This window comes from Gallinula chloropus, assembly GCF_964237585.1.
Source record: "Gallinula chloropus genome assembly, chromosome: 2".
In the NCBI taxonomy this organism is placed as follows: Eukaryota; Metazoa; Chordata; class Aves; order Gruiformes; family Rallidae; genus Gallinula; species Gallinula chloropus.
Window position 1 is genome coordinate 42,806,722 of NC_140086.1, and position 60,948 is coordinate 42,867,669.

A 60,948-nucleotide genomic window follows, 5' to 3' on the forward strand; every position below is an offset into this window, starting at 1 on the left:
AAATCCTCTATAGCCTTGTCACTTTTTTCACCAGTAAATAAAAATCAGAACAAGTGTTATAAAATCCTAGCCATTGTAAACAGAAGAGAGAGGAAAAAAAAGACAAGCATTGCCTGTTTTAAACAGGAGCAACATACAGCCCTTTGTGCCATCTCCAATTATAAGATGATAAAAGATCACCTTTATGAAGCAGAATGACCGGATTTTGTGGAACGTGGCTGTTTTGGCTCCGAGGTATTTGTAGCCTTATAGTATCAGAGCCAGGATACAGCTGCCTTGTGACTAAGACGTCGCTCACTGAATAAGTGCTATCCAATCCCTCGACGTCACCAGACATCTGTTTCCTGTTTTCATTCTTTCTTTCGGTGTTATCATTTTATCCAAGTTACCCTTTCACCTGAAAACCGGTTAGAAACCTACAGAAACCAGCGTGTGCCTATCAAAGAAGTTGATTTAGAAAAAATAAATATTGCTTAGAGCAATTTCTTCATTTTAATCCAAAGAGCAGGAGTGGAAACAAAATTGCCTTCCCGCCTCTTCTCCTCCCCAAAATACACAATGATACATAAACACTTTTGTCTTCTGGTCTTCACTAATATGACTAACTTCCTTCTTTGCTTCCAGTTAAGTAGCTTTCCTGTTGAGTACCACCACCTCCACAAAATACAATTGTGAATTGATTCATAAAAACAGAAACATTATGGTACAAATAAGGGAAGGCAATAAATACTCTTTCCCCTCCCCCAACTCCTTCCCAAATGGAGGCAATAGTATTGTAATAACAAAAAGAAAAAAAAAAAGAAAAAAGTATTGCTTGTCATTTAAGGTTCCAAACCAACAATCATCAGGATGCAGAACAGGATACATCTAAAGTGAGAAAGTTATTTACTTCACATTCAAGTTGCCACTAGCTATACTTTTTTTGGCAGCCGGTATTATTCTTAATGTGCCAAAAAAGTGTTGTGCACCTTATAAAATATGAATGTTAATGCCACCAAGACCAAATTCCTGCTATTCACAATGCAATTTTATATTGGTGTTGTTTTGCTGTGTTTCACCTCACCTATACTTAAACCACCAGTCAGGAGAATGACCATTACTGATAGCATCTAACACACATTAACAACACACAATAGAAGGTGAAGCATAAATTGTCAAAACCTAGTGACTTTCCACTGTTAATCTCTGGATTTCAGATTATTTAATCAAAATGAGAATACAAGACATGTTTTATTTTGTTTTCAACTACAGATACTTCTATTAATTGACCAGGCTGTTGAGTGAAGCAAAAATCTGGGCTGGCTGACAAACACCAACAAGCAAGATTCATCCGCTTCTTATTATTCTCTGAAAGAAAAAGAAGATATTTTTAATTTTAATAATTTATTTGCCCCCTTGGAGGCACACCAGCAAAATACAGGTGTTAAACAGGAGAAACAGGAGATTCGGGCACTCAAAGGGCTTTCCCTAGGAGATGGGATGGTTTGGCAGCTAACAGGAAGTTATAAGTAGCATTTCCAAAGGCACATGAAAAATGGAAAGCAAGATGACTTCTTGTGTTCTGGTCTTCCGGACTGTTTCCTGCATCTTAATATCCAAATTATCCCTATTTTAAAGCCAAATTCAGCTTCCATTAAAGTTAATGCAATTATGAAGCACCTAATTACCTTCTGAGGAGTCAGAGCAGGTTCTGATAGATTTAGTCTCCTCTCTCATCTTTCAATTTTGTCCATCATCCCAAACACCTAACCCTAAGCTTTTGTTAGAAACCTATAGTACTCTTGCACAGTAATAATACCCTATTCTGGAAAGACCGATGAAACAAACACTTGTTGGAAAATTATTTCAAAGACTGCATCAAACTGGAATAATTAAAATACCGTTTCCCCAGTAAGTTATTCATAATTTTTCAAAACATCTACGTTCATTTCTCCACTCTCACATGCACAATCTGTGATCAAGCTGAAAACTGAATCCTAATTGTGTACTTTATCCATAACGTCCCCATCCTCCACAATCTACTGCCAGTATCTAATATTCATTGATTCTGGGTTCTGCCATGCATTTTTATTAATGACATTGTATTTGTGTCTGGACAAGTTTTAAATTCTGTTTGAATAATAAAAGCCATTGATTTAAAATAGCTATCTCTTTTTTTTCCCCCTTCCCTAAACTTAGATAAATAGAAAGTTCTTTTGAACTGCACTGTCTTTCTCAATTTCCATCTGAAGGAATAAGACAAAAATCAAGACCTCTCAAGCTCTAGTGCTATTGATGGCAGTGCCAAAATCCAAACCACTGCTATGGAATTGAAGAGGCTAATGAACTCTTCTGCACTGTGTTCTTTCTGGTTGTTTTTAATTTTCTCCATCCAAAAACAGATGGTCTGCTTCTTAGAGGTATTCTAGATACCATTCTCTAAAACAGAAATGATAATGTTATGCAGGATTGCAAAATTAATACCAGTTTTGCACAGCCATGTTTCTCAATTTAAATTGGGGGGAGGGGGGAATAAACTAATTATCAGGTCATGTTACTCTTTGGAATCATCCTCTGAAATAAATGCAACATCAAAACATTCTGTCTGAAAAAAAACTGGCAAATCACCGCAAGAGAAAGTTCCCGAACACACGCTTTGATTGTATCAGACCCCATAATGTTTCTAAACATTAAGACTTTTCATACACTGTGTTGACAATAAAAGAAAAAGAGGTTGAGAGCTACACTAGAAGATTACATAAACAAAAATTTATGTTTTGTCTAGTGTAACAGGAGTCTTAAAAAAAAAAAAACAAACACCACTTGGTATCCATTATTTCATACCCAGATGTTTCCTGTACACCTGCAGTTGTCTCCAGCCCTGAATTCACGAGCTGTAGTATTCTAACAGGTTCTCATCAGTCGGTTTGAGAATTTTCTTGTCTGCCAGGTTTACGATCCACCCCGGAGCAAGACCAAAAAAGATCTGCCTGGGGTCCTTGCGTGCGCTTAGCATTTTGAAGAGTTCATCCTTGGTTATGTCTGGTAAGACGTAGCCGTATTTCTTGGCAAGTTCAAGCCTGGCTTCTGCCACCTTAGATGGATCTGCCAGGTACCCACGATTCTGGGCGTCTGTGTAGTACTGGACGAGATCTTCGGGCGGAAGCATTCGCTTGGGAATGGGCTGGCCACGCAGGAAAAATAGCACTGGCTTACATAAAATGTCTGTGGGCAAAGATGAGAGAAAATTAGATGCTATGCTTCACAACACACATTTATAAACATTAAACAACACCTTCTTATTTAGTGCTCTGTGCTAAATAAATTATCCAGCTCTTATTAAAAAGTACCGAGTCAGAATATTCCCGTTCAGAATGAGATAGTGGGTTATAAGTTTCACTTAACCAACCAACTCTCTTTTACCTGGTATTGACAGTGACAATCTGGATGAATTATTACTTCTAATACATTTAGAATTCCTACTTTGGAGAGATGCAATAACTAAGTTAGATCCCACTGTTTAGTTAAGGGGCTGACCTCCAGGTTAGAAACAACACATCTACACGGCTACTCACAGTGCATTAACGTATTTCAAATTTAGTGTTTCTCTAAGTATTTTAAATAAAGAATCAACAGCACCTGCCCCTGTTCAGTCATTTGGGAAACTATCCTCTCCTCCTCGATTTTTACTGAGTTTGGCCATTTACATGCCAGATCATTTGAACATTAATGTTTTGATTATTTTCTGGATTGGGAAAAACAACTTGTATCACTGCAGGGTACCTTACTTTGCACACTAAGAACGTCTATTCCTCTTGTTCTCAGCCTCATTCACACATGAAAGCTCCCTTATTGTCAATAAAAACTGCATGAATGAATATTAGGCAGGATGCAGCCTCAAGCAAAGCCTCATTCTTCAGTGAAAGTGTTCTGAAAACAATAGCCATTTTGACTGGAACGATTCTGAGCTTCTGTAATTTATTTGTTTCCTCACTTTAACTGGAAAAGTATTTTAAATTAAAAATGTAAATATCCACAGTGTTTTTTAAATCTGGGGATTTTTTCCCTTGAATTTTCTTCAGGTTATTAAACATGTGAGAATGTTGAAAGATAAAAATTAAAAGAAACAGTCTTTTATTAGTTCCTCTACAAAGCTGCTTGGATTTCTTTAACTGGCCTAATGTTAAATGACTACTAACACTAGTAGGAATAAATAGGTTAATGGTTAAAAAGTGAAAAACTGAGGATGTGTTACAGTTGAACATTTGTATAGCAATGTGGTGTTGAAGCTTCCAGAATAGAAGAGGTGAATGATTTTTCATTTCTTCGAAATTTTGATTTGGATTGTTTATTCTTTGCACATTAAGAAAAAAAAAAAAAGTCAGAAATGAAAGGAAATTCTTACCCAAACTCCTTGGATCGTAGAATGACGTTGTTACAACACCTCCATTTTTTTCTATGGCTGCAACTGCTAATTCAGAAGCCCTCTGCACTTCAATATTTACTTTTGCTGCAAAGATATCAGCACCCTGAAAATTTCAACACGTATTAGAGTAACACTAAAACGAGTATTTTAGGACACACATTTATTCTTTCCTCAGAGTTGTAAGAAACACTACATCCCACAACGTACTATGCAGCAAAACAGGTAACCAAATTACTCTCTGTCACATAGTCCGAATGAAAAAAACTTGCCTGTCCAAATTATTCCTTTATTTCTTTCTGTACATTCTAGCACTCTATTGTAAAATAGTTGTTTGACATCATCTTATGTGCTCCTTAACTATTTTTTGTAGTCTCTCAGACCTTATAACATCACCCCGGGTTGGTTTGGGGTTTTTTTGCTAATACACAGTGCCCTCTAGTGGATTAATTACCGCAAAACCCCCGCAGCAAACTAATTTAGCAAGGCAAAGATGCTTCAGAAACCGGGGATGTACAATCTGACAGCCTGGCTTGGAGGAATTCAACACCTAAGGCTTTATACTGCCTGAGCAGTAAGTGTCTTGCATGCATACCTCCTCCACCAGCTGGACACCGTAATCCCTTTTGCGGGGTTGCACTGTGACACCCCTGGCGTTAATGAGCTGCGTTAAATCAATCGGCTGCGTGGGGTCAACTCTACCCAGATCGATCAGGTACTGCAGCCTCTGGAGACTCAGCGGCTGATACTGGCGTCTGAGACTGGAGAGAGGAAAACAAACAAAACAATGAGAAAGTTACAAAATTGAAGCTTTAATAGGAACTGGCCAACTGAAATAAAGCACACTGCATTTCCTTTTCTACCTACTCCTAAAGCTGCTAACTAAACATATAAACCAGACCCACCCATAAGCCAACATTTTAAGTTTAATTTAATGCAAACACAAGCCCTAGTTACAACTCAAGACTCCACTATGCACTCAGGTTTGCTCACACACTCCCATCTCCAACATCCTGCTGCTGAGTTCAATTTACCCCAGGATACCTCCCTACCTGCTGATTGTTTTAAGGAAGAGAAATAAAACCAGGTGAAGAAATTGAAGTGTCAGCATTTCTTGACAACCCAACAAGATACTAAATAACCAGCATATTCAAAGTGAATATGCAGCTTGTGAGGATCTGACCAAATACCCATTCCCTGCCCCTCCCCACACCACGGCAGGGTGGGGGGGTGAGGGGAAGAAGGGAGTGAAATCATGACTAAAGTGAAGTCTGCTGAGAAGGGAGGGGTAGGTGCTTTAAGATCTGGTCTCACAAGTCTGGTTTCACTCTCTGTGTGTGTAGTGTAATAAATTACAGAGTTTTCCTTCCTTTATTCCGCGTTGAGTCTGTTTTGCCCATGACACTAATTGCAGAATGATCTCTCCCTGTCCTTACCTCGACTCCTGAGCCTCTCAATATATATTTTATCCCCTCTCCAGCTGAAAAGGGGAGTGATAGAGTGACTTTGATGAGGGTCTGGCCTCCAGCCAGGACCAAACCACTACACAGAATTTGCATAGTCAAGACAGTTCCTAACAGAGCAGAAGTTCAAGTAGTAGAGGAATACCCCTGCAGACAGAAAGAAGACAGGCAGAGGCATTTTTTGGCATGCTCACGTCCTGCTGTGATAAGTCTCTCTCAGACGTAATTACAGAAATGCCAGAAAGGCATTTACAATTGCCTGGCATTGAAATTTTGCCAACAACATGGAAAAGAAATGACTGAGTACTTTTTTTGTTTCTACATGCTGTCAGGTGTGGTTAACACCAGCAAGACCACATTAATTTCTCATCGCTGCAGAAACATGGATTTTCGATGTCGATTACTCATGAACTTTTGACCACCATTAATGTAAGAAGCTCAGTGCCTGAATTCTCCAGCATTTCCTTTTGGGACTGTGGATCCACAGTGTCTTCAGCTGTGAAATGTGTTTCTCATTTACTCTTATTGTAAGTTAAGTAAACAGGAGGTAGTGACAGTACTTGGAAATACAGCTTGAATAACACTTCAAAGTTAGCAAGACTGGCAGAGAAAACCTTTGAGAACCAGGACAGGTCTGTAGGTTATAATAATGCACACATACAGAAGGGAAATTAAAAAATAGAGCACAGCTATTTGATGAAGTTGTAACAGCAAATGAAACACAAAAGCAAACTGTAGGTTTAACAATTTGTAAATAAATTCACTTTAAGTCCTTCCACTCTGGAGCTGTCTGCTAGGTGTGGCATGGTTTTGTTACTACTGTGTGTAACGACTCCTATATCCACACAATGCTTTCATGACCATAGCGAAAAGCAACAAAATGGTTAGTGACCAAGGTAAAAGACATGCCATTTTAGGAAACAAAATGGGTTCAAGCAGCAACAACATTTTGTAATCGTCAATACAGTGAAGGAAATTAATAAACAACAGCACACAGATATCCAGCTAAGAGCACTGACTGGAAGAAACAGTATTTTAAACTTTAAAAAGCTGAAAAAATAAGCACCATGTGAAAAGGGGACAGAAGTGTCAAACAAGGCTGAATGCCTGAGGAAAACAACTGTGAAAGATGACTTAATGGCTTCACCCAATAGATCTGATATTAAAAAGCTTTTTAAGATTCTAGGTGGCACAGATGGAGTGCAGACAAAGACTGCAGTGTTGTAGGGATGAAAAAGACTGATGAAGAGAAGCAGAATTGTTTGGCTAGCAGATCAGAGCTTCAGGTGAATAAAGCAAACTGAAAAAAAAAACCCGAAGCAAGGTTTCGGATTGCATTTCCATGCCAACAGCCTCACTCCAGTCAATGGACTGTTCCCTGGCAGTTCAATAGGTTATCTGCTGTGCAGACAGGCAAGGGGAGAATCAAGCACAAATGGAGGAGAAATACACTCAGCTGCAGGAGGAAGGTACCCTGACACATAGGAGGGATTATGCAAAGAAAAGGGAAAATAAGCAGAGGTGTAAAACAGAAAATAAGAATAAAAAAAAAATCTCACAAGCATATTAAGATTCTGGAGAAAAATCAAAAAAGACAGATCAATTTCTGAGTAAATGTGAAAAAACTTACCTATGTCCATCATTGAATCCATATTTTGGTATGACCAAGTAGAATGGAGTCTGACCACCCTCAAAGCCTAATCGGGGGCGATTTCCTCTTTGTCTTTCTCCTTTGTGACCTCGACCACACTTCCTACCTCCATGTCTTCCTCGGCCACGTCTTTTCTCCTGGGAAATAATCAGTAATACATTTAGTCAACCACTTTGGAATTAAGTATCTACAAAATGTAAAATTTCAGAGATACAGACAACTGAGCAAAACGCTGGTTCTTAAGGGAAAAGTAAGAGATAGCTCTTTCCTATGAGGCACAATAGTCAGAAATGCAGCTGGTGTGATGCTTTAGGGCACAACTTTAAGCAGGTACCACAAGAAGTCTGGAAGTTTATATGAACACATATCTCAATAAAAGGAATACTAGTATTTAATCCTACCCTTATACCCTGTACTCCACAAGTAAGAGAGTTTTCCTGAATTTACTACTGATATTTCCTCCTATTTAATGATAAAGTTGCTCAGAAGCTTCTGAACACTGACAGTGAAAAAAGAAATTTAAAAAAATAATCAATTAAAAAAATCAATTCTACTTAAGGGACAGGGAACAGACTACACATGCTATGGATGCATACATTTTTTCATGCACTCAGACTTTCTAAAGAGTTTGCAACTGTTGCAATTGCTACTGACTACCAACTAAACCTGAAGACTGTATGTTCAATCTTTGTTAGTTTAAGAATTAAGCCTATGGTACTAAGCTATTCAGTTTCCTGAACACTTCAAAGCCCCATTCCGTTTCCACAAGTAGCAGTTCAGCAATCTTCTTGCACTCACTTCCTAACTGTGCCAGCAGAAGCACTTGCACAGCTAAATGGTGAGCAACAAAGAGATAAGCAAAGGTAAATCCCTTTTTAATAAATAAATAAATAAATTAATTAATATCCTGGTCAGTTACACCAATTAATGGGTATATCTACAGCATTACAAAAAAGGCAGGAAGCAAAGGTGAAAATGAGCAGCTGGGATTGACTTATTAAATGAAGTGCTGCCATCTCACTCTGGCCTAACAAAGTTTTCTGTGTAAGGTGACTTCATCTAATTCATATACTGAAGAATTTGCAGCATTAAGGCTCACTGATTTTTATTTTTCACTCTTTATCAGCGATAAAAGACCCACAAGCCTCAGACTCTCACTGCCATGCTGCGCAGTCCTTGTTTATCAGCCCAACATCACAAAGACATAAAAACTGATAGTTTGTGCTCTTCATTGTGCCTGTATGTTTTCCAGACTTATGGAGCACTTAATGTGCACAGAAAAATCAGCAGAAAATTCAGTATGGGCATACACCAGAAAGAAATGTATTAACATGAATTAATCTGAAACATCAGACTTCAGGTGCACTGCTTACCTGGATTAACACCAAACAGTATAGACCTCAAGTGTGGTTTTATGCTGGACTAGACTACCCCACCACCAAAGGAAGCTGGCTTGTTCCCAGCCCACACACTGTGCTGCTTTACTCATAGCACCTTTTCACTCACAGACAGTTCCCTGGCTTTATCTTGGACAGGTCAGGGAATTAAGCTAGATGAAAACTAATTTCTGTCTAATTAGCTTTCACCTGGTTTAGTTCCCTGCTCTGTCTCACCGCACCACCTCCAGCAGCAGTGGATGTGAGCACCTGGATGGAGAGGGAGAGCGCAGCTGGTCTGCCCACCCTTTCTGGCAGTTGCTCCTACACACGCGAAATGACACGGTGACTTTAGTTAACAAAAGTACACTGACAGTATCTGTTCACAAATGGAACATCATCAGCACATCAACCACATTTCAGATGTGGTCAGAAGACCCATATTTTTTTGTTGTTGCCACAACTTTCTGTTTGTGAAACAGAAAACCCTAAGAATCACCACTCCAGCCCTGCACAGGCCTCGTCTTCCAGCTGTGCTTCACCCTAATCAAGCTGGGTGTTCACAGCTCCAAGTGAAGTAATTTGACAGGGGAACCCCAACAGCTGCATGGGGGAATTTCCGTTCTATTACCTTGCCACAAGTTTATAGGGTTACAACTATGCTGCACTTGACAGCTCTGTAGGGCATCTCTAGAGAGCCTTGAGTACCTACAGGGAATCGATGCTCCCTGTCAGTTCTCTATTCCTATGAGTTTAGCCCTTGAACATCATCCCCCTGTTCACTGATTGATATTCCCCCCAAAACAGGTGCATTTCTTCTTGTGGCTTGTTTACTCTTCTATCACTTTACAAGGAGACAGGGAAGATGACATTTAGTTTTTTCATGAAAGCACAAGTAACAAGAAGTGTTGGCTGGCATTGTGTTCTTTTGCTTTTTAAGTCTTTTAACCTTCCCTTTTCTGAATGTATTATTCCACCTTGTCAACATCTGGTATTCTGTGCTTTGTTCTGTTTCTGCCCACCAACCACGACGGCTCTGGGCTTTCCCTAGGGCCACCCATCAGCCAGTTCTCTGCGGGGATGGCCAGACAAGGCACATAATGGGCAAGAGCAGGGCCAAAATACACAACAGTTCGACCCACTCTACCGTTCCACGCCTGCTCCAGCTTGGCTGCTCTCCTGGGCCTGCCGCGGTGTCACCAAAGGTCTCCCACAGCGCTCGAGTGAACGCCACCAGAGCCGGGCTCGCCCGCCGCCGAGGCGGAGTCCTGCCGCCGCAGGGAAAGCGCCCCCGCGACCCACCCGACAAGCTGCAATCACTCACCAGCTTTTTGGAGCCTGGGCTGGGCCGTAAGTTGGACAGGGAGACCCTGGGCAGCGACCGCAGCAGCTCCAAGGCCTTGTTCCCGCCATTCCCGCTCATGGCCGCTCACCTCCCAAGGGCGGCAGCGACGCTCGCCGGGAGAGCTGCTTTACGGCAGAACCGTAAAACGCGAGTCTCCCGCGTCTTCCCGACAGTGTCGCGCAGCCACCGCCATCGGCGTGGCGGCGGGGAGGGCTGGCCCGCCGGCTTCAGCCCACGCGGTGGCACTGAGGCCCGGGACGGTGACGGTCGCCCGGTGACTCGGGGGTCCCGAAGCGCAGAGCCGGGAGAGACGCGGTGTGCCCTGGCGGGGCAGCCGAGGAGAGCAGCGGCGCCTCCGGCTGAAGCGCTGTCGCCGGCCCGTCTTACCGGGTGTGCTGGCAGAAGGGGGAAGCTGCGGGCAGTTACACGTTAACGGGGATCGTTCTTCTAATCGCGTTCTAGCGAGGAATGCCGGTGGATTAGATGTAGGTCCCACGCCGCATGCCGTTTTCCAGCCTCGCCCACCCGCCGCGCAGCTCTCAAGCCGCTGAGACCCCGGGGCGGCATCGGGATGGGGCGGCTGAGGGCGCGGAGCACAGGGGGCTGCCAGAAGCCCAGCGCCCCGCACCCATCTGGAGAGCTCAAAGGCGGGTGCTTACTGGAAACGGGCGTTTCATTATTGGAGGCTTCCCTTGTACTGCTGCAGTACTGAAGCACTTTTATTATTGTAATCTAAAAAGTGGGCCAACTGGAAAGTCACGCTGGAGTTGCAGTCAGCGTGTGGTCTGGCGGGAAGTTAGCTGCCCTCTGGCACAGGGGAGTGAGGGACTGGATTAGGGAAGCTGCTGCTGAGAAGTTACACAGCAGTATCACAGAACATTATGAGTTGGAAGGGACCTCAAAAGATCATCTAGTCTGACTGTCCTGCCAGAGCAGGATCACCCAGACTAAATCACACAGGAACACATCCAGGCAGGTTTTGAACATCTCCAGAGAAGGAGACTCCACAGCCTCTCTGGGCAGCCTGTCCCAGTGCTCTGTCACCCTCACAGTGAAAAAGTTCCTCCTTATATTCACATGGAACTTCCTACGCTCCAGCTTGCACCAGTTGGCCCTTGTCCTATTGTTGGCCACAACTGAGAAAAGCCTGGCTCCATCACGGCTCTCGCCCTTTACATATTTATAAACATTAATAAGGTCACCCTTCAGTCTCCTCCAAGCTAAAGAGGCCCAGCTCCCTCAGCCTCTCCTCATAAGGAAGGTGTTCCACTCCCTTAATCATCCTGGTGGCTCTGCGCTGGACTCTTTCAAGGAGTTCCCTGTCCTTGAACTGAGGGGCCCAGAATTGGACACGATATTCCAGGTGTGGTCTCAAAAGGAAGGGCTGGTTCCCATTGTGAATGTTGCAGTTACTAACGCATCTCAGTGTAATATCCTTGGACTAATTATAAGCAGAGGACTGATCTACTTGGCTAATCAGGCCACCTCACAGAAGTTACACTGATGTGGCAAACAGCACAGTAGAGGTGGAAGACAGAGTTTTGTTCACGTCCCAACAGGATGCTCTGCAACAGGAGTCAGGTTCAGCATACTTGATAGGCACCTGTCATAATGTAAAGCTCCCAGTCCTTTAGGAATCTTTTACAGAAAACCGTATTTCAGTAACAGATTTGAAGTGGGTACAGCGCATGAAGCAAGAACACACACTTAAGTAGACATAAGTAAAACCACAAAGCGCTACCCCTGAAAACAACCCAGTTTGCACAGTAACAAGGATCCCTGGGCATAAACAAAGCAGCCTAACAATCACGGCAAAAGAGGCTGCACATTTAATGCTTCACAGTTGGTGCAAAGGCTTCTCCAGTACATTTCACCCATCCATGCTGACAGAAATACTAATGTTGTTGAGCAAAAACTTTGTGAAAAACATCCCTGCCTAGCATGGTACATGGCAGTGGGAAGGATGTGAAAGAAGTACAGCATGCATTCAGCTGCTGCTTGAGCTGCCAAAAAAGCATCCGTGTTAGCCAGATAACCACCCAGCAAATACAATGGGTAGATTGACTTTCTGGAAGGAAATATCTGACAAAGATGTATGGAACAGAAGACAAAGAACAAAGTATTTCATTTGGATAGAAATGTGTTTGCCATACTTATTCAGAGTTGGTCTAAGTATTTGTAATGGACTGGAATGATCCAGTAATTTCAATACAGAGTGCCTGAATAGCCCAATAGATTTCAAGATGAGTAAGAATTACTGACTCTTTGGCTGTAAGCCAAGAGACTTAATTGGGTGATGGAGGCATCTGATCTGAGGGCATGTTAGTTGCGTGTAACAATGCTGCATGCTGGTTTTCCTGTTTCCCATGACTTAGTATATTTACCTATTTCAGAGTAGCTTTTCTTTCCCCCCCTAAACCTCATAATGCAGAGGCAACACTCCAGCCACAGGCACACACAGATGATACTGTAAAAGCGCAGCATCACCTGGCAGGCACAGCCGGCTGTTTGGAAGGTAGTTTGAAAAGTGAAAGTTCAAACTCCTCGAAACCACCGGAACCCCACGGGCAGAAGTAACTTCGTAGCGCCTGACTTTCACCCAGCGCACGCAGACTTGTCGCTTCCCAATGTGCCAGGCTTCGGCCGCCCTGCCCGGAGGGGTTTCCCCTCGCCGGCGTTGGCTGCCGCCGGCACCCCCGGAGGCCTGCAGCGCCCTGCCCAGGCGGCAGCTCACGCCGCCCGCGCCTCTCACAAGCAGCGGGACGGCCCGGGAAGACCCGTACGAGGCCGAAGGAGGAACCAAGGGTCGCTGCTCCGGCTCAGCGGAGGCCGAGTTAATCTTTCACCCCTGAGGCGCCCGCTCACGGACAGGCCGCTCCCAGGCGACCCCTCGGCGCGCAGGAGACAACGGTCGCCCGCGGGCCCGCACCGCCTCACGGCCCGGATGCCACCTGTCCCGCCGCCCCGGCGGCAGCCAATCGGGGGCGGGACGGCCTCAGGGGCGGGCGGCGAGGGCTCCCCGGGAGCGGGGCGGCGACGCGGCGGCGGGGGGGCTGTGGGCGCCAGGCCCGCTCCCGGCTGCCGCAGCGCCCCCGGCTGCCACCCGCACCCCTCCCCCCCCGCCTTCCCCCCGCCTTCCCCCGCCCTCCTGGCCCGGCGCCCGTCCCGCCTCCCCGCTCTTGGCCAGTGTCCCGCTGGCCGCCTTGCAGCCCGGTGTATGTGCGGCAACAACATGTCGGCGCCGCTCCCCGCCATCGTCCCGGCCGCCAGGAAGGCGACGGCTGCCGTGAGTGCGGGCGGGGGTCGAGCCGCGGGCAGGCCCCGGCGGTCGGGGGTCCGCACTGAAGGGCGGCGGCCCCCACTGCGCTTTGTTCTCCGCTACGGCCTCAGCCCCGTAGGGGGGGTGGCACAAGGGGCCCCGCGGCCCGGGGACGACGTCGTGATCGGGCCCGGCCCGGCTGAGGGCGGGCGCGACCCACTCCGCCGCCGGACGGGTGCCTGGCTGGGTGTGAGGGGGTGCGGCGGGGCGGCCCGGCCCGGGCGGGTTGACAGGTCTGTCCGTTACTTTCCTGTCAGAGCCGAGCCGCGCTCGGGACCGGGGTCCGGCTCCCCTGGTGGCTGGAGCCAGCGCCTGGCGAGAAGGTCATCGGTGTCAGCGGGTCCGCGCCAGCCCGCTGCCGGCGGGGGCCCCGCGGCGCCGTGCGCCGGCCGAGGGCGGGCTGCGCCCGCTGATGGCGGCGGGAGGCCGGGGAGCGAAGAGCAGGGGTGGGGAGTGAAGGAAGCAGAGTTTGCTTCCGAGAAAGTCGTGCCGTGCCCCGGGCTGTGTGGGATCTCGTGGGGACGCTGGCGGTCCGTGGGCCAGGTGATCTTACACCACTGTGCTTCGTTCCGTTTATTTATTTATTTATTTATTTCTGCTTTAGGTCATTTTTCTTCACGGACTGGGAGATACCGGGTGCGTATTCTCATCTGTTACCTGCTGTGTAGTTTCAAATGTGAGGCTGCGTGTTTTAAAGACGTGTGAGCTGTTAAAAGTCAGTAAGGCATCTTATTCTGCCCATGAATGCCGTGGCTAACAACGGATGAAACTTCAGGTGTGCTGGAGTGATGGTGACAGCTATTCACTTAAAATTTCCTAGCCTGAATTCTCAAAAGGTTTTTCATCTCTCCTTTCGATCACCTGGCTTGGTCTGAATGAACGTCTTTTGTTCTTCAGGCAAACTTGGTGGAAAAAAGAAGTCCGTGGGTTTCTGATCTTTTGCTTTCCTTAGAGTGGGTTTCTGGTTATTCCTGTGCTTGTCTAAATTTAGAGTTCTCTCTTTTTTTTTTTTTTTTCTTTCATACTTGAGGATTGCTGATTTGCTAGTAGGTGTAGTTAGTCAGGCCATTTTTTTTTTTATGGTATGTCACAGTTATGTTAAAATCCATGCTTACTTGATTCATCTAATTGAACTTGTCAGTAGTCACTTAACATCTACAGATTTCTCTGTCTGAAATACAGTCTTCAGACTCCGGGGAAAAGAAAGACCAAACAAGCTGTGAAATACGCTGTTTGACTTGTTCCTGTTATTTCCTCATTTAGTAGATATGGAAAGAGAAAGGAATTTCTCCAAGGTGCTTAGGTGCCATGTAAAGTTTCCATTTGAAGCTTGTGAATGCTGGGCTATAAGCACACATTCATTAACGCTGTTGAATTAGCAAGTTAGGAGTATGTTGAAACTTTTTTTGGTAGAAGTTATTAAAGGAGTTATCACTTAGGTAACTGCAAATAAGTAGCATGAACGCTTTGTCTTTTGTGCTCCCTTATGGCCAAAATGACAGAGTCTTTTTGTGTTTATGGTTTGGGTTTTTTTAAGAACTCTGCTTTTGTTACCTAGAACTTCAGCGTTGCTTCATTTCAATTTCAAGGTTGAAATTTGCAATGTTTAGGACACAAACTTTTTCTGAGGAACTTAATAAAACCACCCCCAAAAAAGTGAGCAGTCGAAAGTGAAACTTGTGTAACCTGGATGCTTAAGTTAAGAAGAGTCGAGTCCATGCACTTGTCAGTACTCTACAAGTAGAGATGTTTGCTCTCATTTGTTGTGCTGACACACCACCTTGTTTGCATTATTCCTCTTCCTCTCTGCGGGTAGGACGCAGCTGAGGCAGCAGCGCTTCCTGCATCTTGGCACCAAATGCTCTCCAAGTGATCACACAGGCTTTTGAGTCTTTGGAATTTGAGTCTTTGCAAATCGGGTGGATGTTATTTTGGCAAGGGGGAAAAAAATAACCCCATCACAGAGGTTTGCTCTTTAACATAAGTTGTGTTCTTTATGCAAATGTGGTATTTCCATTTTGGTGACAAAGCTAATGCACAGTCTCAAGCTTGCAAATGAATGCACCCAGCATACTGGAATGTGTGCATTAACAAGTCCTAACACCTCTGTGATGTGAGGGTGATTTAGCTCTATTTATTCCTCTAGTCCACTGCAGATCAGATTGGCTAAAACTGCCTTTGACATACTGCCAATTTTTTTCCCCCAAGAAATCTGTAGTAGTGACCCAAAAAAGAATTGTCTGGAGAGGACCAACCGTGTTTTTCGTACTCTGAGAAGCGCATAATGGAGGTTATGTTCTTTTTCTCTCTCAGCTCCTGTATAAATGGCATGTACTTGTGTGCCAAGGTACAAGAGAAGGTACAACGTAGAGTATTGTTCTGAAGCGTCTGCCTAAATGTGTGTGCAGTGTTGCTTTCCAAATTTGCTAAATTCATCTTTAGCTAAAAAGAGTCCCTAAGTCCTTACCTAACTAGCTTTTCTCTGTCATATTTCTCATTTAGATTCTTATTTGGCATTCTGTGATGCTGCAAATACTATCCAAGTAGTATGACTTAAAATTGGTTAATGGTATATATGAAAGTATTGGTAAGAAGCAGGATGAGATGCCACCCCTATTTCAAATGTCTGTGCTGTGTTTGAAACATTGTTGATGTTAGGCAGCAGACATTTGCAAGATTAAACTGAACCAAACGCCTTTATGGATTGTCTGTTGCTGGTCTGATAGATTTGGCTATGTCACTGATGAATTTGTTACAGGTGTTTTCTGCTTAGAATGTAGTCTAGGGATTGAGTTTGGAATACTGAATAATGAGACAAATCAGAAAATACAAGTACTACTGAGTGTTCTGGGAAGCAAATTTCAGGCACAGGCAGTGGTCCTGCACAAGTTCAGATTTGGGTCCAGCTCATTTCATGTCAAGACGAGCTCTGGCATGAGTCTCTGGAGGGAGCTGTATATTTAAATAACGCTTTCTGGTCTCCTGTTTTGTAGGAAGCTTGCTAATTTGCCCGCTGTGCAGATCCCACACTGTTCTGTGCGTTCATACACCACATGCTTGAGATTGAAAAAGACCAACTCTCTGTAATCCAGAGCCTTGTTCAGGGCTGCAGGAAGCTGAGATCATTCAAGCTGAGCCAGAGTTAATAGTCCTGATTGATTAGGTTGGCTCCGTCTGGAGTTAGTGTAGATGTCAGTTCACTGCTCCCCCACATCAGGAAATTTGGTTCAGAAAAAGCAGAGTCTTCTCTGAAAGCAACTGCTTTTCTTCAGGAGCAGCAGAGCAGCCTCTGGGCTGGAGCTGCCCGGAAGCAGGATACCTGTGTCTGTATGTTGTGGCACCCCAGTTAATAAACCCAGACAGATACAGAGCAGGCTTTGCCTGGCGCTGAAGTGGCATTTCTGCAGCTGTGCCTGAACTGTGATAGGCAAATTAGGTAAAGTGTCCCTGGCTGTTTATACGCAACAAACAGAGGCAGAACAAACCTTTTAAGTTTACGACTATATTCATAGCATACTGCAGTTGATGTGAATTTTTTCTAGAAATATGTTTATATTGACCTAATTCTGTATATTTCATACATGTGCTGTGCTGTGGCACTAATGTGGACTTAAGAGTTAAGGCAAAAACGTGAATGCTATTTAATTTTTGTGTGTGTTTACAGGCATGGATGGTCAGAAGCCCTTGCAGGTATCAAAAGCCCCCATGTAAAATACATTTGCCCACATGCGTAAGTTTGTAACTTTTCTTGGTTTACATTCCTCTGTAGAGTTACTAAGATGCTTGCACAGGTGATGAAGTCAAATGGGATTTGGATGTCTCTGCATTTCCATGGAAAATGGCAGGTGTCCCTGTTTACTGCAGTGGGGTTGGACTAGATGACCTTTGAAGGTCCCTGCCAACCTAACACATTCAATGATTCTGTTAATTCTATATTAAAAAAACCCAGTTTAAACGAATGTCCATACTATTAAATATTTTTTTATTATTTTTAGGAAATGCTGTGTGATTTACTTTGTAACAAAACTGCATTTTTATTCATATTTTGCTTTTGTTAATAGTTCAGACTGAACACATGCTTTGAAAGTTTTATGTGCAAAGTTAGGTTGTTTTGACTTCATGTTTTCATTGAATTGTTTGTGGCTTTTTTCCCCCAACAATCATTTGTTAAAATGTTAAAAGCCAGTCTTAAGAAGATTTTTTTTTGTTTGTTTTACTGACCCTTAAATATACTTTGCATTAGGTGCATGTATAGTAGACGAAATTTCCCTGTTACTGCCAACAGGTTTTCAAAGATTGATAGGATGTTCATATTTTCAGCAAATGATGCAATTTGAGAAGTGAAATACCCAGGACAGCATGCTCAGGAGTCAGTAAATAAAGCATTAACATCTATCTAGTATTTACTTAATGATAGAAAAACTAATTAAGTATAATCTTCATTTTAACACAAAATTCAGATTGTCGTTTGCTCCAACATGCTTGGGAGATGTGGAGCAGGGATGATAGGGAGATAAATATACAATGTTTTGCTGTGTTGTTGATTACTGGGCTGTGATGTATTTATTTATCTTACCACGTGGCTGCACTCTGCTGAGCCTTTCAAAAAGAGCTTAGTGGTATCTGCTGTTTGTTCCCTTTGCTTGCCCTTTGTCTTCTTTCAGTCTTTACCTGCAGAAATTACATTCCTCAGTTTCATTAGATTAAAAGTATTTGATTCATGGTTTGATCCATGTCCTGTTCCTTAGCAGTTGTCTCGGTGTGTGTGAAAAGATCCCATACAGAAGCATTAAGGGTGGGAAGGAGTCCTTTGGTGAAGGCAGGCACTGCTTATGCAGATTCTGCTCTAGAGTGAAGTGTGTGTGGCCAGGCTTATATCCACCACCGTGCTGTGCTTGGCTGCTTCCTTAGGTTTGCTGGTGCTGCTGTGTAAGGTGCTTTCATCCCCTGAGAGTATGTATGGAACTGTAAATAACTGTTACTTATAAATAATTGAACAAGCTATATAGGGGGTTTTATATATATATGAAATATATGCACTCACAAGTATATAAAGCAGCCCATTAATGCTTTGCTTGCTCTGCATAGAGAGTGGTAATTCAACCCTGAATATTAAATGTGGTTGAGCTGGTACATTTCAAGGGAGGTTCCTTTAAGGGACACTACAAAGTAGCTAATGGTAATTATGGTTTAAAAGTAAGACAGAATTTGGGATATGTAATTTAATGATATAACTGCATCTGCATTATTAAATTTCATTATATTTCTTATGTCAGTGATGTTCATTCTCATTTCTAGGCCAGTTATGCCAGTTTCTTTGAACATGAACATGGCTATGCCATCATGGTAAGTATCTGTTCAATTGCAGCCAATCTAATCCAAACATATCTAGGGGGCTGAACTCACCATTCTTTATTAAAAATCATGAAGAACCTGATTCGCTGGTTTTAATTACACCTAAGGGTAAAAAGGGTTTTGCTTTAGTTGTGTTCTTATGAAAGGGCGCTCAGGAGGATGCTCCAGTTCTCTTTGTGTGTCTGTGGTAATGGTTATTCCTTGGGACTAATCTGTGTATCTTAAAATACAAACCCCACTTTATTTTACAAGTATGAATTCATAGTGAGTCGTAGTAGAGACTTCTAGTGGAAATATTTTCACTACCAGTGAGTAATATTTGGTAGGTCAGTACAATATCTAGAAACTGTTTGTTAGAACATCTGTTCTGGATAAAGAACGAAAAAAACCCAGATTTCAATGGTCTTAAGACAGTCCTCTTACAGTTATGGGGTTTGTGGTTTGGGTTCTTTTTTATTTCCTTCCTCTAGTAACTTGTGTTTGTTTTTCCTCTTTTTCTTCAAACAGTATTTTAATTTTGCATGTGCAACTGATAAATTGAAATCCCTGATGATATTTTTGGAGCAAATATCAAAACTGAGCTGCTTGATCTGCAGTAAATTACAGAAGATATCAAAATTCAGAAAAGCTGTGTTGACTAGAGCTCATCTTTTAGCCACGTTCACAGATTGTCCCTTATTTCTTATTATCTTTGAGTGGTTGGCAATAAAAAGAATATGTCAGCTAACATTATTTTCTGGAAAATATCCCAATTTTATTATTTGTATTTTAAGTGTAATGGGTGCTCTAATGAGTAATGCTCTTGTTAATATTTTTGTAAGGTTTGATATCATTGGACTTTCTCCAGATTCACAGGAAGATGAAGTTGGGATCAAGCAGGCAGCAGAGAATGGTATGCTTTGGGATACTTTTTAATGCTTTAAAGGTATTTTCATGTATTATAAAAAAATAATTATCTGCCTGAGACAGATTCTCCAAAACCAGAATTATTGGGGAAAGTAATATGTGTGTATTGTATTATTGTTGATCAAAGTTTAGCTAAGTGCACAGTTTGGTTTTTTTTATTTGGGCTTTTTTTTGTTGTTGTTGTTTGCTTTTGGGTTGTTTTTAAAAAAATACAACTTCACGAATGTATTGGGCAAGGATTTGGTAGCAGGGGAGCTACAGGGGTGTAGTAGAGGATAAGTGAAGTAAGTGTATGTAATTTATAACTAGAGTAATTCACCAATCCGAACACTTCGTACTCTCAAATACTAAATGTATATGGGAGCCAGTGTACTTTCAGGTTTTTTTAAAGACCTTCTGGGTAGTACAGCATGTTAGAGCTGTATGAGCATCCACTTGTGATGGTGAATGGTTAGAAGGGAATACCATCTTCCTGGCAGTGTGGCTTTTGCAAGACTTCCTTGTGTGTCCTTTCCTTTGGAGAAGGTGCAGTGGTGCAGGAATTTCTGATCATCCTCTGGATTTTCTAATACTTTTTAATTTATAGCAGCCTAGATTTTCCTTTCATTAGCTTTATGTTGGCATAGGGGTGAGAGAGAAAGTCTAGAAGAGGAAAGAGACTGTGGAATGGAGTGGTTTGTAACTACTGGCCTTTATTTATGTTGCAGTTAAAGCACTAATAGATCAAGAAGTAAAAAATGGAATTCCTTCAAATCGAATTATTCTGGGAGGCTTTTCTCAGGTAAGGTATGGTTGGAAAGAAATGTGTCACTTTCTAGGGAAGTAACCTAGCTTTCTTAACGTGGGAAATGCAGACACTTGGATGGAAAAGGGCTGATGTTAGATACTTCCAAAATTTTAAGGTGTTGGTTTCCCTTTGCTGTAACAAATTAAATCTTTCAGTTCTATGCAAATAATTACTATTCCCTGGAAAATGATCCTGCATCTAGAGAAAAGATACTGAAGTTAATAGTCTACTTATATGCACATAGCTTACATACCTTTGCTTGGAAGTCTTGCTAGTATTCTTAACTTAACCCTTCCTTTGGTAGATACTTGATAGTCTGGATTTATTTGCGTAATTCGTCCCTTCATAGTTGTAAGATATCTGCATTGGTAGGTTAATAGATTAATCAGTCCATGTAATAACTTCCCAGTCTGCACACAAGTTAAAAAGTAGTAATAATACTGTTGTGAATGATAGTGCTTCATTTCATGGTTTGGGTTTTGGTTTGGTGTCCCCACACACCTCCTTGGTATGCTGAGTTTGCGGTTCTACTTTTGAATTGATCACGTGGACTTGGGAGGGGTAAAAAAAGCAAAATAAATGTTGTACAGGAATGCTGGGTTTAGTGTTGGCTCTAAGGAAGAATAGATTAGAATAGAAAAAGACTTTTACAGGAGAAACCAGAGATCTTCAAACAAGCCTTAAAAGGAACATTGCCATCACCATTCTAATACTTATATCCTTTTATCTTAGGGAGGTGCTTTGTCATTGTATACAGCTCTTACAACACAACAAAAATTAGCAGGTGTTGTAGCCCTCAGCTGTTGGCTTCCTCTACGGGCTTCTTTTCCTCAGGTATTTATATTTCTTTCCTAAGATAATTTGCACATGGGGCTGAGTATATCTGAAGATTCTAGCTTGTGCAGGCCATCATTAGTGAATATTGATAGTTGTTTGATAACTGAGAAGTTTTTAAAATAGGGCCCTAGAGTTTTAGAGTGTGGCAAGAGGGAAAATGAGGAAATACACAGTAGCTGTCTCTGTTTAACATGACATTCGTGGGAAACAAAAGCTACAGCAATTTTTTCCTTGGAAATGAATTTTCTATTTGGCATTTATGCCATCTGCAATATGCTATCATTAGAGACTAAGTACTTAAACAAATTATCAGCTTTTTGCATGGCCAGAAATCAGGTTGTTCTGAAATTAGTGCCAAAATTTTATTTTCAGGTTTTTGAATTTAAGCTCTGTGCCTGACAATAGATTACTTCATAAGGAGCTTGCATTGTGTTTTTTCCCCTTCATAACTCAACTTACTTGCCATGCCATAGGGCATGGTGCCACAGGATTATTTGATCTCGAAGATGTTTGCCTTAGCTCAACTTAATGTCTCTTTCTTGTCTTCACCCCTCTAATTCCACCCCTAACAGGGCCCTATCAGTGGTGTCAACAAGGAGATTGCTGTTCTCCAGTGCCATGGGGACTGTGATCCGTTGGTTCCTTTAATGTTTGGTTCTCTGACTGTTGAGAAGCTAAAGAGTATGATAAATCCAGCCAATGTAACCTTCAGGACTTACTCTGGCATGATGCATAGTTCGTGTATTGAGGTAATTTTCTTAATATACAGTGGTTCAGCTGGGTACAGTTAGTTATTTCCCTCAAAACAAATATGCGTGGTTTCTTTTGTTGTGGTTTTTTTATAACAAATGCTTTATGCTACTAACTTACTTCAGTGAGCAACTGAATGTCTGTCTGAAAAAGCATCCAAAGCGGAAGTTGATATAACTACTGGGAACTTCCTCATAAGACTGTTCTGGGGACAGGGAAGGCTACATGAGCTATAAAACAGGCTTCCTCCCATTCCTCCCACCCCCTTTTTGCTATTTGCTTCCTGTAAAAAAACAAACCCCAAAAAACTAAAAAATCAAACCAGTGAATTGGAAGGCCGATTTTCCCAGCATAAATCCAGATTGGTATTTTGGAGAAAAAAATCTCGTTGGTTCTATGGAAGGAGACATCAAAGGAATGATAAGGGGAAGGTTGGTGTTGCGGAAGAGGCAGCCTCAGGATTTATATTTATGGATCTAGTGCAGCAGGCAGCTGAGCTGATGTAATAGCTTGTTGCTGCCAGAAAGGGGTGCACTAGTTCCCTCTGCTTGTGACTTTGTGGCCCGCTCTTCCTTCTGGCACCATCTCTGGAGCTGATCAGAAACTTCTTTGAAACATTTGAACTTGCTAAAATGACAAAAGCTGATGGCTTCAATTTTTTCAGCTGTAGTGAGCTGAAGCATCAGTGCTCACAGAGTGCCAGGAGTAAGAAACAGAAGAGGAGACAAGGAACAAGCCTGCCACTTGTAAGCAGCCATAACTGCTAAATTGGATTGCTGCATCTTGTGGGAACTGTACCCTTGGACAGTTTTTGGACTCTTTAGGACGTTTACCAAGTTCTATTGTGTTTAGTTAGTAACAGCACTGACTTTTCACACAAATGCATTAGTACTGTACTTTTTCTTCCAACACTGACTTCATGAAAAGGAAATTAAATCAGATTATTTTTAACATGAATTGGTTTCCCAGTCTAGTTTGCTATACTGTGTTTTCTAGGAAGGAAGTGTTTTAGAGGTGAAACCGCATGGTTAGGAGAAGAAGCTACTGGATTTTCACACTGCTGCCAGCTTGCAAAAGTTTAAAATATACCCAGAGCTGCAGCTTTAGTTAGATTCAAGTGCTGTGCATGCTCAGCCTGCTGCTGTTCAGATCACTTGATGATTTATTATGTAGCTTCCCAGATCAACTTCAAAAGACAGAGGAAAAAAAGTCGTTTGTACTTTAATTTTTTTTTTTATTTTAGCCTCCTCTAAATGTATAGTGCCTATGAAGAGTTACCAGCCTTTGCTTCTTGTTTCCAAAGTGGTATGGTTTTATCAGCAATATTTCCATCTCAGCTGCTCAGTATAACTGAAATTTTGAAAAATGTTTTCGTGTAGCTGAACATATATTAGTAAGGAACTCATAAAACTTTTTTTCTTTTTATTTTTAAATCTTTAAACAGGAGATGATGGATGTAAAACAGTTCATAGACAAACATCTACCTCCCGTAGACTGAAGCGATGCGCGAGAAGCCTTCTATATAAATACACCAGCATCAACTGTGGTAGAGTGTTAATCTTTCATATGCCTGATAGGAAGCATTACTTCTATACCTGCAGTGTTACTACTGTGTTGCAAATTTGTACTTAGGATGAGGATTTAATAACACACATGTACAAGAAGTGATAATCCTTCTGGTATCAATCATCCACTGCTGGGACTGTATGAATGAGGCAGCTAAGTAACAATGACGGAATGTCACCTGAGCATACTGTTCTAATATGTCTAATTTTTTTTTGATTGCAAAATTCTGAACTATTTGTAAAAGTAATTAAAAACTAAATTTAAGCAAGCAATGTAATCTTGACCAGTTTAGTTATACTCAAGACATGATTTGTTCTTAATACTCATGGAAAACCTATTAAAACGTTTCCTTTCTGTACCAATGTGTGAAGTACATGACATGTAAAATAGTGGGCATATGATGATAGAATAAATGTTACCACGGACAAAGCTTTAAAAAATTAAATGTTAATCATTACTCTAGGTAAGGAGGGTTTTTCTAGAATGGCTAGAAGCCGGCAAAGGTATTTCTTCTATTTAAACCACCTCAATTTTTAACTATTTTCATATAGGTAGATACTGCAGAAATTCTAGAGAGTCTCATTCCTTGTTAGGCTGTCATTTGTCACTTTTTATTAATAAAAAAATACCCCAAACCTCACAGAAATGCTGACATGGAACACAATTCTGAGGAAGTGCATAGGATTGTTTCAAACTTAATTTAAAAATTTCTGGGTTTGTATTAAAATTCATCTTCTACTTCAGTCTTTCTGGCTTTCATTTGTGTAGAAATGCTGATATATGTCACATGAGCAATTCCAGCATATAGTTCTGATTTTTTTCTGTCTGCTTTGAGTAACTAACTGAAAACAGTGCAGCTGTCTGATTTTGTGTATTGTTGAAATCTCACCTGTAGCACAGAAATATAAGTGCAGTTGGGATATAACTCACCTATTATTATCATCTAATACTTTCTTGTATTGAATGTTGAGGTTTTTCTGAAAAAGAACAAATAATTTTATTTTCAAATCTATCATTCTACATTTCCCTGGATCAGTATAGCCTAGGAATACAAAGACCTACTATGGAGGAAAAAAAAGATCTACAAGGTAGAGGGTGCCTTTTCTTTCAATTGCTTAAAACTGTAGAACACACTGGGTTACAGAAACCAGTGCATACTCAAGAGCTTTTTGCCATTAAGAGCCATAATTTACTTCTGGAAACAGCTGTTTTCTGTAGAGTTCAGAGGCTGTCACTGTACTAGGAATTTTTAAAAAACACGCTGCTTTTACTGCACAAAATGCTGCATAACAACGTTCTATACTGTACTGTGTTTGCAAGCAAAGTATATTCCTGCTTTGGGTGCATCTGTCATGTCAAGCGCTGTGCTTCATTGCCTGCATTTAAGCTACTTTCTTCTCTCCCAGCTTAATCGAGTGGTCCTCTTACAGTGCATGGGGATTTACATCCCAGGCATCTGCCCACAATAAGTGGGGAATTTTGCCCTTATATCCCTTCTGTAACACAGCTGCTGGGTGAAATCTGGCTTATTCACCTAGTGTCTCAATTGTCTTTTTTTTTCTTTGTATGTCTCATACTTATTCTTTTAGGAAGCCTTTTTTTTTTTTTCTCTTATACAATTTCTCTGGGTTATTAAACGTTTCTGAATATGTGAAGTTGAAAGGGAGGGGGTTTTTCTTTCTAAATGGTACTGAAGCACTTCTAGATATTCCATCTGTGTGGTTGAGAGGGCATGTCTATTAACTTTGAAGTTCAATTAGTCTTTTCCCTCAGTCACTCTGTTCTATAGATCTGCCAATTTGTCTTTCAGTTAATTTAGTTCACAGAAGAAACCATAATATTCTGACTGTAGTTGTGCCAAAGTTCTATTGAGAAAACAGTATGTCCTAGCTTGGAGTCATTCCCAAATGGCATTAGCTAATTGTGCAGTTCTGCTGAATTGCAGACTTGGTAGGCAAGCTGTATGTTACTTCTCCTAGTTGTTAGATTTATCCTCGTTCCCCTGTTGTCTAAATAATTCCCCGAATATTGACATGTTTCCAAAGGTCTGCATAAGCTTCTAATTTTCCCTTTTTTAAATTTTCATGTTCTGTTTGTAAATTGTTCAATCATGGTGTTCAGCTGTCTTGTTCAATTTGTAATTGACTCTGTGCTCAGCTGACAGAGTCTTTCTTCTGTTAGAATCAGTTTAAAAATACTTTAAAGATGTTAAAATGAGATCAGTCCTAGCTTTATTCCCTTAGCTTCATAACACTTTCTTCATTTTGGTGAACTGTGTTCACAGCTTGTGGTCAGTTTCTAGTACTTAGCATTTCAAACCAAGTCAGCTTCAACTATCCTCTCTGTGATGCTTTCACATGTTTTTCTAGAAACGCTTTATGTGTTAAATTTGTTTAGATACTCAGCTCTCATAACAAGATTTTCCTCATGGCTGTTGTTTTTGCTGCTTGCTTTATCTACAGAGAGCTATGTTGCCAAAGTAAATGTAAATAAATGTGACTTATTTTGAATTTCTGTATTCTAGGAAGAATTCTTACCCTCAAGTTCATGGGGGTTTTGTTTTGGTTTTTTTTGTTAGGGTTTTCTTTTGTTTTGTTGGGTTTTTTTCCCCCGAGGTCAGTAAGTATGTTGTTGTTGGGGGGATTTTAAAGAGTCCAGGATGTAGAGGAAAATTCAAGGATGTATTTGAAATCTGTCTTGTCTCCTCCCATATTAGTGTGCATCTTGTGCTCCTGTCTTTCGTAACTTCCAGCTAGTTGGAAAGCTGTATGTATGACCTTGTAACTGAACTTCTTCAGTTCAATGCTGGGATTGTCATCACAGTTGCCTGTATTTTTAGGCTGAATGACAGCTCAGTCTGGTGTGGGATTTTCATAATTACTAAAATGCAGAAGTTAGACTGTCAGTGTTCTAAATGTGAATGTCCTATCCTCATAAACCACAGTTTGAAACCATCCAATAATTGTTTCTTTTTTCTAATGTTAGGTTTTCCCCAAGAGGGAATGATGTCTCTCAGATCTAGGAGAGCATTGATAGGAAAATACTTGGCTTGCAGATCAATTTGCTTCAAAGGTCCTCTGACTCCCCAGTGCGTTTCAAAGTGGTACTTAAATTTGGCTGCAGCTTTGTGTGGTCAGACATCTGATTTCTTGTTGACACATGTTGCCCACTTTTTAAGAAGCGTGTTGAATTACCTACTGTAAGCCAAATCTTCCAGCCATTCCTGAAGCAAACCTGTACTGTGGTGAGAGCTGTATGATTTGGTTGCTTCCTCTGATCTTGTATAATTACAACACAGTCGATTTGGTAAAAGTACTGTATGCTATAACTGGTGTTAGAACTGTTAATTAAAACAAGTTCTCTCTAATGGAGTATACTGCACTTCATTGAATTCATTAGGATGCATCTTTTATGTAGAGGTGCTATTTTTGTTGATGGATGTGACTGAGAACCAACTGTGTAAGATGTTAATGAAGCCATATGTACAAGGCCTGTGTATCTTAAATTTTATAAAGAAATACTGAACATTTACTCCTTGTGTTATGACGTATAAGCCATTTATATTTAATCTAAACATCTAAGATGTAATTTACTTAGTTTACTCATTGATGATAAATCTCAATTTTTGAAATTATTTCTGTAGGAAGGAAAAGGTAACATATTTCCATTTTTATCACTGTGAAGTAAATTTCAATCAGCATTTGGGCAAGTACTAGAGACTTACTCTGTACTTAACCTCAAAGAAGTTGAGCTTTTATGTGCTGTGAGACAGGCACTTGAAAGGCTTTTTGCAAATGTATTGCATGGTAATGTATGCATGATGCTATAATAGGAAAGAATGATGATTTGTAGTTACTGGGGAAAAAAAAATCACCAAGTTACGTTTTGTTACCTTGTTGGCTTGTTGAGAGACTGCAGAGTATGATTTGATGTTTTTCATAGCCTGGGTTAATTTTATTTTGACTTATTTTCTTGGATTTGGCAATAATTTTGAATGGTAGAGGAAATGAAAGTATTTTCTAGTAGCCATATTCTAGGACTCTAAAGAGCCAAAGCCTTCTCACTATGTACTGCTACTCCTTTCTCTGGGGGTTGTGTGGTGTTGGGGAGCCTTTGCAGTTATGTTAGGCTTGGTGTACATACCACTTACCGTATTTGTTAAAGAAGTTGTCAGGTTACATGTCCTACTTCAGGTTAAATAATATTTGAGGCAGCTGAGTGGTGTATGTAGTGTGGGGCACTCCAGAGAAAACCCCAGAGTACCTGGGAAGGGATGCTGGTGTAGGAGTGGTAAAGGTAGACTTTTCCCTCTCAAGCAACTAAGAGGCTGTTTGTCTCCATAGGCTGTGGTGTCTGTACGTCAGTGCTGAGTACAGGTAGGAGGCTCATCAGTGTCTGGAAACGCAGTGCTGTACGTGAGCATGTGGTGGCACCTTGAGGGTGTAAGAACAGCTAGTAACAACACACATGCAGTACTAGGCAGAGTAGTTTGTCAGTTTATATTTTTACGAAAAACTTTTTGAGTAATGTTCAGTTTTTGTTGACTTTCAGCCCTGGCATCCCTGAGGAGGTAACTACGAGAAGAAACATTGCTTAGAATTAGCAGAGTAAAAAAAAAAAAGAATAATTACAATGTACTACTGTACTAAACTTTATGAAATACGGTGTGAGACTAGTGGCAGGAGTGAAGAAGGTGACTTAAGAAGCTTTCAGTCTGTTGGTTAACTTTGAACAGATCATTTTTTCCCTTCCCCTCCCTTCTGCTCCCCTTTCCATTGCTTCTCACTCTCAGGTTACTGCTGTTTGCCTTCTGGATAACAGGTTTTGTTAATTCACTTTGAGTGAAACAAGTGCCTTTGTAGCTGATTTAAACTAAGTACTTGGATAATTTAATAGGTATCCCATTAGGTGAATCAGTTGATAATGGTTTTCTCTTGGTTCCAATTACTAGAAAATAGTAACCCATTGCCTCCTTTTTCTCTGCAAAACTTCAAACTTCTAGCCACCGTGCCGTGGTGTAGCCAATCTTGCTTCAGGCAACCAAGTGGGAGGTTTGCTTTCTCTGTGTAATGAAGGTAGACCTTCTTGAAGGTGTGTTCAAAGTTTGGGTTTTAATATTTTTGTTTTTAAGGCTCCTTGTCTGCCTTAACAGGAGGAGCAGATGGAGTTAAAGTTGGAGTTTGAATGTTCCCTCATCGTGAATATGAGCTTACTCCTAAAGTAGATCCTGTTTGTTGTAACTTGCAGGCTATGTTGCAGTATTTAAGATGATTTGGGGGGGGGGAAACCTTTAAAAGGCTTGAATATTTTCAGTCTCTGTATGAGTCTGTGTCTCCAAAATCTGTCCCTGAGAGAGAAGGCATTATTTTCCTTAAGGAATCATTCCTTTGGTGGCTTGGATTGCTTGGTTATGTTGGGTTGTGGTTTTTTTTCTCTTGGGCAGAGCAAACAAAACCCCCACGGACAAAGTTTTTTTATGCTTCCCCAGTTCATGGCCCACACTGAACGTGTGGGAAGACCCTAATAATTTTGTCAGCTTCTGCTACGCCTGTGTGTATGCGGGCCTTTCGGCTGGCAGAGGCTGTGACCATTGTGCACCTTGAGAATGATGTAGAAGTGCCTGAAAACCACCAGTCCCTGTATGGCTCCAGAACACAAGAAAGTCTTGCTGTGAAGTACGTGACCCGTGAGCCCTTCTTGCTGTAATCGCTTCCTTGAGCCTCCTTTCGAGGAAAGCACCCCCCTTGCCTATTCTCCAAATCGTCTCCATTGTAAACAGAGGGCTGTAAAACGTGGGCATCTACAGCATTAGGCTGCTCACTAATAATAGATCCCAGGAGGACGTGTAAGCACCTAAGCAGGGGATAATCATCGTGCAATCTTTCTGTAACCTTCAGATACGCTTAGCAGTTTCTTGAAGTAAACACTTGTGTCTTCCAGCAGGCATGGCTTAGCAATGCTGTTCCCTTCAACACCTCGCAGCAGCGAGGCATGTAGCAACTCAGTTGATAACAGAATTTCATCGATGGCGCGTTTTACAGACGTACTGAACTTAATAAATGTGGTATGTCCTGTGGGACCACGTGCAAGATTTATACCGGTTTTAAGACTTGGAAACGTTGTGGCAAACTGCAGTGTGATAGCTGGCTGATTGAAAAGCTTATCTCCATCTCTGTTGTGCTAACTCCAAAGTTGTACAGCTGGAGCCTACTCTGAGCTTGCAGCTTGAAACTCTTACTCTGTTTGATACAAAATAACTCTTCAGGGAGAGGCAACTTACTGCTTACGGGAACTGGGCAGTTCCCATCTGTTTGGAGCTAACAAACCCAAGTGCCTGCTCTAATTCCCAGCCTTCCGACAGCTGAAGCAAAGCTCGGAGGCATGAAACGAAGTCCGGGTGGTGTGTTCTGCTCTGCATCGTGTGCCGACGAACAGGACAGCGCACTGAGGAGCGGGGAGCTGGGGACGGTGATACAGTCCGAGACGTCAGACCGTTTAATTGTACTTCTGTAGGGTTTCCGTGCATTATTTTGGGGAGGCGGGAGCCTTACCCACGCCGCTTTCCCGCCCAGGCAGGAGGCCGCCTGCGCCCCGCGGCCCCGCCCCCGCGCCAGTGTGCTCGGCCTGCCGCAGCGCTGCCTGGCTCCCGCGGCCGGCGCTCGACGCACGCTGCCTGGCGCCGCCGCTCTGGCTGCTGGGTCGGGGCGCTGCGCCGCGGCCTGGCTGCGCTCCTGCCCGCAGAGCTCGGCGGCGACTCCGGCAGCTTCCCGCGCCCTGAAGGGGACGTGAGGGGAACGGGGCGGGAGTCTGCACCGCGGGCTTCGGATCCCATCCGCTGCGCCGTGCCCCGCACGGACCGCCGCAGCCATGACCACGGAGGACGAGATCATCCGCATCGCCAAGAAGATGGACAAGATGGTGCAGAAGAAGAACGCGGTGAGCGGGGGCGGGACGGGACGGGATGGGATGGGAGGCGGCTCGGCGGCGCGGGGTCGAACCGAGCCACCGCGGGCTCCGGCTGGCCCTGCGTCCCCTTCTTCTGGCGGGCCCGGGGCCGTCCCCCTTCCCGCCGCGCGGCTCCGGCGGCCCTTAACCCGTCTCCCTCCCTCCGCCCTCCTTCCCCCCCGCGCTGCTTGTCGGCCGTGGCGGCTTTCTCGCCGCCCCGCGCGGCTGGCAGGGCTGCGGCGGCTCCCCCCGCGCCGCCCCGCTGCGAGAGGACGTGGAGCCGCCGGCCAGCGCGGCGCGGCCCGGCCCGCTGCTGGGGAGCCCTCGCCCTGTCAGCCCGCCCTCCTCCCCGGCGGGTTATCCCCGGCCGCTCTCCGCAGCGCCGGCCGGCGGCGGGCCGGGAGCGGCGCCTCTTCCCGCTGCAGCGCGGCTTGGAACCCCGGGCACCGACCCTGGCTCTGGGCGGCGTTTCCCCCGCCGCGTTCCGTTCGTTACAATCGCAGCGCTGGTCCCGCTCGGGACTTGTGCGGGAAGCGCGGCGAGAAGCCCCGTCAGCGAGAGGAGAGCGCCGACAGCGGTGGTCTCCTTCAGAGGGGTCAGTTTCGCCCTCGGGTAGAGGGGTTAGAGCTTTGTGTGGGGCGTGCGAGCTAGAGTGTGGATGGAGAGCTCTGATTCTGCCTCGGCAGAGGTGTCCTGCGGGCAGGGGGGTGTGAGCCGCTGTTTTTCTTTGCACCTGAAGGCAAGCATAAACATCGCTTTGACTGCGTTTGTTAATTCAGGGAATACCTTCTGCCTCGGAACGGAGGTAGAATGTTAGGTAGAGTTCGGTGAGCTCCTTCAGGTGTTATTCTCAAGTGTGCCCTTGATGCGGAACTTAAGCTACTCGCAACACCCGTACTGACCCCTATAAAAACACTGACAGAAGTAAACCCAGAGCGTGTGGCAACAGCCAAGCACCCAAATATTATAGCGTAGGAAATAGGATACAAGTGAAACGGTACCTCTGTGTGCCGCTTCTTTATCAAGTGGGTGCACCATTATGCCCTTGTAATTTGTGTATTTGTGATTGCTGCTCTTACTGCTGGCTGCTACCTAAAGTTAAGGGGTTTTTCTGGGTGTTATGATGGTGCATTAAATGCTCAATGTTAGTGATAGCTCAGAACTGAGTGGTGTGGAGTTTCAGTTTCTCGAAGTCTTTTTGTTTGTGTTTAAGATAAATGAAACTTAATAAAGTGTGTGTTTTTATAGAAATACCGATTGCATCAAACCAGTGAAGTTTGCTTAATTCAGAATCCAAACAGATTGTTTATGAGTACACACAGGCCCTGTTTCAAAATCCTTGCTTTTCCATGGTAGTGTAGGGTTTAGCTCTGATACATTTGAACCCTCTAATGGTAAGGTGTCGAGACAGGACTCTAGTAGAATTTTTTACAACAAACCTTTATCATTTTTTAATTAATTTTATTTTGTTAATTATTTTTCCTTTCTGTCCACCATACTTTTCAGCACAAAATAATTTACTGTTTAACTTTCCTGACTCAAAAATTGAAGTTGTGCCTCTTACCTATGAGGTGTCTGAAGAGTGAAAACCTATGGAATGTGAAACAATTAAATATTGTGGTGAGGAGAATGATGAAGTGCGGTCAGCTCAGTTTCATTTGGAAGACTTATGACAATGGGAAGAAAATGGTAATATGGGAATGACTTTTGCTTCTCGGGACCATCACTGTGACAATCCCAGAGATGCTCCTGATGACCACAGTGTGTATCTCTGTGATCTGGGAGGCTTAGGAGTTTGGATGTAACTCCTAGCAGCAGCTGGGGACACGTATTCACACTCTAGCCTGTGTAACCTAATTACCGTCCAAAGCCCTGGGGAGCAGTGCGGTGTCAGAGCTGAGGTCAGCACAGGTCTGATGTGGCCAAACACAGCGTGCACAGCTGGGCCAGGCTGTGCCTGGCTGAAGCCAGCCCCCAAGTCTCCATCTTCGCCCCTGTCCCAGGAGCAGGGGCAGCACCAGAAGCAGTTGTGCTTTTGTACTTTGTGGGAACAGAGCTCGTTCGTTCCAGCTTGTTACCGCACACAAGTGCTCTGTTGTTAGATGCTGTCTCAAAAACCCTCTGAGGCTGAGGGCTCGAGCTGCCTCTGTGGCCCTTAGCTGGAGGTCTGACAGTTTATCCAAAGCATGTTTGTGTGCCATGATCAGTTTTACAAGAGTACATCAGTGCTTAACTCAGCCCTTGTCATGGATAAGGTATTTCTTTAATTGAATAATGTGATTTCCTACCTAACCTTGCCTGACAGTTAAAATGCTAACTTTAGGAAAATTAATTTCTAGGAAGAGGTACTTCTGTGTCATGCAAAGATGAAGCTGAATTGAGAAATGCTTTCTTACCTAAGTACCCACTAGATAATGATGCTCCTGACAACATCTTTTATTTCTTTCTCCATTTTTACTCAACAAGAATAGCTATTTGGTGTATGTCTTTGAACATGAATGATTTGTTGAAACCCATCAATAAAGGGGGAGGAAAAAAAAAAAGCTTTGATACTTTTTCACTTTGAAGTTCTCAGGACTCAGATGGTGAGAGGTGCTTCATCTCTCATACAAAAGGCGACTCTGGCTGGTGGCAAAGTGATCTTTGGCATTTCTTTGGATGAGTTGAAAAGGCAGGCTGTGCAGACACCCTTCCTTGAGTCAGGCTCTTGGTGGTTTGCCTTGGCTAAGGATTTAACTGTAGCTGTGCAGATTTCGTAACTATTTTAGTGATGTATGCAGTTTTTCTGTTTTGAAGGACTAAATAGTCATGTGGTGTTCCATTTAATGTACTGTGAGACACTTATTTCTGCTGTTACCTCAAATAGTGGTTGTATGCGTGGAATACGTTACTCCTTCAGAATAACTGTGATCGGATCAAAACAGATGTAGTGGCTTCCTTATAGCTTTTGCTGTAGGTAAGTGCACTTTTATTAAGCTGCTGTAATGAATAGGTGTGTAAAACAAGGTTGCACCCATAGATGAAAAAAAAAATCAAGAACAGTTGAGTTAGTTTAGAGGAGGAAATGTAAAATTGTCTGTGTTATTAAAGGTTTGCTCCTGTAAATAGAAACTGAATTATAATTGGATAGCTCTGCTGTCTTCAGAAATGTGCTCCGCTTTCTATCACCTGAAGCATAGCTTTAAAATATGATTATAGAACATCACTCTGGTGCTATGATCTGATCAACTGAGAGAAGCTGAGAGGAGTAATTCCTATATCTGTATGAAGTTGATGTCTGTTATTTCAAGCAACAAGGTAAACTGGAAGCCAGCCAGCCTAGTGGAATAAAGTATTGCCTTTCGTTTCCTGTAAAATTGTGGAAATGTTTTTAAAAGAAGATTTATAATAATGTTGTTAGTGGTTGAAGTTAGTTTGTTTGCTTTAACAGAGAAGTCTTACATTAGAAAAATAGGAATTATAAGTTTGACTGAGCAACTTCCACTCTGGTTTTGAGGAAAAGAGGGCATTTGACTTTATGCTGAGAGAAGTGGTTATCAGAAACTGATTGGTTGCTGTGAGTTTTAAACTCGTTTTAAATTTAAAGCACCCGATCCTTGGTATGCTTAATGAGAATTGGGTAGAGAAGAGTGAAGGCTTAAAAAGCGTCACTACATTAGAATTTTTGGTAATTTGGTACAGAAAACAGCATGAAATGTAGGGAACATCTATGTGGAGGGGTGTTTTTTTTTTTTAACTTGCTCCATGGTTTGTTAGCCTCATTCTGTGTGTGAAGGTACAAGTTTTAGAAAGCATTTAGGCTGGGAATAAGAAAGTTGTTTTGACCTGTGCAACTGGAAAGGAATTTCAGAGCAGCACATTTTGACTAGACTGTATTTCTAGGGTGAGATAAAAAGAGTGCTACTTTGCATGACAGTATCATTGTTATGCTGAAATTGCAGACTAAACAACCTGTGTTTATTTTGAAATGACATACCATGTACAGCCTGTTAATAACATCATCGGTTTAGGGGGGTTACTGGATTATGTTTGTGAAAATGACAGGTTGACTTCTGTCATTTGTTTTTTGCTTTTGGCTGAGAATTTTCTTGAAGTTGTTTAACTTGCTTTGCTTGGATCTGTGTTTGCACAGAAGAAACTGTGCTTATGGCTGTATGTGAACTCAATTTAGCACCTGAAAACAGCATGACATTTCCTAGTCTTGCATCATTGCGGCTAAAATTCTGTGGTTAAAACTGGAGAAGTTTTGTATATCGTGAACAAAAATTAAATAAGACTTTTTGCTATCATCACAGAATAGTAAAAGTTTAGTTTTGTAAGTGGATTGGGTTTGTGGGGGGTGAGGCACAGCGAAATGTTTGTTTTTAGAGGCTTCTTTGCAACTCCGATGTGTTTGAAAACAGAGGCTGCAGCAGACTTGAAAGTGTCCAAAGCTGCATCTGTTTGGATGTGACACAGAAGTTCCAGTTTCATATTCCTCAGCCTCTCAGTGGTTATTTTATGTGCTGTCTGTACTAGTTAAATTTTAAGATGTGCAGATGCAGCAGGAGATTACAGGAGTTTCCTTGCAACGTGTGTCATATTTATTAGAGGTCAGTTAGGGAGAACTTTAAAAATAAAAGCAAGCAAAATGCATATTAAAGTAAGCAAAATAGGATGAGTTGAGGTAAAGGTAAGGAAAGAGAAAAGAAAGAAATTCCTAAGAATTCTGAGATGGAAATTTTGTGGGGTTTACTTCCAAATCTCAAGAGTTAAAAAACCAAAACAACCCCCCCAAAAAACCCAACAAGTGGAAAGGTAATGTGCTTAGCTGGGATAACGTGGCCCCTTCTGCCTGAAGGCAGTTGCCTTCTAGCTGTTTATGGCTCACAGGTTCAGAACCGTATGCACTTGAATAACAGCACAGTTGTCTCAGCCTTTAGGAGGTTGCTATGGTCTGACAAGCCATCTGCACAGTGAGGAGAGGATGGTGCAGAGCTTTACTGAAGTGGAGGTGGTAAATTATCAAACATGTAGAAGTTAAAGTAAATCCTGAAGCTCACCTACATGAAAATGTTAGGTTGGATATTAGGAAACATTTCTTTACTGAAAGGATTGTCAGATATTGGAACAGGCTGCCCAGGGAGGTGGTTGAATCACCGTCCCTGGAGGTGTTTAAAAGAAGAGTAGATGTTGTGCATGGTGACATGGTCTAATGTTGGACCTATTAGTGCTGGATAGATGGTTGGACTCAATCTTGAAGTTCTTTTCCAACTGAAACCATTCTATTCTATGATTCTAAATGTCTTAACTCAGACCAGTGTTGCTAAGGATGAATTGTTGGCCAGAGTAGCTGTGTGTAGAGCTTATTAGTGCCTGACAGGGCAAGCTCTGAAATTAACTCCTTCATCTAGAAAGTTGATGCAGTCTTAGTTTGTACCTTGCCTTAGCAGGGGGGAAGGAAAGAAAAGACACATCCGTGACAGCCAAGTAATAAAAAAGTGCCTTATTTCAGATGTTACAGCACATCAGGGTGGGCTCTGGCTTCTAGTTTGGAACACGCTTTGCCAGTCTGGTATAGGTTGAAGAGTCTACTCAGCACCATCCTGTGCAGCTTAATCTATGTATTTCATTGAATTAATATTTAAACTTAATAGTTGAAAGTAAGGCTTGAAAGCAGGGCTTGCTTGGGGTTTTTTTGTTGTTTTTTTTTCCTCTTTGGGCATTTGTTGGTAGACACACTCACTCTTTGTAGTGGGGAAACTATAGCTGTATCTGGTAAAATAGTGTAGTCTGATCACAGTTTTTAAACCAGAAAACCGTTTCTGGCTTTACCACACCATTGCAGATATGGTTAAGAATATTGGCTATGTATGTTTTATATATAGTTATGTATATTTATGTACTGTTGTTGGACTGTGCAGAGCTTTGAAGTTCTTGTGCTAAAACAGGTGAGGTTGTCCTGAATTGAAAATTGCTGCTGTCTGGCTTGTTTCTGGTGCTGTTAAGGGAGGAACCCTTGAGGCTGTTTTCTTGAGGATGTGTTTTGCTTAAAGTAGTAGTTGTCAGAATGCTTTAACTGGAATTTGAATTATATGGGTTAAAACTTCTCTAGCCTTTGAGTGGATACTTGGATTTCTGCGTTAAGGCCTGTTAGTGTTGAGAGTTTGTGAAGCAGAACATTCTTTGTGCAAGAGTTGTTCTGTGGATAAATTTGGGATCTTGAAGGCAGGTAAGAATATGTTGTTGATAACCATTTAAAATACCTGATTGCTACCAAATTTACACTTTTCCCTTTTTTAACTTTCTCTTTTACAGGCTGGAGCTCTTGATTTATTGAAGGAACTTAAGAATATTCCCATGACCCTTGAGTTGTTGCAGGTATGATTTCCTTATTGTTGTTATGTTGCAGATATTAACTCCATAATGATGAAGGTGAAGCCAGCAACTTTAGGGAAAGGTTGCACTATTAAAGTAGATTCATACAGAGAAACTTCTTGGAAGAATCAGTGTTAATAGAGGGTAACTGGTCTTACTTCACCCTGATTTAGAGCACATATCTTACATGTTTTCTTCCTTAGCAAGATCCTAAGGCTTATCTTTCTGTTTTAAAGTTTAAAAACAGTGAATTTTGTCATGGAGAGAGGAGAAGAGCTGCTTATTAACATATCTTACATACAATCTTAGACTCTTAGTGATATGAATGTGATGTGTGTCTTTACCTCTGAAGGAGAATGCACCCAGTAACAGCTGTTATCTTTTATGTAGTTAGTTCTGATTTAGGATTGTAAGTGAGAAGAAGCATAGTTTGTACCTCCAAGCAAGCTATGTTTGATAATTTCCATTTTTTTAACCCCTCACATAACTCTGACTAGTGTGTTTCTTAATGTCATTATAATAATTCTCTTCCCTTTTTACTCCCCTGGGCAGGAGTGATGGTGTGGTACAGTCTCTCTCACCTGCATGCATACGCTCTCTGTTCTACTTCTGTCTATATCTCTTAACATAGTATTTTATATATTATTTATAAATTATTTCTAAAACTAACTCAGTAAACTTTATTTATGTGTCACGTTTCAGAGTTTGTCCTGTAATTCATCAATGAACTCTTTTTGTTCCAAAGTAACTAAATAATTCTAACAATTTTCAAGTGGCAGAGGTAAATATAAGCTGACTTGTGTGGTAGCCAACTAAATTGGAAGAGACCAGAAAGTAACTTTTCTTGAAGTGGCAGTTACTGGTCACAGACGCAGGATTAACTACGAAGTTCAAATCTCAAGTGTCAATAGCAACATCGCTCTTGACACATGTGTCCTGTATATTTTCAGAATATATTTAGTATGTTGTTAGTAATACTGTTAGTGAGAGAAAATAGGGGTTTTAAAGTGTCACCTTCATGCATGAATGAGCATCTCTGGTGTGGTGTGGCAACCTTTCTCTCCCATATCCAACCCCCTTCCTTAAAAAAGAACCCAACCAACAAACCCAAACTAAAACCCTAGTGAAAGAAACCACATCCTCAAGCCCTGCACAAAACAACAACAAAACCCATGAGACTCCTCCCGTTAGCCTGATTCTTTTGAGTTCTTTGTGCAGCTCTTCATACAAAATACTCTCTGTAATGTTTTTTGACTTTGAGCAATGAGGATCTGAAGAATGTACAAGTAGATAACTTGTTACCTTCTCCCCTCCCCCCCCCCAGTTGCAATGAAAACCTTAGTAATCATGGAATGGTCTGAGTTGGAAGGGACCCCAAGGATCAGAGAGTTCCAAACCCCCTGCCACAGGCAGGGCCACCAACCTCAGGCCTGGATCTACACAAGGTTGCCCAGGGCCCCATCCAACCTGGCCTTGAACACCTCCAGGGACGGGGCATCCACCACCTCTCTGGGCAGCCTGTTCCAGCACCTCACTACTCTCTCTGTAGAAACTTCCCCCTAATACTGAATTTAAACCTCCCTTCCTTTAGTTTTAATCCATTCCCCCTTGTCTTGCCATTGTCTGCCCTTCTAAAAAGTTGATTCCCCTCCTGTTTGTATGCTCCCTTCAGGTACTGGAAGGCTGCAATGAGGTCCCCCCGCAGCCTTCTCTTCTCCAGGCTGAACAAGCCCAGCTCCCTCAGCCTCTCTTCGTAGGGCTTATCAGCAGAGGGGAACATTTAATCTTGTGAAGTACGAACAAATTAACTGTTTGCCTTTTATAGCACTTGTGTGACCCTGGCTTTGTTTACATAGGGTTGCATATTAATTCTGTCCCGTTTTCTGTCCTATTTGAAAGTAGCCTGTTTGCACGTACCTGTTTGCAGTCAAATACTGTTTTTAATCTGTATTGGGGCAGGTGCCACCTGAATCTGTAAAGAGGATTTCTGTGTTACCTGCTCCCTTTAGGGTCAGGTAGTTCAGCATACTCTTGTGTAGCTGATGAAATGTAGCTTAGTTAAGTTTTTTTTAAGTATCCACCTCTGTATTCAAAACAGTTGCACTGCACAGGGTTGCATTTAGCAACATGTTTAGGCTCAAATTTACATGATTTTTGTTAAAGAGTTTTATAAAAATGTGGTCTGCTGTAAATTTTCTATGTTAGCCTCTGAAATTTGCTTAAGCAGTGGAGGACTGAGCAACAGTTGAAATGCAAAACAATCACATGCATCGCTCTGGTATTGAATCATTACTGTGCTAATGTCAAGAAGGGTGATGATTATGAGACAGTGGGAGCACTGGCTTCCTCTTGTGTAGATTGAGTTACGATGTGTTTGAACTGATGAAATGTGTGACTCAAGTGAAAAATGTGCTTCCCCACCCGTTCTTAGGGAGTTCTGAGAGCTGGCTATGTTGAGGAAAGCACTGGTAGCTGGCATGATAGTTTCATTATTTCTGTGTAATAAGAGAAGCGATGAATTTTCCTGTAGCGTGACTGCTGCTTCAGTCTGAGCTGGTGAGGTCACCTGGACAGCAGTTTACAGGTGTATGGAAAAGGAAGGTGCACATCAATAGTCTGGACTGGTGTCTTTCTCGCCTGATTTTTCTCACAGAAAGCTGGTTACAAACAATAATACGAGTGTGTCATATCTAACAAGTTTTAGGTAAGCAAGCTGATCCTTACTCAGCTAGGCAAGGAGCCAGTAGCCTTCCTCACATGTGATTTATCCAGTGGTCTGTGAGTTATCCAGCAAATCTGTTTAGCAGCCGCCACGCAGCATTAAAGGTGTTGTGGCCCTGGTGCTAATTGTGGGTAGTGCACAGCCAAACAGTGAGACAGACAGTCTTTATTGTAGCAAACAGGTTTTACTGGAAGTTACACACATGTGGGCAGAGCTAGGTTACGATGTACAGTCCTTGTCAATGACTTCTTGACACTTCCTTGGTGAGCCAGGGAGACCAGGTCACCTGGGGGTAGTTATTCTTCATGGGTTGATTTGGCTCTCCTTAGGTCTAGGTGCTCACCAATTCTGTTGTCCTCATGCTCTCTTACAATTTTAAGTTGGTGGCAGCTCTGCTTGCTCCAGTGGAAGCCTTTCTTTTCTAACTAATTTTCCCTTAGTTTTGTCCTTTCATTTGGTCTAGAAAAGAGTAGCCACCACCATATGCTTTTGTATGTGTTCAGGCAGGGGTGACTTAGACCAACTGCTCGTGCTACCTGAAGGCTACTTGGCCTACAACTTGAGTGCTTCAGGGGTGAAAACAGCCTCTTTACTCTCAGAAGGCCTTGGAATTTGATGTGGGGAAGAATAACTCATTAAAAGTGCATTTTGGACAGGCTGAGGAAGGTTTTTGTGTGTCTGTTATATAAACTGGCACAGAGGCAAGGCAGTTCCACAGGTTACGCTGGGCTAGGCAAAAAACCACAAGTTTTCCACTTAAAATAGCTCTCTCAAGGATAGCTTGGTAGGCTTGAAGACTGAGGAAATTTAAAAAGCAGACAGCTAGTTTGTCATTAAAGCACAGTAATTTTGAGAATGTAACACAGGTAAATTACCTGTGTGAGTTTTCAGGCAAGTAAATTGATCATTCCTTCCCCTGTGTTGAAGAAGCCAGATCCAGTGCTGTGTAAAAGCAAACAAATGAACTATGTTTATTTTACTGCCTTAAAAGAGCAGGCAGTTTAGACAGTTACCATAAATTAATTTCTTCCTCTGGTCTCACAAGAGAAACAGGTTATCCAATTAGTTCTGAGATTTAGTTGAATTTTTTAATTTTACTTACCTAATTAAGGCTGTAATTTGGTGTCTTTCCTTTTTGCTGATGAGAGTAGGCCATGGTTGTGCCCATTTATCAGTGAGGTGGTGTTTGTTTGTTTAGATATGTTTTCCTCATTCAGATATGATGTGTATTTTATGGAGTTCCATGCACATGCTATTCGTTACTGTCTGAACGTAATGTCCAGAGTATGTTTTAACATGCCAGGAGTTGGCCAGTACTGTTAGTCTGAGTGAGCAGAGTCCAAATTGAAACACTATAGTTACAGGTGAGTAACCATCTAGTTTCTTAAATGCAAAATACCCGTTTAGAGCTGATGCTCAGACCTGAGGTTATTTGATGTTTCCTTTGCTGAAACAGCTATGGAATATTTCAGTGCTTTTCCAGTCATTTAGCACCTCCATTGTGCCCCAAAAAGTGTTGTGTGGGTTGTAAGGAGTAATTTACAGGAACAAATTATTTCCATTTTTAGTGAGCTGCAAAGATTTATATTTTCCTTTAAAGGAGAAGGAATTTTTTTATGAACTACTGCAAAAGTAAGTGGGTTAAATTATACTTAGTGAGTCTGGCGAATAGTAAGTGCAACAAAAGTAAGTATCGTGAGAACATTTTAAAAAATGCAGTCGTTAATCAAAATATGAAATGATAATAAAATACTTGTTTGTATTATTGCAGTGGTTTGACCCTGGCTGGAGGCCAGATGCCCGCCAAAGCTGCTCTATCACTCCCCTTTTCAGCTGGACGGGGGAGAAAATAGATATTGAGCGGCTCGGGAGTCGAGATAAGGACAGGGAGAGATCATTCTGTAATCAGCATCACGGACAAAACAGACTCAACGTGGAATTAAAATAAAACACTATCTACTTCATTGCACACACTCTGAAACCATAGTTGGGTAAAACCAGATCTTAGAACATCCCCCTTCATCCTTCCCTTCTTCGCAGATGTAACATTATTCATAATTTGTCTCCCTTCTTCCCCCCAGATGTCACAGGGGGAGATGGGGAATGGGGGTTTTGGTCAGTTCCTCACGAGTTGTTTTCCTTGTTAGTGGGGCTGAGGGGCATTCCTCACACCCTTCCTCTGCTCCACTGTGGAGTCCCACTCATGGGAGACAGTCCTCCATGAACTTCTCCAGTCTGAGTCCTTTCCCATGGGGCTCTGGCTCTACACCAGCTGCCCCAGTGTGGGGCACTTCTATGGGGTGCAGTCATAAATCACAGAATGTCTCTGTCTCTCAGGCCCAGACTGCTCCAGCCTGGTCCAACATGGAGTCACAGCCCCCCACCCCCATTGCTCTGGCTTGGGCCTCTCTCTCTGTGGGCTGCAGGTCCTGCCAGGAGGTTGCTCCAATGCAAGTCACAGCATCTTCTGTATGTCTCCACCCATTCCAACCGACGAGAGGTCTCTCAGGGGCTGCAGGTGGGATCTCTGCTCCCCATCATCTTCCATGGGCTGCAGGGGAATCTTTCTGGCGCCTGGAGCGTCTCATCTCCCCCTTTTTCACTGACCTTGGTGTCTGCAGTTTCTTACAACTTCGCACTCCCTTCTCTGGTGGCAGAGAACATCCATTTGTGTTTTGTTTTCTCCTAAACGTGGTTCCCAGAGGCACTGTGACCGTTGCTGGTGGGCTCGGCCTTGGTCAGTGGTGCGTTGGCCTTGAGCCGGCTGGTGTTTGCTCTGTGGGGCCTGCAGAGAGTTTCTGGCTCCTCCTTGCAGAAGCCGCCCCTGCAGCCCCCCTTCTCCACCAGAACCCAGCCATGCAAAACCACCACAATCATTAAGAGCTCTTTTAATCTCATGAAACTAAGATGTTAGATCTGTCTTCTGAAAGGCGACTTCTCTTGCTGTTGAGCTAAATTTATATCCTCCTGTGCCGTCTTAAAGGGAGTGGAGTGTGAATGAGTCTCCTCTTCACTCTAGGTGGCAGTAGTGCCAAAGGCTTGAAGCTTCTCTACCGTCATGGCCCTCTTACTGGCATAGGCCAGTCTGGCTGGCCTGACAGCAGAACCCTCTGTGCTTACACAAAGATCATAAAGAATTTCAGTATTGCCAGAATTATTAGGAATCTGAAATGTGGCTACTCACAACTGGTAATTACAGCTTCTTCCGCAGCTACTAAATGGACATTCTAAGAATATGAAGTCACTGAAGCAGTTGGCAAGCTTCTGATCATGCCAAAATGTAAATACAGTTATTGCTTTGCAGAAAAATAAGCTTTTAAGGCTAGAACCTTTGCAAAAAATGTTAGAAGACATTAAGATCTATATATGATTTTTCACACTGTTAGAGGCTTTGAATGGCATGGATAATACAGGGAAGTAATTTTGCAGAGCTTTTTGAAACATTTTGGGAGCAAAAATCTTCTGATTGAATCCCCTTAACCCTCCTGCCCCCTCCCTCTCTTACTCCTAAATGTCTGTGATGGAGGCAAACATTAATAATGGTTTGTTTCTTTTTAAAATGGCCACATTGTTAAATTAAGTTTCGTTAAAGGCTTGCAGCACTTTATCCTGGTATCCTTAAAAAACCACCAACCAAACACAAACTAACCTGAGAAAACATACTTAAAAATGTCGAAGTACAACATATATAATGTTTACTTGTTAACTTATCTTCACATCCCCTTTGATAGTGTGTGTTTTTATTCCTCTGGCAGTCTACCAGGATCGGAATGTCAGTGAATGCAATCCGCAAGCAGAGCACAGATGAAGAAGTTACATCTTTAGCGAAGTCCCTTATCAAGTCTTGGAAGAAACTGTTAGGTATGGCAACACAAGCTTCCCCCTTCCTCCCTCCCTCCCCTGCCCCTGCTCTTGCATGGTTTAACTGAATGCAGTTTTGATATAAATCCTTCACCCTGCCTTGCTTCAGATACCTTTGTGCTCCTGTGTAAGTATTGAAGTGTTCTGCACTGATGTAGCTGTTTTTTACTCTCTGTCACCAGTGGATTACTGTGAAAGCGTGTTCAGAGAAAAAGTTAATGTATTTTTACTGGGGGTGGCGAGCAGTAGGAAGTCAGTTTCTGTGACATGACTAATTTCTGAAGTCTCATTGCCTGCTGTTGAGCTAGAGGGACTGTACTGCTCTACTAAGTACTAACGAACCTCTTCTTGACTATTTCCTTTGTCAAATATAACAGGTGCTGTGAAGAACTTGTGTGAAATCTCATGATTGTAGAGGCTTTGAAGTTTGGTTAGAAAGCAATTTGTGAAGAGAAATAAGATGCAAAAAACTTACATTAAAAATCTGTTAGAACTTGCAGAAAATGGAGCTGCACTTTCTAAAACCTTCAAAGTTTCAAACAACTTAACCAATTAGTGAGTGAATACTTCTTGTTTAATTTCCCTTGAAGCAATGAATGCAGTTAGTGAAACCTTTCTGTTAGCAGGGTTATTGTGTCCAGATATTTTTGTTCGTATGCTGTGCTGTACTCTGTATTTTGTTCCTTTGCATCTAATTTTAGGTAAACTTAAACTTTTGAAATAGAAAACAGCTTATATTGTTTTTCTGCTGTCTAGAAAAATATTTTAAATGCCAGGAGGTGTTTAGTCCCCTGCCATTTGAGGTCCTGTGTTTATCAATAATGTATTGTTTTATTAGATACTTTGTTACTCCTGTAAATGGTGTAAAAATAACTTTGTATCCATGTGACAAGTCTGTGTGTGTAGAAATGGACAGTTTGTCACAGCTTTCAACTTCTGTATTCTACCAGGAAGCAATAGCAGCCCTATTTTTTTAACTTACCTTTAAAGGTTAGGAAATAGTAATTATGTTAGTTTTAGTAATTAAATTCAGATAATACTAGATATGCTGATAAAATGCTTCTTAAATCATTGTAGTGATTTTTACTATAAGTGAAAGGCATGCTTTATAAAGGATCTGATCAGTGTTTCTTGGATATATAGTGAAAAGTATGTACTTTGTATGTTTGAATCACCACTTAGAGCTTTAAGTCCAACTGTATTAGATTCAGTTTCAACTTCTGGGAGTGCCCTAGGATGCTGATTTTGGGGGTGGGGGAGCGAAGTGTAGGGCAAGGTGTGCTAACCCTTCTGGATATTGCTATCCTTTGTTCAAAGAAACTGCAACTTATTTCTGGGGACAGCAAAAATAGGCTTCTGTCTCTGTGTTGTTTTTGTTGGGTTTTTTTAAACACAGTACTTAAAGTCAGTCACACTTGTGTTAATACACAGTTACATATAGCTGACTGATCTTTAAGCGTTCAGATGTTGTGAACAGTCAGTGTTATTCCTGCCAGTGTTGTGATGCTATAGACTTTTGGAGTAAAGACTGGTGCCTGATGGTCCAGGCAGGGCAATCTGGCTATAGGCTGCTGGTGAAAGGGGTGGTACTGGCTTCCCTTCTGTGCAGGTGTCTCCTTACTCCCTCCTGTGTTACACAGCTATCTGGGAGACCAGAGCTGGGCACCAATTGTTTTGTTCATGTCTTCTGGCTTAGCTTTCAACTGTATCAGTTGTTTATTGGTTCAGCCTGTTACTGTTTGCTGTACAAGGATTGCAGCAGTAACATACACCTGAGGCAAGCTGGACCATCCCTTTTTGATGGCTTGCAAAGTTCAGATAGTTTTAAGACAGTTGGGAGACTACCAAAGGCTGCTTACATCAGGTGAAGTCAAATGTGAGGAAATGGAAAGTAAATAGCGAATGTTTGACATTAATCAGAACTAAATACTATCTTCTTGAGGTAGTGGGTTATATGACCTTTGTTCATACTTCGTTGCAAGGCAGATATTATTGTGTCTGGTCTAGTACAGTTGTGGTTGTGCACTTAGATAAAATGAAGTTATTCCTGAAAAGACAGCGCTGCTTCTATTCAAAACTTGCATGGTTAAATTCTCCTTCATCGTGATGTAGACCTTGTAATACAGCATAGTAGGGAAAATGTTTCACCTGTCAGTAATTCGTTGGAATGTGTAAGATCTCATAACTGTGGAAGATAGAGTATCTGGGCTGTGTGAAGTTTGGGTGGGAATCTTACAAAGTGCTCTTATTCTGTTTTGTCATTAGTTTTGACTTTCTCAGAAGAATACGAGATACCGTATGTTGAGCTGCTTGAGCAATCGGTTTCCATTGTGCTGTTCGTAGTGCATGTAAAATGGTGTGGATCAAAGATGGCCACAGGAGCGGACAGCTGTTAATCCTACCAAGCATTGTACTCAGACAGCTGAAGTCTTTGTGAGTTATTTTTAAAAATGACATTTTTAATTTAGGCAAGAGTTTGTTGACTGCCCAGGCTGCATGTACTGTTTAAGTTCAGTGCTTTTGGAACTTAGTGTTTTAAGAACGCATGGGAAACATGAGAAGAAATCAAAGTCAGGTTGTGCATCACCAGATAGCTGTGGCTTGACCAGAGACGTGCCAGGTCACCCATGTTTTTCCAGGGAGGTGGGAAGCTGCCTGGCAGAGGGATTGCAAGCACTGTCTGAAGTGACTCACTGAGTGAGCTGCAGTGGAAGATCACTTTCAGATGTTAAAGACGTTAAACCACACAGCCAAGTTGGTTGCAGTTTGCAGAAAGAAGAAAATTCTGCTCTCAATAAAATACTGTTCAGTTGGGATTTGCAAATAACCACTGCTTAGCCAAGTAGCTGCATGTATAGAGTATGCTGTGTAGATAATGAATCTGTGTATACCCACTTAGGCTGTGAGGAGTGTTCCTTTATATTAGTAAACAATTTTTTTAAGGAATTTAACATTCTCCATCACAAATAATTACAGAACTCTAAGACTATACACTCAAAAAGAATGTCCATACCCCTAACTAAGTAGGCTTAGCTCCAGTAAGTGTATGTGCTGAACTGGAAATGCAAAATGACTAGACAATAATAAGTGCATGTGGGGTCATCTGTTGCCAGTAATAAAACCTAAAAATGGGGCCACAAACATTTCTAAATGCCTATTTCAAAAAGTGCATGCCTGAGTAATGTTATTTTAGAAGAATGTTTAAGTGCTTCCTGTTGTTCAAGAGAAGATAACACCAGCCAGACTTCACAGAAGTGTTTTAGTCAGATTATTATTTCAAACCTAAGTTTGATGCTGCTGGAGCTGGTATGGCCTAGGACTATCTTACAGGTATGTTAATGCTGTCATTAGGTAAAGTTGTCCAATGACATCAAGTAGCCTGCTGGCTTTGCTTGGAAAAAAAAACAAAGGCTACTGACAAAAGTTGCTAAATTACAGTCTAATAGTGTTTGTATTGCCTACTTGTGATAAGAGGAGTACATGTCTGTAAGACACCACATAGAATCAAGTGCAAAACCAATTTCAGTAGTTTCGTTTTGATGTCAGGTATGAGCTGTGGAAATCACCTCCTGTCAGATGTATGTTTGGAACTGCTCCATGTAGAGCTACTAGACCTGTAGTTTGTGAGGATTATCAATGGGGAGATAATAATACATGATGCAAATTACATCATACTGTATAGAAGAAAAAACTTATTTAGCAAAGAAGTTGGTGTCGTGTTCTTTTGTCACTTAGGATAAAAAAAAAAAATTTAAAATGCCAAACAGTTAATGATTTTGTTGTTTATCTATAGATTTTGGATGTTATTTCTCCCTATGCTGCTCCTAGGAAGAAGCTTTTCTGACCTTCATGTCTTACTGTATCTTGCAGAGGAATTACTGACAAGTGTAGCTACTTTTGCATCTCAAGATTGTTTTGGTTAGGGTCTGGAGAATGGGACCTGAAGAATTTTTAAATATGAGGGTCATTGTTAATGACTGTGCCATCTGTTACCTGTTCTCAAATCACTTTCCTGTAAGATATTTAAACAGCATAATCAGAAAACTTTACAGGTTTTGGTTGTGATATCTGAATTAGTAGCATAAAATAACCCACTGAATTAACTTATGTGCTCCTGGGAATAACTAGCCATGTTTCATTAACATCTCTGGAAAATTCTTACCTGGAAAAAAATAATCAAGTTAAATTTATAAATTAGTAACATTGCATCTTTTTATTTTCTGACTTTTTATTGTCACTAGTAAATGTCTTGAGTTCACATGTAGATTCTTCTCATTATATTACAGTGAAGCTATTAATGGCTTCTAACATTCAGATTAATTATGTTATCTTTGGTCATATATTATTATGAACTAAAAATTTTGTTCTGGCAACAAAGAACACTGTAATGTGATGTTTCAGTCTGGACAGATAGAGGTGGAAAATGTCTTTCAAATTAATTGCAAGTCCCAGATAGAAACTGCAATGCAGTAATCAGAATTCGATAGTCTTATTCCAGTGGCTAATAGTCAGTTCATATTACTAGCTTGTTCTCTGCATTTTAAAGAAGCATTGATAAAAATAAGCTTAAAGAGGGTTTTTATGGCCTGCTGAAGCTGCAGTAGCTAAAACTGAAGTTTTTTAATCCCCAAATTGATGGCAATTTTAGTTTGCTTCTGAAAAAGTTTTAGGAAGTGTTAATAGCCGTATGAAGTTGAAAAAGTAATTATGCCTCTTTAAAGGCACTTGTAATTTATATTATATAAATATTTATGATGCTCTCTAGACTTCCTGATATGAATCACTTGCTTATTGGAATTTTTAAATGCTGTTCACAGAAGGGCCATTTTTTCCATCTTTCTTTGTTAGAATTTCCGTGGCTGTTTGTGGTTCCCATTAGGTGTCATTTTCCCTCTGAGTGAAAAGTCTGGCTGTTGAATGTAAAATAAGTAAATTAGTAGGGACTTCTGGTTTCTCAAGGATAACTTTCCCCCCCATGCCCCCACCACCCCTTATGCCAGAGGATAGCTGAGATGCTGTTTAGCAGGCTGTTAATTACCTTCTGTTCTTTTGTCAATACAGGATTTTAATAAAATAAGAAGCCCTTATTAATATGTGGGTTTATGAATAAATACTGCTTGACACTGGATCTTCTCTCCTCAGTGCTTTCCAATTTGTGATCCATAAGAGTGGATGACTTAAACACTTGGGAGAATATTTTGAGCAGAGAAGGTTGTTAACTTCTATTTCCAGATTTCTGAAACTGAGTTAAACTGAAGTGTCTATAAACTCTGTTTAAAGAAGTTGTGGTTTTAAAGACGTGTTTGCTGAAGATGGTCCAGTTGTCTCAGCTGCTGAAGTTTGACCTTGATTTGAGAAATGCTTGCACAGACTGGCCTGCTGGTGTAGGAGAGTTGTGTTTTTACCTCTCGCTTTACTCCTGTGCCTTCCCCATACTCTGCCCTCCCCAGGTGCAGGAAGCAAGCAGGGTATTTATTGGCAGATGTTCTCAGGTCCCTGCCTTCTCTGATGAGTGGTGCTGGGCTAAATGGAACTGTTTGATAAGCTGAAACTAGGAGCCAGCTATACCAATGTGAGGGGTTTGATGCAAAATAAGCAGGAGACACCTAAACCAGCTCTGAATTTGGCAGCTTGTGTTCCAGGAAAAAAAAGGGCTGAGGCAGAGCTGAGCTCTAAGGCAGCTACGCCGCTTTGCAGGGCGTGAGCTGTACCCCGAGGTACCCATTTGATGTGTCAGTTTGTCTTAAAGCCCCTGACAAAAATGATCATGTACTTAAAAAACAATGAGGGAAAATGTGATTATGTGCACATTGGTAATGCTTTTTTTTAAAATTGTATATCATGTGTTTGTTGCCATAGAGAGTAGTCATGTGAATATGCATGTTAAAAATGGGATTTGTTTTCTTCCTCTGAGCATTGTACACTTTGGGTCTCATAGCAAAGAACTGCCGTGATCCGTTCAGTTTTGTAGCCTTGTTTGCTTTCTGAGTGAAATTACTTTTTTTATAAATAACATTTGATTGATTTGATATGTTTATTAGGATTTTTTAATAATTTATCTTATTAAAGACAAATCAGTCCATTTGCATCATTTACTGCGTGCGATTTTCTTGCAGGATTTTTTTCCTGTAATGGAGAAATTTGTTGAGGGTTGAATACAAAGTTACAAACTGTGTGTGAGGAAATCACTAAACCTTTTAGGCTCTTGAAGACTGGGGAGATAGTCTGAAGAAGTATCTTTATGTGTTTGTCTGCTTCCTGTACTGTTTTGCAGGCATCTCTTTTTGGGTATGCCTGGAGACAGGATGGTAGATAGGTGCTTGGTCTGATCCAGTGTAGCTGTCCTGTGGTCTCCTTTTATGATGCTGATTTATTTGTTTTTTGGTTGGTTTTTTTTTTAACCAAAGTGATACTTGATTTGGTAAATTCTGTAACTCAAAAATTAAGGAAAAGATCAAAATCCTCTTTAGTATTGTTTCTGGGTAGCTTTAAGTGTAAATTGTTCCTATTAAAAATAAGCTGGTGCAGCTACTCTCTGGGAAAAAACCCAAACAACTGAGTCTCTTGAATATGAGACCTGAATTTGTGTGTTCCATACCACCAAGTTCCACTGAGAAACCTGGGGTTGGAAATGAGGATACTTAAACAAGGATTTAGATACCTAGTTCAGCACATCTTCATGGGAAAGACTGAGTTGTGTGAGATTTCCATGCTTGTCTTGATCTGCTTTTAGTTTATTTGAAAGTTTATATATGTCTATGGACTTAAACATGTAAGAACAGCTTTATGAGGGTTTGGAGAGAGAAATTCAGAAAATTGAGTGATGATGCCAATCTCACTAGGTTTTTTCTGTAGGCAGTGGAGAGTCAGCCTTTCTGGAGACCAAATCAAAGTAGGAGCTCGATTTAGCTGTTCTGAATTCCTCTTTACAGTAGAAGGGTGTATGTGTTCTTGCTAAGATGAAGTTAAATGTTGGATCGCCCTTTTTAATAAAGGCTTTCATCTTTATTCTGTATACAATCATCATTAAACATAGCCTGCATGGAAAAGGCAAATTCAAGTATTTTTAAATCCTAAGGCAAATAATTTAAGAGCTATCACAGAAAATACAGTGTGTGTGTGTCTGGAAAACTCCTTCATACGAAAATGGCATCTGTATTTTTTTTGGCAACCATGATAGCTTTCACATGAGTTTTGTTTGGTTCAGTCCTTTGGTAGAAATCCTGTGAATATAATTAAAAAGAATGACATGTATTTAGGAAAAACTTACATTTAAAACATTGAAGACGAATTCCAGAAGCTTGATGCAGTAGTTTACTGCATGAGGTAGACAATAACTTCTTAGAGTTGGCAAAAAATAAATCATAGAAGTCTACATTTTCATCATGTCTTCACTGCCAGTTGAAACAGATGCTGGACTTGACTCGAAGGACCTGAAGTGTTGTCATATTTTTCATTTTCTGGGTTGGGGAGGGTGTTGGGGAGTGGAAGGCTGTACTGCAAGAGAAGGTCAAAGCAGAGAGTGGGAGCTGGTATCCTTTCCAACTGGTTCAGGAGAAATCCTGAGAGATATTTCTCCACTGCTTTAAATCGGTTACTATTTCTGGGTAAAAGAGTTTCTCATGTTTTGTACTTCCAGATGGACCTTCAACTGATAAAGATTCTGAAGAGAAGAAAAAGGAGCCTGCATCTTCCTCACAAAACAGCCCGGAAGCAAGAGAAGAAAGGTGCTTAATTCTTCATGACTGTACAAATAATCTCACTCAGTATAAATTAACATTAAACTGTTTGGTCCAAATTTGTCATATTAGAGACCACTTACACATTCTTTTCAGAAATAGTCATACAAGAACTGATGTACTGTTAGGAAAGTAAATCCTGCTGCAGCTCCCATTTAATGAAGATGAAAGCCATGGGTTAAGATGTGGCCAGACTAGTTGTTTGTTCCATCTGTCAAATCTTCCTGCTCTCAGTGCTAGCACTGAGCTTTGAGATCTGTAAAACAGTTTTCAGTCACAGCCTTGTGGTAGCTGCATGTGTTAGAGGTTTAGAATGCTACTTTTGTCTGTTAGCTTGGATGTTTAATATACAGTCTCGCTCTGCACTTGTTTTGGTAAACACAAAATAAATGTTATCAGAGAAAGAAGCCCGTGTTAATGACGCTATTGGAGCTGAAGAACATGTGCAAAACAGTATCTGCAAGGCCATTTCTAGTACATTTCTAGTCAATCTGTTTCCAGCAAGGATTTTCGAATTGAAATTGAAGATCTAACTATTTGTCCAAAACTTCTTGGTTTACAGTTTGCAAAGCTTCATTACTTGTTTGTGACCGTGGTACCACCTCAGCACAGTAAGCAGACTGGATGCAGTGCGTTCACTGCAGACTGAGTGCTTGTGTGATTTACCTTCCCTGCTTTGTAAAGTAAAGTTCCAAGGGGGGGAGCAGAAAAATCATGTGTGTGTAGAGAACTGAGAATTAAAACTGATGTGCCACATAATGGAACACCTGCCGTGTCCCTGCTGTGTGGACTACCTCGGTGACTATTCTAAAGACACATTTAAAATCACGTTGACTCCAGTGCTATAAGTAGCTTTAAAAGGGTGGCATGTGTTCTCCTTTTGGAACAGCATCAAATGGGTATAGCAGAGGACCTGGAACAAAGTTATTTGAAGAGGAGAGGGAAAAAACCACATTAATACTAGGGGGGTTTTGTCTTTCTTTTTCTTTTTTTTTTTTTTTTAGCAGTTCAAGTAGCAATTCCAGCAGCAGGAAGGAGGAGGGTACTGCTCCCTCAAATTCTTTCATCCCTTCTTTTCCCCGGGCTCCAAGCACTTCGGATTCTGTACGAGTGAAATGTAGAGAAATGCTCTCTGCAGCTCTCAGAACAGGAGGTGAGCTTTGTAGACAGTATTTTTGAGTTTAACTCTTTCCTTCTTCTCTTTGTCAATCCTTTGCACTCTTTTATTTTTTTCTCCTGCCCCATAGGGTAGAATAAACCCTCTTTATGTCCATTTGTGTGTATATACCCATAGGCCAGTTCACCCAAGTTGCAAGTAATGAATCCATTAGTTGCAAGTATTGAAGTCCATTTCTGTTGATGGTCATATGGGAGATTTTGTGGCTTCTGTTCATCTGATAGCTTGCCTACAGTGGGACTTCTTTTTGGGAAGGTTATTGCCTCCTTAATTCCTCACTTAAATCTGTTTGTGGAAGCTGGTATTTTTTTATCTTGTCTCTGACTGAGAGTGCTGCTATAAACACACACCTCCCTTTTTCTTACACCAGAGTTCCCATGGGCCTTCAGGTTTTTGATTTTGAAGGCTGCTTTTCTGTTTTGATGTAATCAATAAGAGAGTCTTGCACTGCCCTGTCTTTGTGCCTTTTGGGCATCTGTAAATTCCTTAACTGTTTTGGGTGGTTTGCTTGTGTGTTTTGGATTTTTTTTTCTTCTCCCCCTCCCCGCCATGTATACTTGTGCGTCTTCAAACACAAATTGAATTATAGGCTTGGTAAGGAGCAAACTAAAAGTTGGGCTTGTCAGAATGACCTGGCTTTTTTCTTGTCAGTCTGTCTCTCCTACCAGAACTTACAACCCAATTCCTATTCCTCTGTTCTTAGTTTAGTGTAACCTGACCCAGTGTAACCAGACTTCAGAATCATACTTTTTTTTTTTTATCCTGTTCACTTTTTCGTTTTTTAGTTCACATAAATTCAGATAAAAACAGTCATCAAAGCTAACTAAAGACAATGGATTTTTGGTCCTTTAGATGTGAAGTTCATAGACTTCTAAGATTATTTGTGACCAGAGAGTTATACATAGCATTTTAGTATTCATAATTCTATGTAGTCGCAACCTGAACTTGTTGTCCAATAATTTTTTGCTGTGTTACTGTCTACAGTGCTTTTATTAAAAAAATAAAGTTGTTTTTTGGTTTTGTGGCCTTATGCATGAGATAAAGGAGAAAAGGTGTTTGGATTACTCATTGAAGTACATGAGGAGGAAAACACATGTCGTATCTAGTTTGTCCTAAGTTGTCTTGGAAAGGCAGCTGGCTTTATGAGCAAGAGTTTTGTTCAGAAACAGTAAACAATTATTTTGAGACACTTTAGATAGTGTTGCATTTTCTTCAAGATTGCTGTGGTTTATTTCTTCTAATTTACATGTTTTGTAACATCTCAGCTTTGCATTTTTAAAAAAAATCTAATAATATTGTTTCTGTTATTTAATTACTGTGTTTCTAATGAGATCTTGCATGCATGCAAAACATTAATTGCTCATGCATGTGTTGTCTGGACTGAAAGAATTGATGAAATACAATAAAAAATGTTTTCTTTTTATAATAGTCTATTCTATGCTGAGATATGCTGTGGAGATGGATACTTGCCAAGCCTGTTAGAATACTTAGTTTTTTTCTGTATAACATAGGGTTTTTTTTATTTTATTTGTGTTTGCAACTAGATATCAGAATTTTTTGTTTTGTGAAAGGTGCAGGGTGGTTCTACGTTTTTTAAACTTTTCGTTGCTCTTCATTTCACTTTTGTTCTTCCATGTGGTAAGTTAACAAAGGTTTGAAAGGGTAAGGAGACAGTAAATAAAGCTTTCCTATGCAAAAGGGAAATTCACTGCAGTCGTTCCATAATTTGTTGAGTTTCAGAGTTTTGAATGGGCTCTCAGGGGTGCACAACACTGATGAGATTTTTCAGGTTGCTAATATTTCAATATTTGTTTTTCCAGATGATTATATTGCTATTGGTGCTGATGAGGAAGAGCTGGGTTCTCAGATTGAAGAAGATATCCTTTGTTGTATATGTGCTCTAGAACAAGATTATTTTTTAAAAGTGTTGATAATGTTAAAATTCATGAACTTTATCCTATATATTGATTATTTTAAAATTTAATTTAAAAAGCAAACTGTTTAACACACTGGGGTAGAAATCTAGGGTTTAAAAAAAACTATCACAACCTAAATGATTTGTCTTTAAAACATGTAGGAATGTGTGTAGGTGAGTGTGTGGGTTTCTTCAGTATGTTTTTCTTGCAGCAGGAATACTATATCTTACTGAAGCATTCTGACATAAAATGCTGGGCTTTTCTATGTTACTTCAAAATCTTTCCTTATTAACAGTTTAAATCTTCTTCTAATGTCTTTATTTCATTTTCTACAAGTTTATTTCTAAATTAATTTGGACTTTTCAGAAGAGTCATTCTGGTAGCAGTATTTGAGTAGTTATAGAGCAGAGGTCTGGGCTTCCTTTTATTTTAGGGTTTGGGGTTGTAGTTGGTTTTTGGGGGGTTTTGGGAGGGTGGGTGTGGTATTCTTAAGCATGGAAACGGTCTCAGCTTCCTGATTCTAATTTGCTTGTGTCCTTTGGTGTCAGCCACCTTTCCTGTTAAGGAATTTCCTGTTTCTGTTGCAAACTTGGTTTAAAATTCTGTTAGTGGGCTGCCAGTATTTGAATATTTGGTTTAGAATTCAATTAATGCTCAGGGGTGAGGTCAAGGAACTGGACATACATTTATGGGTGACTTTCCACAATTCCAGTTGATATCCTGCTACCCAAAACGTCACATTTCTCTGACCATGTGCTAAGGGAAGGGAAGTCTGCTGTGCCGAACAGGAAAGTAACTGTTGATTGGGGCGGTGGAGAGGGAAGGACTTGATCAGCAATGAAGTACAGTGTTTCCCCAAAAATAAATCCTTTATAGAGCTCTGTTTTACTATTTTTTTTCCTTAAATCCAAAGCACCTATTTTTCAAGAATTAAAAAACACTGATATGAAATACAAAAATAGGGTACGAAGTAGGATAGCGAATCTCAAGGATGCAAAGAATCCTAACCTAAGGAAAAATGTGTTATGTGGGAACATTCCTCCTGACAAGTTTGCCAAAATGACAGCAGAGGTATGTAATCCATACATCTTGAACTATTGCCCTATTGGACTTACATCCTGGCCTGTATTTATTAGACATAAAAAATAACGTAAGCTGACTGCAGTTCTGACAGACTGTGGCTTGTCTGTGGCTTGCACAGCCTGAATTAGAGCTGTTTTGGGGTGGGGGGAATTAAAAGTGATGCCTGTTAATGGTTCCTAAATACCTGGATTTATCTGTAAGTCAGGAGGCAGGTAATCTGCCATGTACAAATTTCCTGGAACAGGGTATGTTGTGCTGTTTTTGAGATGCCATGTGATGTATTGGTGATAGCTTTTTAAGTTCAGAAAGATGTAAATGTGTCTGGCTTAGTGACTCCAAGCTGCTTCCCCATTCACCCTTCTGGATACTTAAGTGTTAGCCTGTCTTGCCATTTGGTTTTCAAATGCTAACCTCTGCTGCTATAATCCTGTGCAAAGTATAGGGCTGTGGTTTTAAAGATCATTCCCTCTCCTGTTGGCATTTTCAGTGTTCATTAAAAGCTTATCTCAAATTTGACAGAATACTTCAAAGGATTTTGAAGGAAACTCTTCACAATAAACAGACAAAGCCGTAAATGGTAGTGGAAAGAAGCTGGCAGAATTGCCCTTTATATCAATTTGTTATTGAAAGAACATTTTGGACACTTGAATAGAAATTCCTGTTTAGATGCTCAGTGTCTTTACAAATCCAAATAAGTTTAGGAAGTCAAATAAAAATTAGATTTTGTGGGAGCTTTCAGCAAACGGACTGGTAAAGGAACGTGTAGAGAGAAGTAGGTTTCATCTTCACTGAGTATTTTGAGGGGGTTTTTTTATGCATGTGTATGTACATAAGCAGAGACATATGTTTTGTGTTGTCCAGTGCCCATTCTTTACTTTAATTAACATCTTGGATTAAAATTTCACTGTCTAAAATATACCTTTGGGTTAAGCTTACTTGTAAAGTGAAACAGCATTAATGAAAGACTTGCATTCCACATCTACATGGGATGTGGAGTAAAACTTTATTGCAAGTGCACACTTGCCTGAGGAGATCCTGCATGTTCAAAGGAAAATTGGTGAATCTGAGCAATTTGGTTAGCGTTTTGAAATTACATGTGTAGGACTTCTGGTAACATATGGTAAGTTATGACTATATTGCATTTCTAAATACAAATATGGAAATACTAAAAAAAAATAATGATCTTCTGTAGGTAATGAGATGATAATACAAGAATCTAACCTAGGGAAAAGCGCTTTTTTGTCCTCTTTAGAGAACTTTCAAAGCCTCCTCTACCATGTCTCTCTCGCATTTCTGAAATGCAGAAATGCATTTCTACAGGAATGTTCCTAGGTGCTTGATGTTGTAACTCCCACTGATTTTTTTTTTCCCTGTCTGCATAAAAAAATTTAACTTTTTGTAGCTTCTGTGCTGTGAAATATCCCCGCTTAAAGCACGTACAACTGAAAATGTGTAGAAATATTTTTGCCTTTCAATAGAGTTGGAATCCACAAAGGATTCCAAATCAGCAATGGTATCTGCTCACACAGCAATGACTTGTTTAAAACAAAAATTCCCCAGTAAACTCTCTCTGCTCTTTGTCCATAACAGGAAATGGCAAGTGATGAGCTGAAAGAAATGCGCAAAAATCTGACCAAAGAAGCGATCAGAGAGCACCAGATGGCTAAAACAGGAGGTACCCAAACTGATCTGTTTACATGTGGCAAGTGCAAAAAGAAGAACTGTACATACACCCAGGTACATCATTATTCGGACTCTTTGTTTCCCTTTTCCAAAGCTTAAGTCCTATATAAAGAATGTCATAGAAAAAAAAGTTTTATTGAATTAATTCTGTAATTAAAATGCTAACAAATTACAGAATATGTGGAGACAGTGGGATCTCCTTAGGCATGCTTACATAAAGAATGTTTGCTAATGTAACAAAGAATTACTTTTTTTTACAAATCCAAGCTGAGTATCTCTATGGCCTGAAACCTTTGCCATGATGAGTTTTTGCTAATTCCTATTAATATGGTTTAAGTGGAGAGCTGATTTATTGTTTTTAATGTGTGTGAACTTTTCTTTACAGAGGTAATAGAAAATTACAATACATACATATAATGTATGTACACACACATATATGTTTGTTTATATGTGTAGTCTACTGTATGTGTAATACTGGATGCTAATTTAAAATAATTCCTACAATCTATCTTTTTCTATCTTAATGTGCAAGAAGGGCTTGAATTTGTTCAGTAGTGCTGCAGGATATGTAATTTGGATCACAGGATCAGCAGCATTTATAACTTAAGACTGTATATTAAATGCTTTTAGTAGGAAATTTATTTTCAATTGTAAGACATCTAAAAAGCCTTTGCATCAGTAAATGTATGTAAAGCTGTACTGAACATGTAGTTTTACTGCAGAATCTCTTCCTACAAGTGTGTGGACAGTTTCTGTGCTGAAATTGATATTTTAAATCTGTCAGAACATAAGCTTATGATTGCACTATAGTCTAGACAAAAAAAAATCCAATTGATACAGAAACTGAGCTTGTATTTTTATCCATATGTGTTTCTTTAAACTTTGACCTTTTTTAAAAAATCCTTTACACTGAACACATATACTAACAAAAGTTGAGATACTAATTTTCCTTTTCCCCCCTCTGGCCCTTTGCTAAAGGTTCAAACCCGCAGTGCTGATGAACCCATGACAACGTTTGTTGTCTGTAATGAATGTGGAAACAGATGGAAGGTAAGACTGTTAGGCTGCTCTGTGTATTTGATAGCAGACAGCCAGGCTCAGTGCTTAATTTTGGTTTGCAGTAAATGACAGATGAGTTTCTGTTGACTTTTTGGTTGTTTCTTAGCCTGTTAATAACATTATGTGTTGATAACTGCAAAATAGCTTTAGGTTAGAAAAAGCTGTTTGGCTGAAGGTGTGAGATCACACAAGCAGGGTGGTATCAGAGGCAGAGAGATGTCAGGACATCGCCTTAGCCCTTCTGACGTTTAATTACAGTACTGCTTTGCCATGCAAGGTAGTGGCAAGTTTGGTATTGGTTCTTCTCTTTTTTCTTTTTTTTTTTTTTCACAAAAAGATAATCTGACAATTTTAATCTCTGCTTCAATGACTGGAAGACGCCTTTTTAGACCTTTTCTTATAGTGATTTTCTTTTTTTCTACTCTGAAAAGAAAGGAGGGGATAAAATCAGAGATGACTGCTGACACATTCTTGTGACAGGATAAGCATGGGGCAGTTGCAACTTAATTTTTAAAAATTTTTTTAAGCACATGAGACTTGTAAAAGCTGCTGAGGAACACTGGTAGTTCAGTAAAGTGAAGAAACCTTCAAATGAAGGCCTGTAAAATACACGGTGTAAGATGGGAGTAGAGTGCGATGTGAAGTGTGGTGCCTTCGTTCTGTTGTTTCTCTGTTAGGAATGCTGCAGCTCTGCAGAGCCATCTTGCACAGCATACATTAAGATTGATGCATGTATCTTGTTTTACATATTATGGAATACTGCTCAAATCTGTGCTCCAAGATATCGAAATAATTTATAAAGCTTTAGAGATTGTTTGGGGCGTACCCGGAGAAGCTCATCTGTGTTAAAAACCTTCTGTAAGGTGGTGGTTACCAAAGTCTCCCCATAAAGATGTTTGAGCGAAGGGGTGGCTATAATATAAGCAAATGTTTTAACTAGTAATTTCCATATGCTAAGTACAGTGTCATATTTCTGTTTCTTCATGCAAAGATTTAGAAATAAGCTGTATGGAGATCTCATAAAAATTCTTTTCTTTTGACAGTTCTGTTAGAAGAAGAAATTGTCAAGACATCTGGACCAGTATGAAAGGATTTTGTAATTAGCTTTAAAAACTAGGCTAAGCATCTAGCTTCCTGCAAATGAGAGGTTTTTTGGGTTTTGTTTTCTTTTTCTTACTTTCTTTTTCCCCCCCAAAGCAGCATACATGCCTAAAGGTAGCCTTTGTTTTGACACAACCATCATTTCCTGAAATGCCTTCCTATAGCTGATAGTCAGTAGGGCCAGGTTGCTCAATTGTATGGTGAATGTTAAAATATTTTTTCATTTTTATAAGTAAGTTGACATTAAACTTTTACCAATTAAACATTTTGGTAATTGGCTTGGTTTTTTTTCTAACTATGTGAATAATGTACTGTATTTTGGGGGGGTCTGAAACATACACACTCCTCATGTATGTATTTTATCTCTTGACATTTTTTCAGTTGTAAGAATAGAATTTGTTTCTTGTTTCTGTGTTCGCTAGTTTTGTAACAAGAAAAGGTATCTGACTTAATCCAGTTACATTGATCTCAGTTGTTAACTAAAACACAAGTTAATTAACTCTCTAGTCTGTACATACCGCTTCTGAATTAGGACTAAACTTGTGGTCATGGCGCTTGGAAATTTATTAGTGGATACAATGACCTCTTTTACAGTGGTTGGTTAAGCTTGTTTATGTAACCAGCTTTGATCAATGCAATATATTTTATTTACCAAAGCATGTCTCTTACATTCTATCAGTGGGTATTATTTCTAGGAATGTCTTAAAATAGTCAGTTAAATCTGATTTGAGTGCTCAGTTTTGCTTAAAATGCTTGACAACCGAATTTGGTTCCGACTTTGTAAATAAGCAAAGGCCTTGTGTTGTAGGCTCTCCCAGCTAACCAGTTCTTCACAATATAAACTGACTGGGGAAGTCGTATTCAATTCACTTCACGTAAGTGACATTGATTTTTGTTCATTAACTGAATTTTGAGATGTAGAGTGTCTGATGTCAATCACAGACCTGCAGGTGAGAATGAATTATTAAAGTTACGGTCTTTTCCATTTGTGGAACAATGGAAACACTGCTTTGTTAGAGCCTGCTTTTTTACAGCACACGTGTTTAGGTGTATTTTCAAAAGAGCTTTCAAGGAAAAACACATCAACGTCTTCAGAACAGATTAAATTCTTTCATTATACCTAATTTTATTTAATTTTATCACAGCCTGGGGCTGAGGACTTGTGACCTGCCAATGTATAAAGGATTCATGGGGGGGGGATGGGAAGAGTGTGTGCCGTTCCTGGGGAATAAATTCCTTGGCTGTAAAGAACGAACGTGATTTTCTATGGTGAATGTTTTTTGTGTGATGGTCACAATCATGACAAATGAGTTGGCAATAATATGATGACACTTGAACTTTGCAATACAAGAAGTGTTTGGTGAATACTTTATAGAGCAAGCTTTACCAGTCAGCTTATGTAAGGAGGGAAGAGTGGCTTTTCTCCTGAAAGGAAGTTAATAAAATAGAAGTTTAGTTACAAAGATGTTTTAGGCGAAAAATTATTCAGCATTTAGAGTTTCTTGTGTAACTTGATGTAATTAAACTTTTTTTTTCTTATATTTATGT

At 40.9% G+C, this 60,948-nt stretch overlaps 2 protein-coding genes across 2 annotated transcripts; one reads left to right on the forward strand and one right to left on the reverse strand.

The window, feature by feature from the left end:
• Positions 1–1,211: 1,211 nt before the first annotated feature.
• MRPL15 (mitochondrial ribosomal protein L15) lies at positions 1,212–10,329 on the reverse strand. The gene is made up of 6 exons (XM_084260854.1): positions 10,217–10,329; positions 7,496–7,653; positions 4,998–5,163; positions 4,385–4,508; positions 2,824–3,204; positions 1,212–1,347 (listed from the first exon to the last, which is right to left on the reverse strand). Exons 1-5 carry the CDS (start codon positions 10,313–10,315, stop codon positions 2,867–2,869), a joined length of 885 nt encoding a protein of 294 aa, XP_084116980.1. The 5' UTR covers positions 10,316–10,329; the 3' UTR covers positions 1,212–1,347; positions 2,824–2,866.
• Positions 10,330–13,371: 3,042 nt separating this feature from the next.
• On the forward strand, positions 13,372–59,657 carry LOC311189203 (transcription elongation factor A protein 1-like). Its single transcript, XM_084260807.1, is given in 17 exon segments — positions 13,372–13,523; positions 14,161–14,192; positions 17,221–17,286; positions 18,855–18,902; positions 19,733–19,803; positions 20,525–20,598; positions 21,337–21,438; positions 22,014–22,190; positions 37,000–37,062; positions 43,537–43,642; positions 51,282–51,369; positions 52,386–52,534; positions 54,379–54,446; positions 55,405–55,545; positions 57,148–57,294; positions 58,219–58,290; positions 59,343–59,657. Coding segments are annotated over 17 exon segments (1,482 nt in total). The 5' UTR covers positions 13,372–13,454; the 3' UTR covers positions 59,352–59,657.
• The last annotated feature ends 1,291 nt before the right edge of the window (positions 59,658–60,948 follow it).

Bases quoted from the DNA above. Each gene is read 5' to 3' on its own strand.
- MRPL15 (XM_084260854.1), bottom strand. From the start codon at position 10,315: ATGAGCGGGAATGGCGGGAACAAGGCCTTGGAGCTGCTGCGGTCGCTG. The intron at 5,164-7,495 runs GTAAGTTTTTTC...TCCTCTCTCCAG, and splicing joins GGATTCAATGATGGACATAG to TCTCAGACGCCAGTATCAGC. The intron at 4,509-4,997 runs GTATGCATGCAA...TGAAATTTTCAG, and splicing joins GTGTCCAGCTGGTGGAGGAG to GGTGCTGATATCTTTGCAGC.